The 72089-nt window shown below is 37.4% G+C and overlaps 3 protein-coding genes across 6 annotated transcripts; all 3 read left to right on the forward strand.

Moving 5' to 3' along the window:
* Positions 1-3305: 3305 nt before the first annotated feature.
* LOC107810446 (uncharacterized) lies at positions 3306-21891 on the forward strand. 2 transcript variants are annotated; one of them, XM_075229362.1, is made up of 14 exons: positions 3306-3682; positions 4188-4544; positions 14796-14970; positions 15760-15843; positions 15938-16179; positions 16303-16522; positions 17450-17529; positions 17605-17689; positions 18842-18973; positions 19050-19163; positions 19277-19324; positions 20195-20279; positions 20488-20544; positions 21445-21891. In XM_075229362.1, the coding sequence occupies exons 2-14, from the start codon at positions 4321-4323 to the stop codon at positions 21540-21542; spliced, it is 1644 nt and encodes a 547-aa protein (XP_075085463.1). In that variant the 5' UTR covers positions 3306-3682; positions 4188-4320; the 3' UTR covers positions 21543-21891. The 2 variants fall into 2 exon arrangements, with proteins under 2 accessions (XP_075085463.1, XP_075085464.1); XM_075229363.1 differs by lacking the exon at positions 4188-4544 and having other exon boundaries at positions 3331-3682.
* A 3276-nt stretch (positions 21892-25167) lies between these two features.
* Positions 25168-28140, forward strand: LOC107810444 (putative pentatricopeptide repeat-containing protein At3g23330). Of its 2 annotated transcripts, XM_016635229.2 has the most exons (2): positions 25168-25797; positions 25894-28140. In XM_016635229.2, exons 1-2 carry the CDS (start codon positions 25426-25428, stop codon positions 27637-27639), a joined length of 2118 nt encoding a protein of 705 aa, XP_016490715.1. In that variant the 5' UTR covers positions 25168-25425; the 3' UTR covers positions 27640-28140. The 2 variants fall into 2 exon arrangements, with proteins under 2 accessions (XP_016490715.1, XP_016490714.1); XM_016635228.2 differs by having other exon boundaries at positions 25168-28140.
* Positions 28141-38020: 9880 nt separating this feature from the next.
* On the forward strand, positions 38021-44782 carry LOC107770829 (casein kinase 1-like protein 10). 2 transcript variants are annotated; one of them, XM_016590161.2, is made up of 16 exons: positions 38028-38716; positions 38818-38858; positions 39460-39529; positions 39626-39774; positions 39853-39948; positions 40420-40494; positions 40917-40987; positions 41533-41594; positions 41681-41744; positions 41848-41932; positions 42103-42229; positions 42361-42434; positions 42535-42598; positions 43644-43780; positions 43948-44263; positions 44363-44782. In XM_016590161.2, the coding sequence occupies exons 1-15, from the start codon at positions 38641-38643 to the stop codon at positions 44227-44229; spliced, it is 1473 nt and encodes a 490-aa protein (XP_016445647.1). In that variant the 5' UTR covers positions 38028-38640; the 3' UTR covers positions 44230-44263; positions 44363-44782. The 2 variants fall into 2 exon arrangements, with proteins under 2 accessions (XP_016445649.1, XP_016445647.1); XM_016590163.2 differs by lacking the exon at positions 40420-40494 and having other exon boundaries at positions 38021-38716.
* Positions 44783-72089: the final 27307 nt, after the last annotated feature.

The following is a 72089-nucleotide window of genomic DNA, read 5'->3' on the forward strand; positions in this document are numbered from 1 at the left end:
TAAAGATGTACCCGATATAGTAAAACTAATTAAGACGAATCATTTTAGTTATTCGGCAAGCTTAGTCCTAATCCCTAAACTGAATAATGCTTGTATTTGATAAGATTCTCAAATAAGGAAAATCAATCTTAACATTTCAGCTGATTCTCATAAGAAAATTTCTAATAATTAAGCAGAAAAAACTATCAATAAGAAGATACTTTTCGTATGCCAAAGACTTTATTAAGCTTCTCCACATTATAATAGGCTTTTTCTTTGGTTGCTTACCTTGTTGTATAGCCTATATGTCAGCTAGAGACAAAGGCGAATCCATAATTTAAAGTTAATGAGTTTCTACAACGATCTCAACTTAATCTACAATGATTTATGAGTTCACAATATGATTTTTTAGATATTTAATGAATTTCTTAGTACATTTACAAGATATAAACAAAAGCTACTGAGTTCTGGTGAACCCGGTCTTTGTGCTCGGGATCCGCCCCGAGAGCCTAGAGATAGCTCACCATATAACTATTAAGGGTTTGGGTATTATATCTATTATTAGTATGTTATTCTCCCTTATTAATTATTTCATTTAATCGAAGTTTCCATAATACAATCTGATTGTATGATTGTTTTAAGGTATTTTTTTTTAAAATTGTTGGTTTAACGTATCTGTTCACATAAATCTCTAGTACGTAGTATGTACATGTACGTAGATAGATAAGTATGTAATTATTGAAGCAATTATTCTTCAACGGTTTTTTTTTTTAAATAAATATTTGCAGTAGGGACCTAAATGGTCCAGCTCAACCAACCGCGTTTTTTCCATTACTGTCATTTTCTTCAGCTCCTAATATCTTTATCTTTAATTTATCGTTTCATTTTATCGTGATAAATGGTATGAAAACCATTTAAGTCAATGTCTTGACGGCGCTAACTGCTAACAGCTAAATTGTGTAGTCAAACATTTTAATAGGCAATAAGTCAATATTTTCATTGTTTTTGGTTTCCTATTAGGGGTTCAATATTCACTTTGAAACCCGATTAATTTAAATTTATGCGGTAAAATTTTACTTAATAAGTAAAGTGTTCTCTACCAAAAGAGAATCCATACCTAAGGTTCAGAGATATACGTAGAATTTTTTTGTAAGCGGTGTTATATTTATATAAATAAATAAAAATAAAATTTTTTTAATATTATTTTTCCTACAAGTTGAAAGCCTTGATCCAAATGTTTATTTGAATATTATTGCAAAGGGAAGTATAGGTTCAATTTTCCTTAGTCTCAAAATTTTAACAAAAGTGTCCGCTCGAAGATGTTCAAAAACTAGAATATATAGGTCAAGCCTCGAACTTATAACCTTTACAATCCCAAATATGAGCTTGACCAGTGGATCAAGAAATACTCTTTGCCAAGAAGCAATGTCATTGTTATATATTGCCTCATTTTTGCAGAATATTAGTATAAATATTTAGTCTTTATTTTAGGCAGTGTCGGATGACACCATTTTCACTCATTTGCGTTCGTCCCTGCTAGGGTTCGGAACTCAAACCTATAGTTAAGGATAAATAAGTATTTACTCCTTAATGCTCTACCATATAACCTTGAATTAATTGAACCAGTAAATTCATAATATCAAATATCTAAAGTAAGCTAGTAAACATTGAGCTGCATCTTTTGGCACATTGTGAGCTGTCTTATTTGATATTTCTGTTGCTGTAGATTAAATATAAAGTTTTGAAATGTTCGATTTTTTTTTTATACTGAAGTTCAGACAATAATCATAATGTTGCAAAATTAGGATGAACTTAGTCTAACATAAATGCTAATGGTTATTTGGTACTTTGGTTTGAGAGATAAAGGAATTTAATCTCAGTATAAAACTCAATACATTTTTATGCAATGTGTGATTTTAATATGAAACACTGCATTGTCTTGCGAAGTTAAGGCGGCAAATCAAAAGATATATGATTGATATTGTATACTCTATACGGGAAGTTATGTATTTTCAATAAAAAATAAAAAATACGTATATTAACAATATGAGAATAAAGATTTTGAACACAATTTAAAATTACATAATAATTCATGTGTTATATTTATATATTAATCTAAGCATTGTTATTTATTATATAAATAATTTATATATTATAATCTCTACACAATTAAACTTGAATAAAACTATGATATCTTAATATTTCACATATTAAGTTATTGACATAGGGGTCGTTTCGTAGAATATATAAGAATAATGTTGAATAAAGTATATTAGTAATGCATGTGTTAGTAATGCAAACATTAGTTATGCAAATATTATTTGTTATTCATTGTTTAATATGGTGTATAAAAACTAAAGTACATTGTATATTTTTTAAGAAAATTAATTATTTATAAAAATGCCCTTCATATTCTTTAGTTTTAAGGAACTATAAGAATAATTTTATCTTTAACCATGCTAATGCATGTATTAATAATTTTGGTATTGCTAATATCATGGTTTGCTATGTAGTAATTATACATAGGATAATATAAAATATATTATATAACTAATACTTGCATTAATAATACGTATGTTAAAAAAATATACTAAAGAAGGAATTAGTAATAACAAAAGCCGATGCATACATTATTTTCTCTACCGCATAGACTGGTTTTATGCATCTCTCTACTATTGTATGTATTTCAGAGGACTTGAACAATTGAACTTCACTTCCACTCGCCAAATTCTCACGATATATCAAACACCAGCTATTTTGAAAGTGAAATAGAAAGGGCACTGACGCACTGTAGTATTTACCTAGTAAAGGAATGAAAATGGGAAAAACAGTAAAGAAATAAAGAAAAGAAAAAAAAAAGAAAAGGAAAAGACTAAAATTACAAAAATTCTGCATTTAAGTTTCTATTTCTTAAACAAAAGATACTTACTAGTACTATTTTTCAATCTCTTTTTGGATTTTTCACTATATGTCCCGTATTAATTAATAGTCAGTTCGGCTAAACTTATAAAATAAGCTTATTTTAAAACGTGTAAGTAGTTTGTGCTTGGTTGATTAATTTAAAAATTATTTTTAAATAATAATTAATGTTTGATCAATCTTTTAAAAGGTGTTTCTAATTACATTTTTATCAAAAATAGTTTTGAAAAAAAATAACTTTTTTCTACTTATCAAAAACTACTTATATTTCTACTCAAAAATCATTTTTTCCTTCTCAAAACTTAGCCAAATACCTTAATTTTGAAAAAAAAATAATACTTTTGCTTAAAAAAAAAAAAGAGAGAAATTTTATTCTCAAAACTCAAATTTGCTTAACCAAATGTTTTATTCCTATTTTCAATCTTCAATCAATTACTCAACAAAAAAAGGAAACAAGGCTTTTCTTCCCTCTCTCTCACACACAGTATGTGTGTGTCTATGGTGAATTGATGCCACCAAAGCACAACACAAAGTGGTCATCCCCACTTCCACACAACTCTTCATTCTTCTTCTTCAACTAACACAATATCTCTTTCCCCTTTTTTTTCAGTTTCCCTCTTTAGGGTTTTCTTTCTTTCCCTTTTTTAACAATCTAAATGTATTATATCCCACAACTAAACAATCTGATTCAATTGTTACAAAAATACTCATTTTTTTTCCTTTCTGGGTCTTTTTGTTTTGGTACAGAGCTACCAGAATTTACTCATTTTGAAGCATTTTTGAGGTAAATTGTGAATCTTTTTTGCTGATTTTTTTGTCAAGAAAAGCTGCTTTCTTTGATATAAGCTTGAAAATTACTTTTTTAAGCTTTCTGTATTATGGAGTGTTAAATTATCAATTTTCTTTGTATTTTTCTTCTTCTGAATTTTGACATGATTGAACAATTACCTACTTTTTTTTATTGCATTTAAATTGATATTATATGTAGATATGGATTATCTTTATTTGATGATACATAGAGGATCTGTGTTCTGGAATTTTGATTTTTGAAGTTCTAGATTTACTGTGTGGTTGTTTGAAAATTGAAATCCACCTTTTAAAACTTTTTTTTCTTTATTCATGGAATAAGTCCTATTATCCCTTATTTATCTATTGCTAATTTAGTGCTGGTGAGCAGCGTATGAGATTTACTCCAACTGTGAATATTAGACAGAGTTTTAGTTGCCTGTAAGGGTTAGTTGCTCTGTGCAAATACAAGGCTTCTATTCTTGATTGAGTTCTTTTTGCAGAGCATTGAATTTGTTCCTCGTGGTGCTTTGAAGCTTGGCCTATAATTGATTTCTTGTCGAAGGAAGACAAAGTTGCGCTTTCAGACTTCTTTGTGATTATTGCTTCCTATCTTTAGTAAGTTGACTAAGGCGGATGGAGACTGCGAAACGATGGTTCAGTAAGCTTGGCAAAAAAGATAAGCCCAAGCCTCCGAAGAAGCAGGAAACTACTACTAGTAATGGGAAAGAAGGGTCAAAATTGTCGTTACATGAGGAAACACCTTCAACTGCCACTAAACAGAAAGCTGCAGCTGCCAAGCAGTACATAGAAAAGCACTACAAAGAACAAATGAAGAGCTTGCAGGAGCGTAGAGAGCGGTATGTTAGTTCTCCTTTTTCCATAGGATGACTGTGAATTAGTATTGGTCATTCCTAGATGCATGTGCTTGCAAACGTTCATTTGATCATTGGTCCGACTTGTATTAACTGCGGTTGCCAGTATGCAATGAAGCAATTTGTACAGCCAACCAAACTAACAGATTATATTACTTCAACTAAAGGATTACAATAATGGAATTGCAAGGACACAATAGGTAATATTTAAGAAATAGAGAGTGAGATGAGAAGAGAAGTACCGAAGAAATTGATGAGAGATACAGAGAGAAAGAGATGAGAGATTGCAGAAGCACAATGCAACAAATAGCCTAATCTGTTATTCCTTCTGACAAGTACTTATAACCAATTCCACTCCTTCATACGCTGCTTCACTCACACTTGCCCATCACGTTTGTTAGCGAGGCCCACAATGAAATCAGCCAACCTTTTAGAGGGGAATTTCACACGATTGCTCTTTCTCAATTGAGTATTATTGATATCCTCGGTGTCAGCTCTGCTGTCCTCCACGTCACCGCCTGGGTTCATAACAATACTCTCTTCCTGCGAAAGAACCTTGTCCTCAAGGTTCCGGGCATCCTCAACAGTGGGGGGCTGGAAGTTCGATAATTGCAATGGTGTAATCTGCGAAACTGGTTCTCCCACACATCGCTTGAGCATTGAAATATGGAAAATAGGATGAATGCGTGCAGTATCCGGAAGATCCAACTTGTAGGCAACCTGACCAATTCGTTTAAGAACTTGAAAAGGACCGAAGTAACGTCTTCCTGGCTTGGGGTGTTGTTGCAATCGAACAGAGTTCTGGCGATATGGCTTAAGCTTGACGAACACCCAATCTGCTACCTCAAACTCAAGTTCAGTTCTATGCTTGTCAGCTAGTTTCTTCATTCGTCTCTGGGCCTTGATCAAATTGAGCTTTAGAAGAGCTAATAGCTCATCTCGATCAACAAAGTAGGCTTCAACCAGCTCACTAGGACTGCTTCCCAGTATGTAGCGTGTGAAAGTAGGAGGGTCCCTCCCATACAGAGCTTTGAAAGGGGACATGCCAGTTGAAGTTTGGTACGAAGTATTGTACCAATACTCAGCCCAAGGTAACATTGCCACCCATTTTTGTGGTTCATCGGCTACGTAGCAGCAGAGATATTGTTCAACACATTTGTTAAGAGCCTCGGATTGCCCATCCGTTTGCGGGTGATAAGCTGTACTCATAGCTAAGGAGGTCCTTTGCAAGCGATTGATTTCTTTCCAAAACTCATGCAAAAATCTAGGGTCGCGGTTAGTGACTATAGACCTTTGAGGGCCATGAAGACGAATAACCCCCACTATCAAGGTCTTGCAACAGTGCGTGTTGAAAAAGTAGAAGTTAAAGGAATAAAGTGTCCATATTTGGTCAAACGATTCCCCACCGTCATAATAGTCGATTTACCTTTTGAGCAAGGTAGGCATGTGATGAAGTCCATTGCTATATCTTCAAAGACTAAATCTGGAATGGGCAAGGGCTGTAATAACCCAGTACGGTGGTGGTGGACGTTTTTCATTTGTTGGCAGATTTGGCATGAAACTACAAAGCTACGTACATCACGCTTCATCTGCTTCCAATAGAAGTTGGATGCTAGTCTGTGATATGTACGAGCTATCCCAGAATGTCCCCCAATGGTAGTATCATGGAATTCATGTTGCAAAAGCTGTCGTAGAGGTGAATCAGAGAGGATAACTAATCATCCCCTAAAAAATAGCAGTCCATCCCGATTACTCCATCCTTGAGCATTTCTGCAACTAATTGTTCCATAACCTGTTTCTGGAAGTACGGATAGCGATAAGGTTTAACATGACTGGCTCGGCCCCAGGATTAAGATGGATTGCATGATCCTGTTGCCGGGGTGGGGGCAGTCCATGAGGTTTTTCAAAGACATCGACAAATTCCTGTAGAATGCCAAGCAATTCCGGATTACTGGGCTACTCAATAGTAGCATGAGGTGGAACTATCTGCAAGCAGTAGTAGGAAGATACAACATCAGTTGCAGCATATCGGCGAAGACTATGCAATTGAACTAGTTGTGCCGAATTGGTGCTCTCTCCTTTCCAAATTCTAGTCATCTCTTGCAAATTGAACTCAAATAGTCGTTCGGCATAATCTTTCACTATCCTTCCCAAAGTGGAGAGCCATGAAGCCCCTAGAACCACATGTGCACCATGCATAGGAAACACGTCAAAGTCCATGGTGAGATTACACTCCTGAACGGTAAGAGGAACTTGACGCACAATTCCTTCACAACGTAATCGCTGACCGCTGCCCACTATAACTCAGAAGGCCGGAATGATTTCAATAGTCAATTGAAGGAATTTGGCCACGTGTGTCCGAATGAAATTATGATCACTACCTCCGTCCATTAAGACCTGAACCAGAGCTCCGATTACATGGCCTAGAAATCGAAGGGTAGACGAGGAATGTCCACCGGCCAACGCGTGATACGAAATTGCAGATTGCTCTTGAACCTCTAGGACCTGCAGCTCTTCAGCTAAGATATCATCAGAGAAGAATGATTCCGGCAAGATAGGTTCCATATCGGAACCATTATTGAGAAGAAGCAACTGAGGAGGCGATTTACATTTATGGCCTGCTGTAAACTTCTCTTCACAATAATAGCATAGGCCGCGCTCACGACGACTTTGAATCTCCGCATGGGTGAGGCGCTTAATTGGAGGTTTAGCTGGTGCCTGGGACGAAGGATTGCTGGAGAACGATGTCGAGGGATTATGGTATGAAGATGAATTAGGGCTGGGTAAGAGAGGAAGTCCCTTATTAGCTAAAGCGGGTCGAACTGGACCCTTCTCAGCCTGGATCCGACGCTCATGTATGTGGGCCTGGTTAGGGCCTCTTCAAATGTTTTGGGCCCGTGGCTTAATACTGAATTTTTGATGTCCTCCCTAAGCCCAGAAATGAAAAGATTCACCATAAGCCTTTCTGAAATATCGTCTGTTTCGTTAGCAATAGACTCAAACCTGCCCTGCAATTCCGACACGGTAGTGACCTGCCGGAGCTTCGCTAACCGCCCCTCCGCTGACTCGAGCCCTTTCTGCTTGAAGCGAATCCTCACCTTATCAGCAAAGTGAGGCCAATCAACTAATTTTTTGTTTCTAAACAACCATCTGTACCACTCCAGTGCTTCACCGTCAAGATAGAACGACGCCACAGTTAACCCCGAATTGAATCATCGATGAAGGCCTTGAGTACTTTTTGGTCTTCCATGAAAGAGGTGGAAAGACTTCTGGATGAAAGCACCAATGAAGCAATTTGTACCACCAACCAAACTAACAAATTATATTACTTCAACTGAAGGATTACAATGATGGAATTGCAAGGAAACCGTAGGTAATATGTAAGAAATAGAGAGTGAGATGAGAAGAGAAGTACCGAAGAAATAGCTGAGAAGAGATACAGAGAGAAATAGATTAGAGATTGCAGAAGCACCAGTGTTTTGGATAGCGTGCGACGACAAATAGCGACGAGGGCCCGCTTCACTGAGGCGAGAGGCGTGCAGCGAAGCGCTCGCCTTTTTGATGTGAAGCGACAATTTATACAAAAACATAAAATATTATATACATATAACTAAAAACTCAATAACAATAATATATTAATAAATATATCATTCAAAAATTAAAGACTCAATAGATAGTCATAGACTCATAGTAGATTCATAAACTAAAGTCTAATAGTCTAAAACAAGCAACATCTATTCTTCTTCAAGATTTTCAAATTCTACAACTTCATGAATGTTAGCATTATATTGGCTATCATCTTCTTCATCCTCGGAGTCTTCATCAATTAGGGACCGGCTTTAACTTGCTACTCCTTTTCCCTTATAACTTGAAGAACTCCCTCTAAGACCATAGATATTCTCCTCAACTCCAGCCGCCATAGAAACAGTACCCCAATCAAGATCATCTCTTTCATACACTTGTTCATCTTCATGATTTTGGGGGGCTCCAGTTAACCATTCATTTGCCTCGTCAATGTTGTCCAACAAAATTGGATCAATGGTATCGCGAGCTTCATAACGTCGCCTCAATGTTCTATTGTGTTTAATATACACTAGATCATTGAGACGCGATAGCTCATGCCTATTCCTTTTCTTGGAGTGAATCTGTGCATAAGTTGTTTAGATTAATTAATAGATACTAATAATAATACAATATAGAATATATTAATATAATAAATCTACTTCTTACATGCTCAAATACGCTTCAATTTCTCTCGCATCCAGATGCACTACAAGTTAGGCTTAGTACTTTGATGGCAAACTTTTGCAAGTTTGGAGTTTGATATCCAAATTGCTTCCACCATTCAACTATAGAAAAATATTTTAAAAGTTAATAAGTATAAATCAAATAAATTAATTTAAAGTTATAAGGATATCTATATTAAAGTTAGTTATCTGGCGACCTTATGTCTCTGGCTCTAATGGCCGCTTGTAAACCAAATAGGCCCTCTGCTTGTTAGTATCTACCAAACTCCTCCCCTATTTGATCTATCGTCGCTGAATTAGGGACCAACTTCTCAAGACATGCATGGTATCCAATCCAAACCTCTGAAGCCAAAGTTTCATCTCTAGTGTTCTTGTAAAATAATCCCGGGTTCAGAAGATGGCCTGCTGCATGCAAAGGTCGATGGAGTTGATTCTCCCACCTGATATCAATTATCTCAAAAACTTTCTCATATTTTCTAACATCTCCCTCAAATGACGCTGCAGTAGTCTCTTTGGCTCTATCCATGAGGTAGAGAGGCTGTTTCCAATAGACCCTCGGGCATCCTTCCCTCCAAGAACTCCACACCTTGCTCTTGGGGTGACTCGAACTCACAACCTCTTGGTTGGAAGTGCAGGTTGCTTACCATCAGAGCAACCCTTGGAGTTGATTCTCCCACCTGATATCAATTATCTCAAAAACTTTCTCATATTTTCTAACATCTCCCTCAAATGACGCTGCAATAGTCTCTTTGGCTCTATCCATAGCTTCATAAAGATAGCCCATTGGTGGTTTTCTCTCCCCATCCACCATACGAAGTACCCTAATCAAAGAACCACCAACTTTAAGAGCCCGAACGACGTCATTCCAGAATGATGGAGAAATAAGAACTTTGGCAGTTTCTTTTCCCGCAACTTCCTTTGCATATCTATTATCTTTTCATTCATTTGAAAGAACTAGCTTTCTCAAGTTTTTCTTTTGCAAGTAAAAACTATGCAAAGTTAAGAAAGCCGTTGCAAATCTAGTCTTGGCAGGTCTCACCAAATTTCTTTCATTTGTGAATTTCCTCATCAAATTCAACAACAACGGCCCCTGACTGATGTAAGAATATACCCTGACGGCCTTAGTGAAAACTGTAAAAGTAACAATAACAATTTTATAGTTAATACTTAATAGGATAGGACATAAGTATAAATAACTATATTAAAGTTACCTGAAGCATATGGGTTTTCCTTGAATATGTCACCAAACATCAAGTTGATACAATGGGCAGCACATGGAGTCCAATAAATGTGTGGATACATAGCTTACATCATCCTACCCGCACTAACATTCTCACTAGCATTATCTGTAACAATTTGTACAACATTTTCCTTTCCAATTTTATCAATAGTCTTTCTAAACAAGCTGTACATTTTGCTTCCATCCGTAGAAGAGTTGCTAGCATCGTGAGATTCAAGAAAAACACTCCCTCTTGGAGAGTTCACCAACACATTTATGATCATTTTTCCATTTCGTGCTGTCCATTTATCCATCATAATGGAACATCCAAACTTGTTCCATTCCACTTTATGCTCCTCAATAATTTGGTCTATATTCTTCACCTCTTTTTTAAGATGAGTTACTCTAACTTCATGATAGCTAGGAGGCTTCATACCTGGGCCATATTGTCCTACGGTCTCAATTAATTTATCAAAAGTTTTGTAGTTAACACAGTTGAAAGGAAGCTCTGAATCATACATCCATGTTGCAAAGGCACTTACGACGCGGTCCCTCAAAATCTTCTTGGCTTCTAAACCTAGACCTTCTTCACCCTTTCCCTTCTCTTGTTGTTTTGCCGAGAAATAAAGATTGAGAGGACCTTTTGTCACTGTATGTGCCGTCGTGGATGACCCACTAGAACTATTTGAAGATACCTTATGAGTTTTGGGGGGGGGGGAGGTCTCATTTCACCATCTTCATCCATTTCATCATCTTCATCAATTAGATTCACCGATGCTTCAAAATTCATTTGAGTTCTTGTCACATTTTTCTTATCAACAAACGCTTTTACTTCCTCCCTAACCTCGGGCGGACAAAGGGGACATTGTACTACATTTTTAAATCCACCTATCAAATGTTGCTTGTGACGAGTTATCCCACCATTATATGTTTTTTCACAAAATACACATTTAATTGCGGATCTTGATGAGCCTTGTATAGCATAATTCCAAGCTATATCATTTCGTTTATTACTATCGGATGACATTTCAACGCTGTTTTATTGAAAAAAAAATTATCAAGTCAATATGCAATTAATTCTACTCTATAAGACTATAAGTCAATAATTGAAAAAAAAAAGCAAACAAAACGGGGCCTGAAAAAAACAGAGCGTTTGTTAAGAGAAGAAGCAACCTTTGTTATTTTGCAAAAACAGGGCTTCGAAACAACCTCTGTTATTTTGCCAAAACAGAACCAAAAAAAATAGAGCACAAAAATAGACCTCTGTTTCTGTTAAGAGAAGAAGAAACCTCTCTATTTTGCTCAAAAAATAGAGCAGAAAACAGACCTCTGTTTCTGTTCTTTTAGACAAAAAACAGAGGAAAAAAAATAGAAAGAAGAAAGAGAAGAAAAGGATAAAGAAGAAAGGAGAAAGAAGAAAGGAGAAAGGAGAAGAAGCATACATGGTCTTTCAATGGCTAGAACCTCAAGCTTCTGAAAGAAGAAGACGATGGCAGACGATGGCTCGCGAGTTCAGAACGTCAAAGAAGCTCTGTTGTTTTGTTCAAGTTGAAGAAGCTATGTTGTCAAGCCCTAATCGCGACCCTTTTTGTTGAGTCTTTGCTTTTCTTTCTTTTTTTTAAAAAAAAAAAAACAAAAGGCGACGCTATGGTCGCTTCTCGCGACACTGTCGCCTCTCGCCACACAGGGCAGAGGCGAGCGCTATTTTAAAACGTGTCGCAATAGAGGCTCTGTGGCGACACTGTCTTGCCTCGCCTCACGCTATTAGCGCTGAGGCGAGCGCTATTTATAACACTGAGAAGCACAATGCAACAAATAGCCTAATCTGTTATTCCTTCTGACAAGTACTTATAACCAATTCCACTCCTTCACACGCTGCTTCACTCACCCTTGCCCATCACGTTTGTTAGCGAGGCCCACAATGAAATCAGCCAACCTTTTAGAGGGGAATTTCACACGATTGCTCTTTCTCAATTGAGTATTATTGATATCCCCGGTGTCAGCCCTGCTGTCCTCCACGTCACCGCCTGGGTTCATAACATGCAACAATTAGAATCTTAGTTACATCAGATTGCAACTGTAACAAACATTGGAAAGCTTAGACGTCTATGCAATGACTATTTTCTCGTCCCTTCTCGTGATCATCCTTGAACCTATTATCCTATTCCGAAAGGTTTTAATGTAGTTTTCTGTTGATTATGCTGTTAGCAATAACTTCAGAACGGGATAGTTAAAATGGATGTCATTTCATAGAGGGAACACTGAATTAGTCTGTTTTTACAACTTGATTAAATGAAAAAGGACATAGAGGGAACTCTGTACTCTTTCCTGAACAAGTCATACAGCCTCATCCTGGCACATGGAGTTGATTCATTAATTTTGTCTCTGACATTTCCATTCTTTTGTTGGTATTTAGACGATGAGTGATGTATCCACAAGGGGTGGTTTGTGCTAATAATAAAGAGTCGATGGTTGATGCCTGTAAAAGTTTTCCCAAGCTTTTCACTGTAGAGTTTCTAGATAGCTGGAAACTAGCTTTGTCGTCTTAATTCCACGAAATGTTGGATCATGGTGAATTGTCGTGGATGCAGTATTAATTTGTGATAGTCCAGTCGTGATTTGTTAGCCTTTGAGAAACAAGTGTAGTTTGTGGTTTTCTTGGTATGTCTGCATATTTTTTTGATGAAGTAATTGGTTTCATTGCTGGCATCAAGAAGATGCAGAAGTTACAAAAGAGTGTATCAATTGTTAGCTCCTTACAGATGTTTATACTAGTACTAGGGAGCTAACAAAATTTTAAAAACTATCAGGAGAGTCTATAGGGGATAGATAAGCCCAGCTGTACAGATACATGAGGCATCTAGCCTTTGAGTTTGTGGGGAGAAGTTGATACTCCATCAAAACACCTGTTGTTTCTCTCATTCCAAATGCTCCAAAAAATAGCTGCAGGTGTCATCTTCCATACTTTCCTGATGGTGCTACCAACTTTCCAGTAACTCCAAGACTCAAAAGCATCCCTGATATTATGTGGCATGACCCATCTAAGTCCAAAGAGTGATATAAACATATTCCATAGATCTGCTGCAACAGGGCATTGAAGAAAAAGATGGTTGTGAGTTGTGTGCATATAGAGTGTGCTAAGATTTAGTTCACAGGTTAAGAGGAATCAAATGTTTAGAAAACTTTTCTGATGGTTTGCTCTGTGCCACTTTGGGGCGAATAAACTCCTTGCAATGATTAAACATTCTTGGAGAAACATTATCTGGAATGCAAACTGATGCAGGATTTCATTCCCGATTTTGCTCATGTGAGGCTCACATATTCATATCAATCAGGACTGGGAAAAGTTATTGAAGTTCCTAACTCTTGCCAACAATTTCCTGCATATTGGCGATTGTTGATAAACCTAGTTACGGATTTTCAAATGATTGCATTTGGTTGAGTTTTGGGAAACACTAAATTGCCCTTTGGTGATATAGATTTGACTTCTAATATATATCTTTGTAGATGTATAGTTATTTGTTAAAACAGAGACTCAAACTGCATATATGAACTTTTGGTGCATTTGAGAATCCTATTAGCATCAATAACTTGCTATTTGTAGAGAAGTATACTATTCTGTAAGTTGTCTACTTTTGGATCTGACTTGTATACTGGGAATTTCCACCCCATTAATACAAATATTACCTTTTTGTAAAGAAAACTGCAAATATAGAATTTTTTTTATGTTATTGTTGATTGCCTTTCGCTAAGTTTTAGGCCTAGCTATGGGAGAATCTAGAGTGGACAAACCATTCGCAGTTGCATTTCTTCGTACTGAAAGTAATTATTGAGCAGAAAATTGTTCAGCTTCTTGTTAGTGTTCCTTTTTTAAAATTGATTTAACCTCTAGTATGTATATTCAAAGATTTATGTAATCTACGAAAATAGAGCACTGAACCTGCAAATAAAAAACTTACGATGTTAGTGCTGATGGCCTTTAGCGAAGTTCTAGCCTTAATCATGGCCAAAGAAGACGGAAATTAGAGTTAACAGTTTCTGCTACTTATTTCCTGTCACTGATAATCTGCAGTATGATATGCATGTGTATGATAATCCAATGTAGCTAATAGTATACAGTGAGGAGTTTGTTTAATTATCAATTAATTGCAGTCCTTATATTACTGATTAATTTTTGCGCTCAGTTTTCTTTCTTCCATTATGATCTCTTTTATTAAGTTGGTCAAGTGCTTTTAGAAACCTTTTGGTAGTTGGTGAATCTGCTGATATACAAATCATGCCTTTACCTCATTAACTTCATACTCATAGGCTAGCCAAACAAAGCTTTACATTCAATGCTTGCTTAATCTCTTTTACCAAGTTGATTTAGTGTTTTTAGAACCTCTCCATATTCATAACTGGCCAACCAACATTTGCTCTATTTGACCCATTACTTGCAATTGTAGAGTCTATAAGCATGTTTTTGGGGTGACATGTCTTAAGACTTGATTATAGCATTTCTCTGGATAAGTTGAACAATCTTGTGTCACCCTTCATTCTTTTGCAAAATTACTTGTCTCAAGTCTTTTTGAAGTTTTCCAAGGCCATCAATGTAAATCTTAAGTTTATGGTAATCCTCCTTTATATGATATGCGTCTCTTATTAGTTAATAGATGTGCTCTCTGTGCTATCACCATTCCTTTTACTTTTCCATGTTCTTTGTGCTTTAAATGAATGGTGCATACAAAATCAATTTCTCTTAAAGAATAATCATTGTTTTCTTTGTTGCAGGCGCAATATGCTTGAAAAAAAATTAGCTGATGCTGAGGTTTCTGAGGAAGAGCAGAACAATTTACTGAAGTACCTTGAGAAAAAGGAGACAGAATTTATGCGCCGTCAAAGGCATAAAATGGGTGCTGACGATTTTGAGCCTTTAACAATGATAGGAAAGGGTGCATTTGGCGAGGTCTCTTTCTTTATCCCTTACCGCATACATACATCCTTTCTCCTATTTTATATCTCCGACCAGCATAACAGGCAAAGAGAACTATGACTGGAAATCTTTTAAAATTCTGTCTTATTTCTTTTTAATTCTACTTATCAAGCTTGTATCTTTTACCCTGGGGGTTCAAGCATCCTTTGGGAGAAATAAAACTAATAAAAATAGAGGTATGGTAGAAAAAGGGGGCATTATGTCCTTGGGCTGAAACATTTTCATGGTTGTTTTCTACATCATACATTCTAACTCAGATAGTTGGAAATTGGATCTTTTTTCCTAGTGAACTGTTATGGGTTCTTTTACTCTTGGTGGGGTCCACTTTTCTTCATGGTGGAAAGCTTTTGAGCTTTAATTGAGAAACGATATAATCAGTAAATATTCACTCATAGACCGCCTCCTCTCTCTATCTCTCTCTCTCTCTCTCTCTCTCTCTCTCTCTCTCTCTCTCTCTCTCTCTCTCTCTCTCTCTCTCTCTCTCTCTCTCTCTCTCTCTCTCTCTCTCTCTCTCTCTCTCTCTCTCTCTCACACACACACACACACACACACACACAGTAACTGGTAAAGTTGCTGCCATGTGATCAGGAGGTCACGGGTTCAAGCCGTGGAAACAACCTCTTGCAGAAATGCAGGGTAAGGCTGCGTACAATAGACCCTTGTGGTCCGGCCCTTCCCCGAACCCCGCGCATAGCGGGAGCTTAGTGCACCGGGCTGCCCTTTATTCCTTTTGACCTTGTAACTTATTTTGTCTTGCTTCAGGTTAGAATATGTAAGGAGAAGGCAACTGGTCATGTCTACGCCATGAAAAAGCTTAAGAAATCAGAAATGCTTCGTAGAGGCCAGGTAAAGAACACATAAAACTTTCTCCATAGTTACCTGGTGATTGTTTGTGTTGCACTTGCATGCTAATTTCTGCTTATCAACTATTTTTTGTTAGGTTGAACATGTTAAAGCAGAAAGGAATCTGCTTGCTGAAGTTGACAGCAATTGCATTGTTAAGCTATATTGCTCTTTCCAAGATGAGGAGTATCTTTATCTAATAATGGAATATCTTCCTGGTGGAGATATGATGACTTTGCTGATGCGCAAAGATACTTTAACAGAAGACGAGGCCAGGTTTTATGTAGGGGAGACGGTCCTTGCTATAGAATCTATCCATAAACACAATTATATCCACAGGTGGGTACAAAATTCTGTTTCTGTGTGATGTGATTGCCATGACATATCACAGTGTTCTTCTTTGCTTCTTTACTCCATTGTTCTCTAATCAGGAGGAATAACTCATCTATCCAAAATTTGCAGAGATATCAAGCCGGATAACTTACTACTAGATAGAAATGGGCACATGAAGTTATCAGATTTTGGATTATGTAAACCACTGGACTGCAGTAATCTTCAGGAAAAGGATTTCACAGCGGCAAGTAAGTTAAGTGGTGCTCTTCAAAGTGATGGACGCCCAGCCCCTCCAAGGCGCACTCAACAGGAGCAACTGTTGCATTGGCAGAAGAATAGGAGGATGCTTGTAAGTCCTTATTACAACCATGATTAATGAACCTTTTAACTTTTATTAAGCACAAGTTAGAGGAAAAGCTCCTTTCCTTAGATATCACATTTGGTGCAAAGGATGTCTTCGTGAGGGGCATCTGGAAAATATTTATGTACCCCTTGAGGTCCTGGAAACTTTACACGGTAAACTAATGCTTATTTGCCTCTTAAATTTGCTACGGAGGACTAAAAGTCTTTCAATAAAAGTGACCCAAATCCAATGTACTACACCAGCACTGTCATCCTCTCTTCTCCTTACCTCCTACCCCCTCTTCTGCTGGTATATATGCTACCCCTACTTTCAGTGCTGACTTCCTCTGATCTCTTTCTCTTTTGTCTTAAACCTCTATCATCACTTCTCTTGGTCAGAGCTCTTTGCCTATATTTCTGTCACTTCGGTTTAATGATGTGAGTACGGAAGTTTCCTTTTCTATACCATGTTTGATCATAAGAGTGAGATAAGCTCTATTTCTATCCATTATCTCTGCCCCTCCCAACCCCCACCAAAAGTCTGGAGCAAATAGCTAGAGTGTTCTTGGATACTGTAATGCCTATGCTTATCGAAGTCATTACAGTGACTGTAGCTATAATAATAACAATACTAAATTAGTAATAAAGCTTAAGGCTTTCAAGGCTTGATCATTCCTTGCCTTTCTTACGTTCCAATGCAAACATAGACTAGACTTCCTACTTCCTACGTTCTAAATTGGAGTCTACATCTTATGGATTGTAGTGCAACATTTTCTTAAACCCTGGATGAGTAATGAGTAATTTTACAAACTAACAAAGGTGAGAGTTCTTCCTTCACCCCTGCGTCTGACTAGGAAAGTATAGTGCCTAATTGTTATTTTTCTGAAACTCGTATTGATTACATGGAACCATTTAACACAGTGAAGTACTGCAGGCTTATTCCACCGTTGGGACACCTGACTACATTGCTCCAGAGGTTTTACTGAAGAAAGGATATGGATGTGAATGTGATTGGTCGGTATCTTTGTATTATATCTCTTTCAATTAAAAGCTTATCTATTTTCTTAAATTTCTGTGTGTTTCTCTCAGGTGGTCACTTGGTGCTATCATGTATGAAATGCTCGTGGGATATCCACCATTCTATTCCGATGAACCTATGTCCACCTGTAGGAAGGTAAGTATGGGAATCTGTTCCTTGGTTATGCATGGTGAAAAGTCTTTTAACGTGTGGATTCACTGGTTGTCAGCTTTGTCCATTTCATTCCTTTGGTCTAGTTATGCATGATCCTAGCTATTTTCATTTGACCTTAAATTTTGGGTTATGCTGGAGAGTCCAGGTTACTGGTGTTTCAGTCAGGTCGTTTTCTGGCTTGGGACACACAAACGTCTGGAACTGCTTCAAAATTATTAGAACTGAAGCGGCTATATTGCTAATGGAAATTCAATGCACCGCGAAAAAATTTAAACTGCTTCCCGGGACTGCTCTTTGGCCCCTATCTAAGTTGATTAGAGACCTGGGAATGTAATTGTTTGCTGAGCAAAGTGAGTCATTAAGAATATGAAGGCCAACACCTGTCGGCTATTTGCTTCGAATCATTATGATTCTTTCAGTGTCTGATTTCTAGGGAAAGGAAAAGGAAAAGGAGGAAGTAATACAGTTTAACATTTTTCATTATGTATATGAACACATGCCTCTCAAGTCTTATTGTGCAGAATCTTATGCTCTGCTGAGCTTATCCAGAGTGACTAGACATAATAGAATACTGTGGGGGCGCCAAAATATTCCGGGGCAGAAGCCTTTTTTGTTTCCACCATATTTAGATGGTCTATACATGCATCAAAGTATTTGCGGACTAAATATATCAGCATTTCTTCTTAGATTAACTTTGACTAAATGCATTCTTACGCCATCTTTCTAGGCACGTAATATCAGTATTTGATAAAACAAAATTTAAATGGATTTACTATATGACCAATTTTAAACTACAACGAGCAAGGCTTGATCATTATTCAGTGAGTGGAGCTTGATGCATGTATGTTCTTGTTTGACATGCACAGCCATTTCCTTGGGACATAGGCTGCATTGTATTGTGGGTTAGGTTAGAAAAAAATGGACATGTTCTCTACGCATGATTATTGCAATTAGCAACATGTGCCCAAGATGTCTTAGAAGTGGTTTCTATTTTCATCAATAATAGTATTGCATCAATTATAACATGTAACCTTTGGTGAAAGCTTGGAATGTTTGCATCAAACATTGTAGCTTCATGTTCCATTTTGATACTTTCTTGATGACAGTCCACTTTAATCTGTCTTGTTGCTACAGATAGTAAATTGGCGGACTCATCTTAAATTTCCCGAAGAGGCAAAACTATCTCCTGAAGCAAAAGATCTCATATGTAAACTCCTGTGTAATGTAGAACAGAGACTTGGGACCAGGGGTGCTGGTGAAATAAAGGTAGTTGGCGTATTCGCTGTAAATACTTAGAATGAGATTAGACTTGGTCAAGTTTAATCCGTTAACTGTTTTTCAGGCTCACCCATGGTTCAAAGGTGTTGAATGGGATAAACTTTACCAAATGAAAGCTGCATTTATTCCAGAAGTTAATGACGAGTTGGATACTCAGAATTTTGAGAAGTTTGAAGAGGTGTGCAAATTGCCCTTTTCAATCTTGGTTTCTCCATCAGTGCTACAGCAACCCTTTTGTGCAATCCTTATCTGCTTGTTTTTCATGTCTTCCTTTGCAATTCTGGTTTGCAGGGTGACAATCAAATTCCAACAGCAGCAAAATCAGGTCCTTGGAGGAAGGTTAGTACCGATAAACTGCTAGTGACTTCATAATTCGTAGGGGCTTTTTTTTATTGGTCATAATTCGTAGGGGCTTCTTTAAGTGATGTTAACTCTGTCATTTTGCATTTGAATAATCAGTCAATAGGGATGATTTATTGCTTACAAGTTTCATAATACATAGGGCTTGTTTCAATGATGTCATTCTGCATTTGAATACTCAGCTCATAGGAACGGTTTGTATGGTTTCCATTCTAACTTCGCTTCACATATGCAATGGAGAACCTGAATTTGGGAAACTAGTTCTCTGGAGTAGCCATTTCCTCGGAGTACTATCAATCCAAATGCAATTTCTAGCTGACAAATTAGAATTCCTATAAAAGTACCTATTTTTCCATGTGGCAATTTAACAGAATTGAAAGTAATAAAGAGCCAGATACATATATCTTTATTCAGTATTTAGTATGCTGGAAGAGGGGATGGGTTTTGGTAGATAAGTTCTCTTAGTTGAGCATAATTAAGTATAGGTATGTGTTTGCTGTTTCCAAATTGAAAAATCCATGTAATTACTACATTGTAAAGGATAAAGGGTAAGAGACAGTTGAAAGGGAGGATACTGCCGCCTTTATTGGAAACTAGTTTGGTAATTTGCTGATAGAAGTGTTTCAGTATTGAGTAAGAGGAAAATGTTTCATTTCGCTATATATCATCAGCTAATCTGGTTGGCGGTTATGGTCATAGACTCATAAGTGATTCATGTGGCTACATCGATGCATCAACTTCTATTGTCTTTTTCATCATGCACTAAAAAAAAGAAAAAAAAATCATGCACTCATAATATTCCTCTCATCGTTTAATCTGTTCTTGATCCTTTTTTTTTTGTCGCTACAGATGCTTTCCTCAAAGGATGTCAACTTTATGGGCTACACTTACAAAAACTTTGAGATTGTGAATGATAATGATGTTGCTGGAATGGGTATGAAGCTTTTCCTTGCATTAAGTTATAATTAATCCTTTTGATATCAATTTGAACTTATCTAACATAGGATAAGTATGATTTGATTTCTGCTGTTATCTGTGCTTTGTTTATCAATCTCTGCTCTTCGAGTATTAAATGGTTTATTTTGTTTCTTTTGTAATTTTCAGTTTGTGATTTGTCTTAAAATGCTCATATCTTTTTTCAGCTGAACTGAAGAAGAAGAGCAACAAAGCTAAGAGGCCAACTGTGAAGGCACTTTTCAGTAGGATTTCTGTCCCTCTTTTTATTCTGGTTGTCATAGTTATTACTGTAGACTGGATTATTACTTCTCCTGGCATTGCTCCAAGAAATAGAGAGGCAATACCCAAGGAATGGAAATAATAGTTGCACGTCTTCACTTGCTCTACTTGCAACTTATATTGGGATTGAGCGTCACCATCCTTTATATTGAGAAACATCCATAAAGTTTCTAAGAGTTGGAGGTAAATAGAGTTTTTCTGAATGTTTTCTAATGTGGTAAAAGGAAATAAAGGATATTATATTATATCAGCAAAAGAGGAAAAATGAATTGATGTCCACCACCAGGCCTTTGGTTCAACCATAAGGACATAGCTTGGAGTGTGGGTTAGGTGTACATCAGTGGTTTGAAATGCCGTGGACAAAAGTCCGGTATTTAAGTTAGGAGGAGGATAGGGGGAGGCCAATACTCTCCGAGGTTTCGAACCTGTTGATACCTCACAAAGTGGGGGCCAGAGGCGATTTCTCCGATATAAAAAAGACCATTAAGAAAAAGAATGGATCATTCATCGACTCTCCAGTCGTGGTTTTTCTTTTACGGCATTTTGTGTATCTGTTTCATGTGTTCATTCTTGTTATCCTTCTCTCGTGGATCATGAAGTTTCTAAGAGTTGGAGAGCTAACGACAAATCTATCTCTGAAGTTCTCCTTGTGGTGGTAATTTCTTCAAAAGAAATGGTGGATATTAGTGTTAGCTTACAAGAAATGAGTTGATTATTTGTTGACTTTCGGTTTGTATCCCTTTACAGCATCTTGTCCCTCTGTTTCATGTGTTCTTTCTTGTTATTTTTCTTTGTTTATTTTTCTCTCTTGGATCATGAGATGGTATAAACATGCTAAAGTATGGATGCTCATATGTTTGTAGGTGAGGATTCGGATGCATCTAACTCTCAACCTGCTCACGGGAGTTTCCTTAAACTGTTACCTCCACACTTGGAATCGTCAAAGCAGGCTGAACTATAGTGTCCAAACTAATCTGTTAATAACTTTATGACCATAGTCAACAAAGCAAACATGCAACATTCCCTCTGTTAAGTGAAGCTGTTGTGTTTTAACATAGGTGTATTTCAAGTGTAAAGTGTCCACGACCAAGGCAGTTTTGCAAATCTGTGACTGCCTTGGTTCATAGTTGCGCTTGTTTTTGTGTAAATTATTTCTTGGAAGTACATATCATTCTTTTTGTTGCTAGTTTGTAATTTCCCCCCCTCTAATCTGCAGAAACTTGCTCCCTTGTTCTTGTAATCTCTTCCACTATGGGTTTATTTATTTCAATAGACTATCTCAAAAGATGGAAGTTTTATTTGAGTTCTTACTAGAAGTGTACGCTCCCCTTGTTTATGCTTTCTGGGTTTGATACCACCTTTTCGTTGTTGTTGCTGTGTTATTGTTAACTCGAAAAGAGGACGAAACGATGCTTTATTGTTCTATAGTTCGCATGAACTGAGTTGGTCATATGGATGTCCTTAACCCCCTTGGCTGTGTAAACTCGACGTTTTTTTCTCCCGGTTGAGTTGGTTTTCCATACTTGTAGTTGTTTCTTGTCAAAGGTGGCATGTTAATTTGCAGACCCTTTAGCAAATGGGTGAAGTACACAAATAGCCCTCAAAGTGAATGGTCTTGAATTTTTGTCTCCGCGGGAGTCAAATGTTAAAGACCACTCAAAAAAGTATCATATTTCTGCAATTTTTTGTTAACAAACTGACATGTGGGGTGCTTGTTCATCTATATCTTTGCTTCTTGTGCCCAAATCGCATTGTGATCTGCACATATATTCCCCCACCCCACCCCAGCCCATTTAATTGTTTTGATAATGGTGAGTCCTGGCAAATGACTTTGTTCGCCAAGGCTTTGGTCAAACAGAAAGAAATCACTTTGAACTTTGATATCCTTTATTTCATTCCCTAAGGATTGCTCTAATTAATTATTTTGACTACACTTCAATCTTAAAAGGAGTTGGGGTTGGTCATATGAGCTCTATACATCTAGCTTAGAAGATTTACTGATTCATAACACAATTTTAAAGGCAGAGGTGCATGATAGGATATTTTAGCTTACATGGGGTAAGATACTAGTCACAAGGCACATTCCACAAATTCAATTACTCCAAAATGTTGGAAAACTGATCCAACGATCTAAACTTTAAAAATAGACGTACATAATAATACTTAAAGTCAACAAGATTCTTCCAATATAATATAAAAGTTATAGTTAAATATTCAAAAGAAATTGTGAAATAATAATATTTCAGGCCGTGTAGATCAATAATATAATACTAAAGTGGCATTAGTTCTTGGGCGTATTGGACAAACTGCCTATGAAAAAGTGTGCGTGAGGTAGAGATACACTGCTTGAAGTATTCCTTAGGGGTCATTTGGTATGCGGGATAACGATAGTAATCCAGAGATTATTTTATCACGTGTTTGGTTGAAATTTATCGGGATTAGCGATTCCAGAATTAATTAATCTCATAATTGAGCATTATTCTATCCCAGATTGAGGGTGGGATAATAAGAGCGCATTTGGACATAAGAATTTTATTTATTTATTTTTAAAATAAAATTTGGTTATGAAATTTTTATAATTTTTCAAATCCAACTTGAAAATGCATTTTCGAATTTGAAAAACTGTTGGGAACCAGTTTTTTAATTGGAAATTTGAAAGTTGGTATTTTTAAGTTTTACAAATTTACCTTATATTTTTTAAATTTATAAAAGGACCCCAATCAGATTAAACCTAGGTAACGCCTACAACTACCCACCATCTGATTGAGTGGACTTGGAGTATGTTTTGACATCCACTATTGAGATCTATAATTTACACTTTTACCTGAAGGAACCACTACAACTTCTATTAGAGATTGTTCGTACAGTTAAACAATCAACATGTTTGACTGTTTATTTCAAGTAGGATAATCAAGTCGGGGTGGATTTGATATTTTTTACAAATTGTGGGGTATAAATCATGTTTTAAGGTTTTGAAAATAATACATCCAAATATGTTGCAAAAATTATAACCAAACACAACTTCATCTTCAAATCAAATTTTAGTGAAATTCCAAATTTGAAAAAAAATCTTGGAATTTATGTCCAAACGCCTACTAAATAATCCTGGGATAAACACAAAAATGATAAAGATGCCCTTCTCCAAGGCTTTTTCCCAAAGTCTTTTTAACAATCCAAGGCTAAAACTGAAAATAAAAGTTTATCCCAACTTATCAAGTATACACCAAATACATATTTATATTATACCTCGTATATTCTATTTTTAGTCCAATGAACCAAACATCTTTCAATAAAAATATATTAATTAAATAATTCTGTCATTATTTAATCCTCATATTATAATCCCATTGTTATAATTCGGAATAACTTGTTCCTCCACCAAACGATCCCTTAAGTCTTTAGCTCTCATAGTAATTTGGGTTCAAATCTCGATAGAAACAAAACTACTTTTAAGTTACGAGATAGTATGTCTTCGTCGAAATAACTAGGGTGTGTGTATATTGAGTCCATAACTCAAATAAACACTTAACTATTCGAAATTACCTAGTAAAGTCATGTTCCTTTTGTTTGTAATAGAAAAGTCACTTAATTATTTCTATAGCACGCAGAAGGTTACTCAATTTAGATTTCTCAAATCTTCGGTAGTAAAATACTAATTTTACCCTCTAAATTATCAACATTTATTTTCTTTAATATCCATTTTATATTATAATTCTTTCGCTTTTTACTCTATATTATGGACTTACATATAAAATAAATTAATTTTATTTAAAAAGTAAAAATAAAAAATAGTTTTTTGGAATATATAATGTTGAAAGAAAATAATTGAACAAAATTTTCAAGCATATAAAAAATATAGTATAAGTATATCTCTATTTTAAATATTCTTTTTGTATTACATGCATGAAATATATCCTTTAAAAAAATTATTCTCTTTTATTTCAATTGTGTAAATAAATATTTAAGCTTTTGCTGCTATTATCAAAATAATTGATACGAACAAATTATTCTAATTAGAATTCTTACTGTGCTCACTTATTTTATTCATCAATTTCAGTTACTTAAGCTCTTAATATTTTATAACTCAAACATAATTTTTAATATAATATTTATATTTTTAAATAAAATTTCGGGAATAAGCTCAAGCGCAACACGCGCACTACACCCGATGCAGTAAACTCCCGCTATGTGTGGGGTTCGAGAAATGGTCGAACCACAAGAGTCTATTTTACGCAGCCTTACTCCCGCTATGTGTGGGGTCCGGGAAATGATCGGACCATAAGAGTCTACTGTACGCAGCCTTACCCTGCATTTATGCAAGAGACTATTTTCACGGCTCAAAACCGTGACCTTCCAGTCATATGACATCACGGCTCGAACCCGTGACCTTCTAGTCATATGACATCACGGCTCGAACCCGTGACCTTCCAGTCATATGACATCAATTTTACCAGTTACGCCAAGTCTCCGCTTCTTGCAGTTTTAATGCATTTTTTTTTTCTTGGCGCAATTTAGAAACAAACCAAAAGAAAAAATATAACTGATCTTTGATCCAGCAGCTTACAGTCTCATTTTAAGGATTCATTTTCTGCCTTGGCTCTCCTTCTCCTTCTGTTTTTAATTTTTTGTTACATCACATTCTTGCATCCATCTTTCCTTTGGCCTTTTAACTAAGCAAAAACCAAAACTCCCCCTAATTTTTGACAATAGCACAATCACAAACCAATCTTCAACAAAATCCTAAGTTCTTCTAAACATGTCTTATTTACAATTTCCAACTTCACTAATGTGACCATTTAAAAAAACACTCAAGATTCATTCACCCAAAAAACCAGTGTACCAAAATGGATTCTTCCTATGAAAATGTAATCAAAACCCTTTTAAGAAACCCATCTTCCATAAAAACAAAGTCACAAGCTACGCAACTCCATGCCCAAATAGTGAAAACAAGAGGGTCGAGGTCTGTTTCACTTGCCACTATAATTCTTGGCATTTACTCTGACCTTAACCTTTTAAAAGAATCTTTACAAGTTTTTAACACCTTTTGTTATGTACCCACAAAAGCTTTTAAATCTGTTATTAAGTGTTACTCTTGTAATGGCTATTTTCTTGATTCTTTAGCTTGTTTTGTTGAAATGAGAGGTTTTGGAAAGTTACCTGGCCAAGATGTATTTCCTGCTGTAATAAGAGCTTGTACCCATTTGAAAGAATTGAAGGTTGGTGAATCTGTTCATGGTTGTGTTGTAAGGTCTGGTATGGAATCTGATCTTTATACTGGAAATGCACTCATGAATATGTATGCAAAATTGCAGGTTTCATCACCTGATTGCCATGTGTTTGATAAAATTCCCCAGACAAGTCGCTTTAGTAGTCGTAGAAGCAATTTAGTACCTGTTTTATATGAGGAAACAAGAAATGAGTTGATAAGAAGTGAAAAAAGCAATTTTGATTCTTTAAATGGGAGGAGAGTGGAAAGGGATAAAAGATTAGATAATGTGAGTAAGATTTTTCAAATGATGCCGAATAAAGATGTTGTTTCGTGGAATACTGTGATTGGTGGGAATGTACAAAGTGGGCTGTATGAGGAAGCTCTGGATATGTTAAGGGAGATGAGCAATGCCAATTTGAAGCCTGACTGTTTCACTCTGTCGAGCATCCTTCCTGTCTTTGCGAGGCACGTAGACGTTACAAAGGGAAAAGAGATTCACGGGTATGCGATTAGACATGGGTTTGACAAAGATGAGTTTATTGCCAGTAGTTTGATTGATATGTACGCGACTTGTACTAGGGTTGAGGATTCTTATAGGGTGTTCGATTTATTACCACAAAAGGATGATGTTTCATGGAACACAATAATAGCAGGATGTGTGCAGAATGGTACTTTCGACGAAGGGCTAAGATTGTTTAGGCAGATGTTAGCTGCTAATGTCAAGCCTGTGGAAGTTACTTTCTCAGCTATACTGCCGGCCTGTGCTCATTTGACCACACTACATCTCGGGAAACAGCTCCACGCATACATAACGAGAATGGGATTTGATCAAAACATGTATATAGCTAGCTCACTCGTGGACATGTATGCCAAATGCGGGAAGATAATGACTGCTAGATGGATTTTCGATAGGATGGAGGTACATGATTCAGTTTCATGGACAGTCATAACCATGGGCTATGCGTTGAATGGACATGCTCGCGAGGCCATTATTCTATTTGAAAATATGGAGCGTGAGAGGATAAAGCCCAATGCTGTGGCCTATCTAGCTATTTTAACAGCTTGCAGCCACGCCGGTTTGGTTGATGAAGGTTGGAATTATTTTACAAGTATGAGCAAATGTGGTGTTTCTCCTGACATCGAGCACTACGCTGCTATTGCAGACCTTCTTGGTCGTGCTGGAAGATTAATGGAAGCTTATAAGTTTATCACTGACATGCCTATTAAGCCCACCGGGGGTATTTGGGCTACGCTTTTATCAGCTTGCCGAGTTCACAAAAATGTTGAACTGGCTGAAAATGTTGCCAAAGAAATGACTACAGCCGATCCCGGGAACATGGGACCTTATCTGCTCTTGTCAAATATGTATTCTGCAGCTGGGAGATGGAAAGATGCATCAAAATTAAGAACTAATATGAAGAAGAAAGGAATGAGGAAACCACCAGCCTGCAGCTGGATAGAAGTAAGAAACAAAGTGCATGGTTTTGTCTCGGGAGACACATCTCACCCATATTATGATCAGATACATGAAGCACTAAGAGATCTTTATGAACGTTTGAAACAAGAAGGTTACGCTCCTGAGACGAGTGAGGCACTACATGATGTTGATGAGGAGCAAAAGGGTGATTTGCTCTATACTCATAGTGAACGGCTTGCAATAGCATTCGGCATTATTAGTACGCCTGCTGGGACAACCATTCGCATAACCAAGAATCTCCGTGTATGTGTAGACTGTCACACAGCCATAAAATTCATATCCAAAATTTGGGGGAGAGAGATAATTGTGAGAGATAATAGTCGATTTCACCATTTCAAAGATGGGAATTGCTCATGTGGAGACTACTGGTGACAGTAACGATGGAGGTGTATCCATAAGATGGCAGTAAAGGGCTTCATTGTAAGCAAAAAAAGAGAGGGGGAAACACATAAAAGAGATTATGTAGGAGTTCAGATAGTCTCTAGTATTTGGCATTTTATTAGCAAATCTAGAGAGCATGTCCGTGCTTTGGTCTGAAAGTTTCATCAATCCATTTATCTAGCTAAGTGGATAAATGGTCTGATGTAAACTTCCCATTTTCTCCTGGTGTTACAAAAGCTTAGAGACCGTGGAGCACTAAGAGCTTATGGTTGTTATGTCTTCATTGGCGATGACATTTTGGAAATTTCATAAGGTCGTATAGGATTCAACTGAGGAGGATACTTGGAACTGGATTTAAAACTTTAAATTTTTTTGTGTAAATTACAAATTTTTCTGTGATGCTTGATTATTTTGCGACCTGAAAAGAGAATTTTCTGGAAACTGTGAAATCTTTGATGCCAAAAATAATGCAATCTTTGTCATTTTGGAAAGTATCTTTGTACATTTGCTTAAACATTGTTAGACACTTAATGGAGGGTAAGATATGGAACTTCTGAATAGTCAAAATATGTTTTTTCTCTCTTTGCAAGGCTGGGTCCGCCTGAAACAGCCTTTCTGTTAGTCCCGCCAATATTGCTGTATTTGTAAATAATAATTCTGCAAAATATAAGTTATCGTAATGAAACAATAAATAATTCGAGCCCACTGAATTCACAGTGTTTCCTTAAGGAATTTAATCCCCTCCTAGTACCCAAGGTAATGGATTATTTCCTCCCAGGATAGAACGAATCACACACTGGTGTAGCGGTACTTCAAACCCCAGTGTTTAAGCGAACACAAAGTTCGGTAGCAAATCACACTTACAGTTGCTTTGTTTGAAGTTAAAAACAATGCAGAACGAGGAGTAGAAACTCAAAAAATCGTATGGAAATGCTGAGAGGAAGGAGTGCAATGTATAGCCAAATCTGTTGAGCGATTTCAGTTTATGTCTTGTGTGTTGTGTGTCTTTCTTCAACAGCTACTGCACATATATATAGCAGCCAGTGTTGAAGAAGAACAATCGTCCACCCTCCATGGTGGAGCAAGCATTAGCTTGTTTCTAGAGCAAGCACAATCATGGTGGGAAGAGCATTAGGCGGCTGCCTTGTGGTCAATACACGGATTGAAAAATATCCGTTACAAATGCGGATAATCTTACGTTAATATTTACTATTAACAAATAAATTTGGTCCAAAAAATTAATCAATCAATTGACCAAATCCGAATCCGAATCCGAAGCCGAAGCCGAAGCCGAAGCCGAAGCCGAAGCCGAAGTCGTAGCCGTAGCCGAGCCGAGCGAGCGACGACGACGACGGCGCGAGGCTTGCTTTCTTCTTAACTCTTTAAGAGCTACAAGAAGAGCAATTATATATATACCCACCAAAAATCTTTTCCTCTTCCAATATGGGACAATGTCTCATTGTCAAGAGGGAAAAACTTAAAACTTTACTCAAAAATTTTATTTTCCCTCCATTTCCCATTTACCCTCATTTTAAGACTATTTCATCTTAAAAATAAAACCTCAACAATCCCCCACATGAATGGAGAATGGCTATATCACGGAAGTATGCATGAAAAAACTGTGTGATTTACAAGCAAGGATTAATCGCATCTGGATAAGTAGGTTTCCCTTTGAACTTTCCGTAGTAAACTTATGTCGGATATACTCGATCAATCGGTAGATTTGATATCTTTGAACCGTCGATCTTTGGTGTATACCTAGACAACCATAAGTCACACAATCAACCATTAACCGTCTTTGGTTCTCATTGTTGTGTTCGTTTCAGCCATGAACACCGCCTGGTTTCATAAGTGCGTAGAGAACTGGCCTTACAAAGTTTTTCTTGAAGCGGCTAACACTTCACACTTACATAGGTGATTCCTAAACGTGTCATCCTGTAGATACACTATTTGATATACCCCGTATCAAATTTAAGAAATCATTAAAAAGCCTTAATGCTTTATCCTTGGTACTGAACATTGTCTCATCACGAGAACGGACTAAAATTTTATTTGACAATGTTGAACCGTCATTAATGACTTTGTTTGATCTCCTTGAACCTAGATCTTGGGATCTCTAGTCTTCTAGGTAGAGTTACCGCCACAATGACTTGTTCTCGGCCATAGCCCCATTCCCCTTGATGATTTCTCAACTACCTCTCTAGTTAGGCCTTTTGTAAATGGATCCGACACATTATCACTGGACTTTACATAGTCAATTGTGATAATTCCTCTAGAGAGTAATTGCCTAACGGTTTTATGTTTTCGTCGTATATGACGAGATTTACCGTTATACATAACGCTCCCAGCCCTTCCAATTATCACTTGACTATCACAATGTATGCATATTGGTGCCAACGGTTTGGGCCAAAATGGAATGTCTTCCAAGAAATTCCGGAGCCATTCAGCTTCTTCACCGGCTTTATCTAAGGCTATGAATTCAGCCTCCATTGTAGAGCGGGCAATACATGTTTGTTTGGACGACTTTCAAGATACCGCTCCTCCACCAATAGTGAATACATATCCACTTGTGGACTTAGAATCAGTTGAACCGGTGATCCAATTTGCATCACAGTATCCCTCAATCACCGCAGGGAAATTACTGTAGTGCAATTCAAAGTTCTGGGTATGTTCTAAATATCCCAAAACTCATTTCATTGCCATCCAATGAGATTGGCCTGGATTGCTCGTATATCGACTCAGTTTACTTATAGCACAAGCTATATCTGGTCGTGTACAATTCATGATATACATTAAGCATCCCAACACACGAGCATAATCCAATTGTGATATGCTTTGGTCTTTATTCTTTGCTAATGCAAGATTCATATCAATTGGAGTCTTTGCAACTTTAAAGCCCAAGTGCTTGAATTTTTCAAGTATTGTCTTAATATAATGAGATTGTGACAATGCCAGACCTTGAAGAGTCTTATGGATCTTAATTCCCAGAATTAAATCAGCAACTCCCAAGTCTTTTATATCAAACTTGATATTGAGCATACGCTTAGTAGCATTTATGTTGGCAATGTCATTACTCATTATCAGCATATCATCCACATATAGGCAAACAATGACTATGCGATTTAAAACATTTTTAATGTACACACATTTATCACATTCATTTATCTTAAAACCATTTGACAATATTGTTTGGTCAAATTTCGCATGCCATTGTTTGGGTGCTTGTTTTAGTCCGTAAAGAGACTTAACAAGTCTACATACCTTCTTTTCTTTACCTGGAACCACAAACCCTTCAGGTTGTTCCATGTAAATTTCTTCCTCCAACTCTCCATTTAAGAAGGCCGTCTTAACATCCATTTGATGAATTTCAAGACCATACACTGCAGCTAATGCTACTAACATCCGTATGGACGTAATTCTTATAACTGGAGAGTATGTATCAAAGTAGTCTAGACCTTCTCGTTGTCTATACCCTTTGACTACGAGTCTTGTCTTGAATTTATCAATAGTGCCATCATCTTTGATTTTTCTCTTAAAAATCCATTTAGAACCCAAAGGTTTATTTCCAGGAGGAAGATCAACCAATTCCCATGTATGGTTGTTCAATATGGATTCTATTTCACTATTGACTGCCTCTTTCCAAAATAATGATTCCGAAGAAATCATAGCTTCTTTAAATGTTTGAGGCTCATTCTCCAATAAGAAAGTCACAAAATCTGATCCAAATGAAGTAGACGTTCTTTGACGTTTACTACGTCTTGGATCCTCCTGATTACATGTACTTTCTTTTGTTTCTTCCCGAGGTCGTTTAGATCCTTCACCAAACGACTCGCACTCCTTTTTATACGGATATATATTTTCAAAAAACTCAGCATTATCTGATTCTATAACCGTATTATTATGAATGTCGGGATTTTCTGATTTATGAACCAGAAATCGATATGCTTTACTATTTGTCGCATATCCTATGAAAACACAATCAACGGTTTTCGGTCCTATCTTTACCCTTTTGGGTTTAGGAACTTGTACTTTTGCTAAACACCCCCACACTTTAAAATAATTCAAGTTGGGCTTCCTTCCTTTCTATTTTTCATATGGAATGGATTGTGTTTTGCTATGTAGCACTCGATTTAATATTTGATTAGCCGTAAGAATGACTTCCCCCCCACAAGTTCTGTGGCAAACCAGAACTTATCAACAACGCATTCATCATCTCCTTTAATGTGCGATTCTTTCTTTCCGCAATCCCATTAGATTGGGGCGTGTAAGGGGCTGTTGTTTGATGAATAATTCCATATTCTAAACATATTTCTTCAAAAGGAGATTCATATTCACCACCCCTATCACTTCTTATCATTTTTACTTTCTTGTTAAGTTGCGTTTCAACTTCATTTTTGTATTGTCTGAATGCGTCTATTGCTTCATCTTTACTATTCAGTAAGTAAACATAGCAATATCGAGTACTATCGTCAATAAAAGTTATGAAATACTTTTTTCCACCGCGAGATGGTATTGACTTCATGTCACAAATATCTGTGTGAATTAAGTCTAAAGGATTTGAATTCCTTTCAACTGACTTATAAGGATGTTTAACATACTTAGATTCTACACTTGTTTGACATTTTAATTTTTCGCATTCAAACTTAGGCAATACTTCCAAGTTAATCATTTTTCGTAAGGTTTTATAATTGACATGACCCAAACGTACATGCCATAAATTATTTGACTCAAGTAAGTAAGAAGAAGCTGAAGTATTATTATTGTTTTCCACAACCATTACATTCAGATTGAAAAGGCCCTCGGTGAGGTAACCTTTTCCTACAAATATTTCATTCTTACTAATGACAACCTTGTTGGACACAAAAACGTACTTAAAACCGTCCTTAACAAGAAGTCTAGTAGAGACTAAATTTTTTCTCATTTCGGGAACATGAAGGACATTGTTCAAAGTCATGACCTTGCCAGAAGTTATTTTCAGAAATATCTTCCCATATCCTTCAACTTTTGCTGTTGAAGCATTTCCCATATAAACTGTCTCTCCGGGTCTAGCAGGAGCATAAGTAGCAAAAGTTTCTCTAACTGCACAAACATGGCGAGTGGCTCCTGAATCAAACCACCACAGTTTAGGATTTCCCACCAAATTACATTCAGAAAGCATGACACACAAGTTATCAACATCATCATGCTTTACTACCATGTTTGCTTGACCCCTTTTCTTGTCTTTCTTCGGAGCACGACACTCCGTAGATTTGTGTCCGGTTTTCCCACAGTTGTAGCAGTTTTCACTGAACCGCTTCTTGCTTGGGTTGTATTTCGGACCAGAAGCCTTCTTCCTCTTTTTGTTATCTTCAACAATATTTGCTCCCATTATTGTTGAATTTCCACGGCCTCTCTTTTCAGCAGCTTTATTGTCCTGTTCGATTCTCAACCGAACAATGAGATCTTCAAGGGACATTTTCTTTCGTTTGTGTTTCAAATAATTTTTGAAATCCTTCTACAACGGAGGCAACTTCTCAATCATTGCTGCTACTTGGAATGCTTCATTGATGACAAGACCTTCAGCAAGTAGATCATGAATAATCCCTTGCAATTCGTGGATTTGGGTAATAACAGACTTGCTATCTACCATTTTGTAGTCCAAAAATTTTGCGGCAATGAATTTCTTCATCCCGGCATCTTTTATATTTCTTTTCAAGCGCATTCCATAATTCTTTTGACGTCTCCACACTACTGTATACATTATACATATTATCATCCAGTCCGCTAAGAATAAAATTCTTGCATAAAAAATCAGAATACGTCCACGCTTCAATCACAAGAAAGCGTTTATTCTCTGGAGTTTTATGTGGCAGATCAGGAACATCTTCCTTGATGAACTTTTGTAGACATAACGTAGTTAAGTAGAAGAACATCTTCTGCTGCCACCACTTGAAATCAATCCCAAAAAAATTTTCGAATTTTTCTGCCGGTGCCAACACCGGTGTTCGGCTTGTCGATGCGTTGGCAGTCACCATCGGAACAACTTGGTTTTCGCTTTCAATCGTCATTTTTTCTGTAAAAGAATGACACAAAGAAACGTTTAATACACGTTTTCAAACTGGAGTAAAAATCACGTAGATTTTAATCTCCAACAAAATGTCACGAAGGCTTTACTCTCCAAAACGGGAGTACACAAAACCACAAAGGTTTTAGTTTGCAGAATAATAAGAATAACACAAATACAGAGGGGGAAATTTAAAACTTTACTCAAAAATTTCATTTTCCCTCCATTTCCCATTCACCCTCATTTTAAGACTATTTCATCTTAAAAACAAAACCTCAACACTTTCTGCCTTCTTAAAGGTAAGGGTAAGGTCTGCGTACACACTACCATCGTCAGACCCCACTTGTAGGATTACACTGGGTTGGTTGTTGTTGGTTGTTCTCTTTGCAAGACTGTTTATTTACATTTCTTGTACTTTCTTGGTGCTGAATGGCTTAGGAGCTCTCATGAATTTTGGCAAAGATTTCATTCCTCTTCTAACTATATTGGTTTATGGCCTTTGAACATTTGGTAGCATAGCGAGTGAACGGAAATGGGATGAAACTTGGAAGATATCAGGTCAAGCTGCAAGATCTGTGAGTCTTTTTTGCAGATTATAGCATGCTGCATGATGCTACAATGTGGGCATGTAAAGTACTTGCCACACCTTGAGAAAGAATTTTCTGAAGCTTAGTTGTGAATTGTTTATTCTACATTGGGGGGGATCTTTGTTATGGGAGTGTGAGATGATGAAGTTTGTATTTTCTGATAGGAGTTGGCATTAAGGAGACAGATCCCATTTCACATCAGGAATAGGTCATATTACCAGCAAAGTATTTAGGCAGTCTGGTGCACTAAGCTTCCGTTATGCGCGGGGTCCGGGGAAGGGTCAGACCATAAGGGTCTATTGTACGCAGTCTTACCCTACATTTCTGCAAGATGCTATTTCTACGGCTCTAACTTGTGACTTCCTGATAACATGGCAGCAAGTTACGCCAAGACTCCCCTTTCATAGTACCAATAAAGTATCCATGAAATTGGACCAAAGAAAGACAATATATAAAATCGTAAGTATAGTAGTTTTATACTTATACAAATGTGTCTGAATTAACAATGTATTTGGTCATTTGAGTTATCCACTGTTTGTTCTTTATCAGGTGGCATGTGAAACCAACATTTTAGATGCAGAACTAAACAAAGTATGCCTGTAATTTTCTTATGTTTGATCTTTGTGTTCTCCTTGCAGTCTAATTTTTTAAGGACCCATTTGGCCATGAGTTTTGTCAAAATAAATTTGGGATTTATTTGGCAAACACATGTTTGGTCATAGATTTTGCCCACAGTTTGGCAAGATCCCAAATCCCAAAATCACCTCAATTGCTGATTTTGGGCCAAAACATGACCATTACATTTTTAAAATTTTTTAAATATTATCCCAAACTTTTATAGTTTGTAAAAGAGCCCACATTTAAGTAATCACCTCAATTTCTGCTCTTGTTCTTGCTTCTTTCTTTGTATCTGCTCTCGAAAGAAACTGAGATTGATATCTACTCTGAGGAAGTTGTGACTACCCACTTGTAATTTTCTTGCAAAAACATGGTTTAACTGATGAAAAATTTTCACCAGCAGTGCCTTTCTTGCTTAACCCCAGCTTTCGCAAGATATTCGTTCATATGACCGAAAAAAATCAAGTCGAATGGTTTAACGACTTAAAGAAAAATTGAGCTAACTGTTATTTTTATTTTGTTATGTTGTACTCTAATGCATGAAACGCTGATGCTAATTATTTTAGTTGTACGATGTGGTGTAGGCATGATTGTAATCTGAGTAATGACTTCATATGTTAATATGAGTAATGAAGGTTATGTATATACAAGATAGCAAGTTTTTTTGTTTGGTACTATTGGGTATTTGTGATACTTTTTGGAACTTGTGGGTATAAGTCATGTTTCATGTTTTTTCAAATAAAAAGTGAAATATATTTTGAAAAATCATTTCCAAACACATTTTCATCTTCAAATCAATCTTCACCCAAATCAGAATTTTCAAAATAAATTTGGGAATCTATGGCCAAACGCTAGCCAAGTGATTTGAGAAAGTGAACAAAATGGTCATGATTTTATCTTACAATATGATCTCTTAGTCAGAACATGCGCAGTGAGACAAAAATGATTTTCTGATTAATATGCACATCTTCAGTCATCGTCTTACTTTAAAATATTTTGTATACTTCTCCTCTTTTACTTCCTTCTTCCTTTTCCTTTTTTGTTTAGGTGTATTTATGACTTTATTTTTATTTTTCTTTTGTGGACAAGGTAGACCTAAAATTGAAATTGTCTCCAAAGATTGATAATCACTTAGGTCGTTTCCTTTGAAGAAAAATTCTGTGGAATTAGTTACGCTAGGATTCCCAATATTATTTCTTATTAATTGTTTGGTATGTTATATTAATTTTTGAATTATCAATTTTACTGTTTTATCATATGATAACTTATTCTGGGAATTATTCCAACCTCTGGTAAGTTATCCGGATATTATTTTTAATTTTGGGATAACTTATTCCAAAATTAGTAACCAAACAAGTGATAAGGCCGTATAAATTCTTATCTTAGGATTATTTTTGCCTATCTATTGTACCAAACGAATATGTGTATCTAGCATGTGCAGATCAAAAAGGGAATGATGCAATCACTAGAGCCCGAAAGATATTCAGGAACAAATAAATAGTTTTATACTTCAGAAAAAACAAAAAAAAATATTGATCACTTTTGTCTTTATAAAAAAATATTCAAACAGTCTTTCTCTGTCTCAAGAAAAAAAAAGAAAATAAAACATAAGAAAATAATACTCTGTTGATATCTTCTTAGTGGTGAACATTTCAATGTACTAAAATTTTATTTGACTTCTTTAGTTATGAATGCTATTAGTCTTCGTGTTCCTCAATTAGCTTTGACAAATTCATATGTTGTAGCTACGATTATGTACGAAAAGTATAAGGAACATGGCTTCAAATCTTCAACCCAATACAAATCATATTTGATTAATTATTAAATTGATGAACTGGAGACGATAATTTTTAAATATTTTAAACATGACATACTTGTTCAATCAAATCAGGATTAATTTCCTGATTTTGTATTTCAAAGTGGTGCAATTATAGAAATTTCAAATTAGATGATCTTAGACAGGAATTTTGGCTGCGGAAGCAGCCATTGGCATACTTTGACGCTTTTTTTCTTAAAATGTTGAATGAAAATTTGATTATCAACTTGTTTTGCCTTTTTTATTTTTGGATAGTAATAATGAATATGCGATATATTCGAATTTTTTGAACAAATTACTAATTTGATTTCTATTAAAAAATGCTCTATCTACCAAAGTTAAAAGTAAACTCTATACAATAGTTATAAGTCAACAATATTATATGAGAGCGCTGAGATATGAAAAGTATGGTCATACAAAATAAGAAATGATCATATTAGTAATTAGATAGAATGTGCAAATAACATAAAATGAAAAGATTATTGGCACGACGGAGGAAATAAGGTGATGCCGGTTAGTTGGAACTATGTTTGGTCAAGTTAGTACGTTATACATTAACTCTTATGTTTTCCGAATTCCTTTAATTCTATCTGAAATTTATATGCTAGTAAAAATATAGAGAGTTTCTAAACATATTATTAAGATTAAAAATATTTGAAACTTCAACAATATAAAAATTTAAAGTTAACTTGCTACTTATTTCACAGATTTGACACGTTAAAACTCAAATTTACGTTGACTTAAAGAATATCAAGCCAAGAAGCGTTGATAATTCAAAACTTTTTATAACTAAGAAATAATTTAAAAATAATAAGTACTCATTTATTTATTTATTTATTTTTAAAAAGAATCAACAAAGCAGTTTGAAATCCGAAAACATTATAATAACCACCTACACTAGGCTAATTTATTACTAAAACAGAATATTAATCTTCTAATTTAGAAAACGAAAAACAATTTTAAACCTCTTTCCTAGAGAATGATCACAATATATTCTTATTTCCTTTATTTTCTTTTTTAAATTATTCCCCAGCATCTAATGTTTTTTGAATAAAGAATTTATCCCAAAAACCAAGAGTAGCCGCCCCTCCACCAAAACCTCAAATAAAGAAATAAAAAACACAAGTATAAATTCATAAATAAAAAATAAAGTTTAAATTTGATGATTATAATGTAAAAAGTATATATTCAGTTATATCATTTACTAAACAATATTTTAATTTATAATCCTATAAATGATAATTAGCCTAGCATCACAACAAATTCACAATAGTATAAGAAATAGGAAACCAAAAAAAAAAAAAAAAAAAAAACTAAGAGAAAAAAGGAAGAAAAAGCCACTATTTTTCCAGCTTTTATTTTCTTGTATACCATTTCTCCTATTTCTCCTTCATCATCTTCTTCTCTTTACACAAATCCCTCTCCCTCTCATTGAATCAATTTTCTTAAATTTTCCACAAATTTCGTTTCCATTAGATTCTCTCTCTCTCTTATTTCCCATTCTTTTCCCCTTTCCATTTCCCTTTCTATTTCGTCTCTAATTTTTTTTTTCAAGAATCCAAAAACCCACTTAACCTTTTTTATTTCCTCATTTTATCTTCCCAGATTTAGGGTTTCTCTTCAAAGCTATAATTTTTTTTCTTTGCAATTTTCCCCATTCATTGTATTATTTGTTTATTGTTTTTTAATCAAAAAAAGGGGGAGACTTTTGTTGAAAAAAGACTTGTTCCAAGTGTTTTCCATATATATGACTGATATTAGGTATTAGGGTTTTGAAGATTCTTTTTTTTTTTTCTGGGGTCACCAAAAAGAAGTCATTTTTGGTAATTTCTTTTGGTTTTTTCTGGATCTGAGGGTAATTTCAAGATTTAAAGCTGTTTAGTTGAATTGGGTTTAAGTGAAATCAAGAAAAGATTCAATCTTTGAGTATGGATCATGTGGTGGGTGGCAAGTTTAAGCTAGGCCGAAAGATCGGTAGTGGATCTTTTGGGGAACTTTATTTAGGTAATCTCAATTTGTATTTCTTGATTGCTGTTAATTTCAATTGTAGCTTAACATTTTTTGTTGTGGGGCTTGTGTTGACTTTCAGTTTTTTTTTATATCAGGGGTCAATGTACAAACTGGAGAAGAAGTTGCTGTGAAGCTGGTGAGTATGTTTATTAGAATTAAAGATTGTGCCTTTTCACTGGAATTGAATAAAATTAAAAATGTTGATTTAGCTGAAGCTGGAAACTCAGTAGATAGTTGTGTCAATTGTCTTAAGGTTGAGCTTTTCACTAGAGCTAAGTAAAACTAAAAACAGCATTAAGAAAATTAAAAAAGAATGAGTCTTTTACTAGAAGATGAGAAGATAATTCTTGAGTAATCAGTTGTCAACTAATAAACTTAAAATATCATAGATACACTTTGCTATATTGGCTTTGTTACCGTTCCAAAAAAAAACATTGCTGTTTTGGCTGAATGTTCGAGTGACGTTGCTTATTTGGCCCTTTATTCGGTTAGTCTGCATTTGCTGGGTATAGCTTCTATTTCTGAAGAGTCTAGAATAATTTTGCTTAATTTAGACATATTGGTTTGGTAGGGGACCAAATTGTGATGTATTATAAGACTTCATATGTGGCTTGATTCTTTCACCAAAACATCAATGAGATTTTCTTGCGCTTTCTATGCAGGAATGTGTTTCTAGTGCTACGTTTAGTACTAAAGGTTTTTTCTTTGACACATTAGCTTTATTTTTTGGTTTCCAGGAATCAACTAAAACAAAGCACCCTCAACTTCATTATGAATCAAAGCTGTATATGCTTCTACAAGGAGGAAGTAAGTAATAGCTTCTACCCATGAATATCAATGACTGTTTATATTTTTTTGAGCTGAACTGATCTGGTTTTTCTTTTATCATTTTCTTACTTTAAGCTGGAATTCCACACCTCAAGTGGTTTGGCGTTGAAGGTGAATACAATGCCATGGTTATTGACCTTCTTGGGCCAAGTTTGGAAGACTTGTTTAACTATTGCAATAGGAGGTTCACTTTAAAGACAGTGTTAATGCTGGCAGATCAGTTGGTAAATAATCAAAATTATATATAATGATTAAAGCATAAATAATGTAGCTGGTTGCATAAGACTTGTTCTCCTATGCAGATTAATAGGGTTGAATATATGCACTCGAGAGGATTTCTTCACCGTGACATTAAGCCCGACAACTTCTTAATGGGTTTAGGGCGTAAAGCAAATCAGGTGTGCACTTCATAATATGTTCTCTAAGTGTCCATGTTTGTTCGTGTGGTTTACAACAAAGTTGTATGCTCCTACGTGTTGGACTGGCTATTCAGGAAAATTCTCCACCCACTTGTCTGGAAACTAGATCGCTTAGGATCTAGGCAAGTTGGTACTTTCTTAGGGTTCTGGAGTTCCACTACACGAATGCTTTTCCAGCATTTGTGGGGCTCGAATGTTCTATCTTGCTTGTTGAGCTTGATCTAGGAACTTTGGAGTAACATCTTTTTGATGTTCCCTTATGTTATCCGGAACTCAAGAAGTCATATTTCTTCTCTCCTCTCTCTCTCTCTCTCACTCTCTAAACTCTAACTCACTCTCATGCTCTCTCTGCCTTTTACTTCTCTTAAAGCTCAATAAAATCTTTCTGATAAATTAAAGCTCAAGAAGACAATTTCTGTGACATGAACCTTTACATTCGTGTCCGAGAAGGGTCTAGCCAACTGGCCAGGAATGCATTTGGTTCAATTTCTAGGAGAAATGCTCAAAATCCAGTTTGTTTTCCAGGTGCATATTTTTTGACGAGCTACACTGAATCATTTTCCTCTCTCTTTAGTGTATGGTTTTCTAATGCAGCGATCAGTGCTTATGCTTGGGAGGTAGAAGTTCTAATTACCAACAAAATTCTGGTAATTAGACACTCGCAATGGAAGGAATTTGCTATCCGGATAGGAGAGGAAGTTCCTCCATACTTTAGTTTATAAAAGTGACATAGCCTTAAAGATATTCCACAATTGTATCTTATATGATGCTATCGAAGATGACTTGACCATCTTGTAATTAGTGGATCAGCAGCTTCTTGTCTCTGTAGTCTGTACCCATTGTGAATCTACGTTAGAAAAAGTTTACAATTTTCATGGAAAAACAATTCCTGTGGCATGAATGCTGCAGCTCTAAATAATTTTGGGTGTTTTCTTTTGCTATAACAGGTATACATCATTGACTACGGTCTTGCCAAGAAGTACAGAGATCTTCAGACGCATAAGCATATACCATACAGGTATAAAATGTGAACCTCTTCTGTTCCTCACAGATCTCCATATGGTCTTTCACTTTTAGAAAATAAAATGCTCCAATTGACTACAAAGTGTTAGAATCAAGGACTTGATAGAAGAAGCCGAAGGTTTTGTTTCCATTTGTCAAAGAGACGGCTTCATTTTGATTCATGTAGTAGTGAGCATTTGATTTTTAGCTCAAGCCCAGTACTGACCTTCCCTGATTTGTTGTGTTTTCTGCAAAGTTCACATTCGCATAAGCTGAGTCAAAGCTACCAATATTGTTTGATTGTACTTCTGTAAATTTTGGCTGAACTGTTTTTCCCCTCCATTCCTTCTTGGACACTTCTTTTATTTTTTCATTTACTGCCCATCCCATCTATATACACTTCCAAGCTTCTCAATAGTTGATGGTTAGACGAAGAAAAACAAATTTGGAGGTTTTCATTCTTATCATGCTTTTCTTTCCTTGACCTTATTTTTATAGGGTTTTGGGTGGACGGATTGGAGTGTATGTGGATTTTTGAATAATTTAGCTTCCTTTGAACAGGGAAAACAAAAACCTCACGGGAACTGCTCGTTATGCTAGCGTTAACACCCATCTTGGAGTTGGTAAGCAAGTTTGATATTGTCTTGGGTACCTACTAGTTTTTTGAATTGAACTTATTAACATAATTCCCTCTCTTCCTTGCATGCAGAACAAAGCAGAAGAGACGATCTGGAGTCTCTCGGTTATGTGCTTATGTATTTCTTGAGAGGAAGGTTTGGGAATTACAGTTTAACGTTAATCTTTTGGCTCCTGTCTTTGGATTTCCATGTGCATTACTTGTTTCTTACAATTAGCATATTTAATTGTCTTTGCTAGTCTGCCGTGGCAAGGTTTGAAAGCTGGCACCAAAAAGCAGAAATATGATAAGATTAGTGAGAAGAAGATGCTTACACCTATAGAGGTAGTGTGACTTTATGTACGTTATACGTTCCATGTAAAATCTTGATATGAGATGTTGCATGTTTGGTCATATAGGAGAGTACTGGGTCTTACAAATATATACCTACCCTAAATATATGTTCTGTGCATTAAACTGCATAATGACATATTCCATTGGTCTTTGTTAAGCAGGTGCTTTGCAAATCCTATCCCTCAGAATTCATATCATATTTCCATTACTGCCGATCACTACGGTTTGATGACAAGCCAGATTACTCATACCTGAAGAGGCTATTCCGAGACCTTTTTATTAGAGAAGGTACATTTTCTATTTTATGATGCTAATAGTTTCAGTCATCCGCTCCATCCTTTATATTTTCTCTTCGGTATTTATCATGTGTTTTATTTCAGTAGTCTTATACAAGAAACTTATTTTTATGTGTATTGCAGGTTATCAATTTGACTATGTATTTGACTGGACTATCTTGAAGTATCCACAGATTGGCTCTAGTTCAAGAGGACGAGTCTGTCCCTTTATTCTGCCCTCACTAAAAAATTATCTACTGTCACTTGATTTCTGCGTTATAAAGATACACTAGTCTTACCCTTCTGCTTCTTTTTCAGCAACCTACTGGGAGATTACCTGTGAACCCAGGACCATCTGCTGAAAGAGCAGAAAAGATTCCTGGTACTGTTTTAAGAAACTTTGGCTTAAGAAATTTTGGCTTAAGAAGTAACAGCTTGAATTTCTGATAGTGTGTTAATTGATGTTTAGGCTCATGGTGCTTGTCCTTTGTCTCTGATATAATTTATGCTTTTTGTAAGAATAACCAATTATTGGGAGCAGAATAGCAATATAAGCCTCTTGAATAAGTAGTTTTAGAAGACCGACGTGAAACACATAAAAGCACAAGCGGTGTGGTCATTCACTTGCAGAGGGAGGGAGAGAGATGTATGGTGCTCAAGTATGTGCATTGACTAAAAGTTGGATCTACCCTAGTCAGGGGGAACGTGTGCTCTCTATCTCTAGTCTGTGCACCCCCAACCCCAAACCAAAAAAAGTAACCCGGGTTGAATGTGCACAGCAGAGATGCCTATGCATCGGGTTGTGTTCCATCTTTTGTTAGCTTCCTCACTCCTGGTATCCATCAGACCAAAACTAGTTTGCTGAGTTATCTGGTTGTTGCCTGTGTATCTTTTGAGAGATGAAAATGGGATCTCCGTTGGTAAAACTAGGAAAATTTGACCCAAGAGATGTCAATGCAGTATAGAGTCTCAAGGAAGAGAAATCCTTTTAGTTATTAATATAGAAAACTGTTAACAAATAGTGTTGCATTTATTTTTGTACCATATATATATATATGAAAAATGTGGACAGGGTACGATGAAGTCCATTAGCTTTTCTGGTTACTTAATGAGCTTCTGATATGAGATACTTATCCATAAATTGTAAACTGGAGTAGTGAATGTTCCAACTGACCAAACAGTTGAGAAGTTTATCTCTATTTGAAAAGATTGTAACGAGCTTTCCACTTTTCTTATACCCCCCCCCCCCCCCCAAAAAAAAAAAAAAGAATTTGTTCTGAACAAAATAGGATATATATGAATTAAAGGAGGGTTGGTACCTGTTCGTTTTTATTCTTCTCCTTTTTCTTTTGGTTGAATTTCTGGTATCATGTTACGGATTTGTATTCCGGAAGCTAATTTTTTTATTTGTCTGATCTCTTTTACAGTGAGGCAGGAAATTAAAGATAGGTTTTCTGGTGCTGTTGAGGCGTTTACTAGAAGGAACGTATCTGGAACTGGTTTGCAAGGGGACCATTTGAGACACCACAGATCTTCAGAAGATGTACCATCATCCAAGGATGTGGTAAGTGGCGAATGTGATTATCTTTTATCTGCCTGAAGCCTGTGGGTTCTGTACAATATTTCTGCATCCTCAATTTTGCATGCATCAATTTGTTCCTATGTGGAGCTTTCTTAGTGTTGGAACTGTTGATTGCGGGTTATCTTTTGATGCACTGTTTATATTGTCAGCAAGCTGATACTGAAAGAGGCCGTGTAACTCGGACCGGTAGCACCTCGAGGAGGGCGGCTGTAATGGGAAGCAGCCGACCAAGCTCATCTGGTGAACCCACTGACAATCGCACTGGTCGTTTGGGTTCAAGTAGTGGCCGTATTTCCACTACCCAAAGAGTACAACCTGGATTTGAGTCCAAGTCATCATCTTTTACCCGCGCTACTGCAACAAGAGGCGGTAGGGATGATGCTCTTAGGAGCTTTGAGCTGCTAACTATTGGCACTGGAAGAAGGAAATGAGAGGCTATATGATCTCTAAATCTGCCCCCTCAAGGTACCAAATTTTTTTACCGCTGGCATTTAAGTATTTTCTTATTCTTGATTTTAAGTCCTCTGCTAATTTGAAATTATCTTTACTGGTTTTCGCTGATAGTTGTGCAGCAGATTGAGCAGCTTTCTTTAAGCACTTCCCGACAATCGTGCACTGATTCTTGCAATTGAACAGACTTGCTAAACTTTCAGAGATAGGGGGGCTGTTTCTCTGTTTGTATATTTGAGAATGCCTCTCTAATGTGTGTTGTTGTAGACCGGGATCTGTCTCGAAAATAATAATATTTCACATCTCTGTAAATTGCTTCATGCAGAGATGAGCATAGCTCCTTTTATCTGATGCATGGCTGCTATGTTTGCAAATGGGGAGTTTGTTTAGTGGAAAGTAAATAGTTCATGGTTATGCAGTGTAGTTCCGATTACTTTAGGGGCTACCTCGGTACTTTTTCTTAGTTATGTGGTTCTTGTGTCAAGAAAGATATTCATATACTTTATGTAATGTACCTTATATTTCTTCCTCCAATCTTTCTTCCTCCTTTGTCGTCTTTCCTTAAGCAGAAGGTTTATCAGAAACGGCCTCTCTACTCTCACAAGATAGGGGTAACGTATGCGTACACTCTACCCTCCTCAGGCTGTGGGATTATACTGGGTTTGTTGTTTGTGATTTTTTTGTTGTTAAATCTTTCTTCTGATATGACTGTTACTATGAACTTGAGTTGTCACTAATGAATCCAATTTGATTGGCTATGGCTTAATTACACTTCAATAATGCTCTAGTTCTACTAATATGGAACCAAGTATTTGTGATTTTTCTCAAGATACATCGGTTTTAGTATATGATCAGTGGTTAAGACGAATTTGAGCTTATAATTTTGAATCTCTATTTTCATGGACGAGACTAACAAGGTATCTCATTCTATGGAATTTGACTTGATTGTCAAGAATTTACCCTGTTCTTTGAGATGATTTTGACAAAGTATTCAAGATTTGTTAATAGAAGGCATCTAACTTCATATGACGTTATGGTACAATTTATAAGGAAAAGCTCTGACACTTGAAATTTTTGAATGGAAATGAAATTAATCGATCAAGAAAAATGTTACCGAGAGAAAAAAAATTGAGTAGAAGAATATTGAATTAGTATTAATAGTGATTGCCTCGACTTCTAAGGCACAAAAAGATGGGGCTAACATTTTTTTTCAATTGAAATGCGGATTAGTCGGGCCATTTGGCTTCCCAAATAATTTTTAAAAATACCAAAAATCAAATAAGAACAGTGCATTGAATGAAGATGCACTAATTTTGCAATTTACTCATTTTCATATTAATTGAATTGATTTTACTTTCTGCAAGATCTTACCTTATTTTCTTCCCTTTCATTGCTTTCATAAAACAAAAACAGTTTTAATTTTTCATAAATGAGATTCCTAAAGTACCAATATTCACAAAGGTGAAAAATTTAAAGGTGGATTTCTCTTTAATTTTTGTCTAAAAAGGAAAAATAGTCTTTTATATTAAGTGCATCAATCATTAATTTTTCTTCTTTTTCCATGAGCCAACTTTGATATAGTTGTTCACTACTACCTTGTGTTCTTGTAATATTGCCTCAATCTAAAGAATGGCTTTGTAAGGACAAGATATAATTAGAGTTTACTCGAAAAATCGGATAACGTTAAATTTAAATATGGTTCTAAGGGTATGCAAATTTCTTTGATATAAATGACAATACAGGTATTTTGCATTGTAAATGGAAAATGATGGAAGGGAGGACTGAAAAATATTAGAAGAACAAGTACAATCAAATCTTGAGGGCCTCCCCCCCCCCCTATTGAGTCTATCTCTCCTTTTATAGTAGAGGGTCACTACTTTATTAGTAACAACATAAAATAATACATATAGTGGAGAACCCATGATGGTTTGTCTCTCCCTCGATTCTCGCCAAGATTCTCTCCCTTGGTGCGGTTGTAACGGCTCTTGTTTTGCGAGCTCGGCACTGACTCGAGCTTGGTGCTAGATCGAATCCCCGGTCTTAATTCGAGCTCGGTTCTGCCTTGGAGCATCGATATTCGGGGCCCGCATCGATCGTCGTTACCCCGTAGTCCGATTCCGACGCGGGTTCGATAATGATATCGAGTTTTGCGGTTGATTGGTCTCATGGCTCGAAGCTCGACGTCTCTACTTCGGCATTCGTCCGAGCTCGCCATGCGGATACTCTTCGATTGAAACGTTATTGTCTCGACCGGTCTTTATGACTGAGAATCGGTTTTGACCGTACACAGATAGTCCCCTCATTTCTCGGAAAGGATGCGGCAAGGAACGATATGATTTCCCTGCGGCTCGATCAATTTTATGCCGACGTTTCTATCGAACCCGATCTCGACGTATGCGATGGCTGTCCCATCGACTTGGTTTTACCGAGGCATTTAATGTGTGTCAGATGGTGGTCGGCCACCGCTGATACCGAACCATCAGGCCTTAGTCTATAAATAATCTTTCCACACAACTTTTACCATTTTTGCGTCTTCTCTTCCTCCAGACTTTCCTATTTATCCTCTCTACTTTGCTGCTATGAGGCCGTTCATACCATAATTTTGCTGCTGTCCACTTCTGCCCTTGCACTCTTTCCTTTCAAATCAATGGCGAAAACTTCCAAAACTATACCTCAGAAGGAAAATACCTCTTCCTCACGGCTGTCTGATGATAAGGCGCCGGTGGAGCCGTTAGTCCATGACTATGTTCCTGGCCCGTGCATTTTGAAAACCGATTTTAAGGTAGAGAACCCTTCTTCCGTTCCGGGTCGATGTGAACACGTATCGATGTATACATGCTCTATAACGGAGGATCACCTCGAGGCCGTCCGAAAGGCATCGACCTCCTCTTACGTCGAGCGTGCTTGGCGTGATTTGGCAAAAGGCAGATGGGAGGCCAAGAACCATGGTGAGGTTTGCTTCTTGTTTCCTTCGAAGTATTCTTTGCGTTCTATTCGTTACCGATTTTCTCTTGTGCAGGTGTAACCGGGGATGCCGTTTTGAGGCCTTCGAGCGGCGAGGAAAGAAACAAGTCCCTGGTCCCTAAACAGGGGGAAGATAAGAAGCGAAAAGCTTCCTTTCGGTCAGGGGACCCCAAGCCCAAAACTCGCAGGGTGAAGAGAAAAACAATTGCCCTTTCGATTGACTCGGTCCAGCGACTGAGAGATGAAGAAGAAGAAAATAGCTCCTCGGCTTTGGTAGTTCGGTCTACGGAGGCCATCGAGGTTGCCAGAGCTACCGAGCCGATGGCAGCTGTACCTGTCGAGGTTGTTCCCGAAGACCAGAATATCGACCGGAATACTCCGAGCGATTTGCTCGGGGCTATGACAATGGGTGATTCGCCTTCTCTTCCATCTTTTTCTGAGGAGGCGCTGAAGGAAGCTCGAGAATCGAAGACTCCTGATATCCGCGCAGACTCTGGTGCAGGGGATCCTTTCGGGGATTGTTTTACTGGAGTCGACGATGGTTCCAATATCGGTGACGCTTCTCTTTTATTGGAGGAGGCTCAGCGTTTCATTACTCGGGTAATGATTCTTCCATACTTCGTTTATTTGTTCTTTTCCATACTTGACTTTGTGTTTCTTACTGTGCAGGCCATTGGTAGGTTTCGAGTCGATTTTAGCCATTGTGAGGCCGAGCTCCGGAAGGCCTCAGGTGAGAGAGATGCCCTGCGGCTTCTTTGCAGCCAAAAGGACGAGGCTATAAAGGACCTCCAAGCGAATTTGGCTAAGGTCCGTGAAGAAGGGGTCGAGCTTGATAAGCAGGTGAGCCTCATTCTGTTAAAGTATGGGTCTGACTCAATCGTGGAAGTTAACCCTTCGTTGTCTCAGTTGCAGCAAAAGATCGAAAAAATCGGTAACTTCGAGAAGAAGTCGATCAAATCCGAGCTGAATGCAATCGGTGGAAGGAGACCCTCGACCGCCTGGCAGTGGAAAAAGAAACCATCTTAACAAAATTATTATCGGCCGACGTTCAGCTTCGAAGTGTCAAGCAAAAGGGGTCGGTTCAAGCTAAGAATATCGAGGAGCTTGAAACACGACTTGCCGAGGCTAAGGCGGAAGTTGAGTCGTCGAAAGTCTTGGCGGATAAGTCCATTGCTGTATATCGGGCTGATGCTGAGGCTGCTCAGATGGAGGCCCGAGAAGCGGCGAAGACCGCCGATACTCGAGCTCATTGGATTGCCGAACTTGCTAAGTGTAGGTTTCGGAGGGAGACCCTCGAGGAGATTCACGCTCGAGGTTTCGACCTTGCCGAAGAGGTAAAAAAGGCAAGAGAGCTCGAAGCGGAAGCTGAAGCCTTGGCTTCTGACGACGATGATGATGATGGTAGCAAAAGCGGATCCGAGGACAGGGAAGAGCTCGACCCGGAAGCTTAGTTTCTAATTCTTGATGTTTGTACATTAACCTCGTAGGCAAATTTTGTATATATATATGTAATCAGGTCGACTTGTTTTTGTTTTGTGAAGACTTTTAATCGAATGTTGACCTTGTAGTTTCTCTGATCGATCAGATTTGTAGCCCCTGGGTTTACTTGTTGAGTCGATGATTCAAACTTTTGAAGGAACATAATCCGTAGGCGTAATGTAATGGTTGAGTCAATGTAAATTCAGAGTAAAAGTAGCTTATTAGCTGTCGAGTGAATGTTTTGAACTTAAAATATTGTAGCCCGTAGGCGTAATGGTCGAGTGAGTGCTTGCTCGAACTCATAATAACAGCAGCCCGTAGGCTTAATAATCGAGTGAATGTTTCGAACTTGAGATCATATGGCCCGTAGGCTTAATATTCGAATGATTATTTCGAACTTGGAATGAAAGTAGCCCGTAGGCTTAATGGTCGAGTGAGAGCTTGCTCGAACTCGGAATAACAGCAGCCCGTAGGCTTAATATTTGAGTGAATGTTTCGAACTCGAGATAATATGGCCCGTATGCTTAATTGTCGAGTGGGCGCTTGCTCGAACTCGGAATAACAATAGCCCGTAGGCTTAATGGTCGAGTGAATGTTTTGAACTCGAGATAACAGTAGCCCGTAGGCTTAATAGTCGAGTGAATGTTTCGAACTCGGGATAACAGTAGCACGTAGGCTTAATGGTCGAGTGAGTGCTTGCTCGAAATCGGAATAACAGTAGCCCGTAGGCTTAATATTCGAGTGAATGTTTCGAACTCGAGATAACAGTAGCCCGTAGGCTTAATGGTCGAGTGAGTTCTTGCTCGAACTCGGAATAACAGTAGCCCGTAGGCTTAATATTCGAATAAATGTTTCAAACTCGGAATATAAGTAGCCCGTAGGCTTGATTGTTGAGTGAATCTTAATTCTGGTTGAGCAATAAATCTCAAGTCATTGCACATGTGTTCATGTTTGGGCCAATCTATCTGAGCATGGTTCATTTTGACCATTTGGCTCTTACAATTTTTCCTATTGTTGTGAGATTAACTTTCTTGTATCTGAACTCGATGTATTTGAGGGCCCTGATGCCCCCCTGGTATTCGAGGTCTGTCGGAAAGAGGCCTCGGATATTGTTGAAAGTGCAGCATGATCGATGGTTGCCTCATTAAAAACCTTGCCGAAAAACCCATTCGGGAGAAAACCGGTCTAAGGGAAAAAGAGTGCAATGCGTGATCTTGATTGGAAGATCTTCTTCAGCTCTCGTTCGGACTTCTGCATGGATTAGTTAGATGAATATGGAAAGGCCGCGCCTTAACAGTAGTACTGTTTTAGATGTGATATATTCCAATTGCTTGATAGCTGTTTGCCGTTTATAATGCCGAGCCTGTATGATCCTTTTCCAACGTTCTCGAGCACCTGGTATGGTCCTTCCCAATTTGGTCCCAATTTTCCTTCGTTTGGATTTCGAGTATTGATGGTGACCTTTCTTAACACTAAGTCCCCGGGCTTGAAATGGCGGAGTTTAGTTCTTCGATTATAGTACCTTTCGATTCGTTGCTTTTGGGCGGCCAGTCGGATGAGGGCAGCTTCTCGTCCTTCGTCCGATAATTCAAGGCTGGTGTTCATGGCCTCGTTATTTGATTCTTCTGTCATGAATCGAAATCTGGGACTAGGTTCACCGACTTCGACTGGTATCAATGCTTCAGAACCATATACTAAGGAGAACGGGGTTACCCCCGTACTGGATCTTGACATTGTTCGGTATGCCCAAAGGACTTCGGGCAGGATTTCTCTCCATTTTCCTTTCGCGACGTTCAATATCTTCTTCAGGTTTTAAAGAATAGTCTTGTTCGTTGATTCGGCTTGACCGTTCCCACTGGGGTGGTATGGTGTTGATAATATCCTTCTTATTTTGTGATCTTCGAGGAATTTTGTGATTTTGCCGCCAACGAATTGTTTCCCATTGTCGCATACTATTTCGGCGGGTATCCCGAATCGGCATATGATATGATCCCAAATAAAGTCTATGACTTCTTTCTCTCTTATTTTCTCGAACGCCTGCGCTTCAACCCACTTAGAAAAATAGTCAGTCATAAATAAAATAAATTTGGCTTTACCTGGGGTTGACGGCAGAGGGCCGATGATGTCCATCCCCCATTTCATGAATGGCCACGGGGATAGGACCGAGTGAAGTTGCTCCCCGGCTTGATGGATCATTGGCTCAAACCTCTGACATTTATCACATTTACGAACAAACTCTTTCGCATCTTTGCCCATATCGATCCAATAATACCCCGCTCTGATCACTTTTCGGACTAATGCATCGGCGCCGGAGTGATTGACCCAAGTGCCCTCGTGTACTTCCCGGAGGATATAATCGGTATCTCCCGGACCCCCACACACACCGCCATCGGTCCATCGAATGTTCTTCGATATAGTGTTCCGTCCGCAGCCAACGTAAATCGAGCAGCTTTAGTCCGTAGGGCCCTGGAATCTTTAGGGTATGAAGGGAGCTTTCCGTTTTTTAAGTACTCATTATACTTGTTTCTCCAATCCCAGGTTAAGCTAGTAGAATTTATTTCGGCGTGCCCTTCTTCGATTATCGATCTTGAGAGTTGGACGACAGTCCCCGAGCTCAAATCATCTACCTCGACCGATGATCCCAAATTTGCTAGAGTATCGGCCTCATTATTCCGTTCTCGGGGGACATGTAGGGTCCATTGTTTGAAATGGTGTAAGGTGATAAGCAGTTTGTCCAGATACCTTTGCATCCTACCTTCTCTGACTTCGAAGGTTTTGTTTACTTGACTCACCACCAGCAAAGAGTCACAGTGCGCCTCAATGACTTCTGCTCCCACGTTTCTAGCTAGTTCGAGACCTGCAATCGTGGCTTCATACTCGGCCTCGTTGTTAGTTAACCTGATAGTTTTAATGGCTTGCCTAATAATGTTACCCGTGGGGGGTTTTAAAACTATGCCTAACCCGGACCCCTTTATATTCAAAGAACCATCCGTAAAAAGGATCCATTCCCCGGACGATATATCTGATTTCGAAAGGAGTTCCCTTTCGACTTCGGGTATGAGGGTTGGCGTGAAGTCGGCCACGAAGTCTGCCACAATTTGAGACTTGATGGCCGTGCGGGATTGATATTTGATATCGTACCCACTGAGTTCGATGACCCATTTGGCCAATCGACCTGATAGTTCGGGCCTATGTAGGATATTTCGGAGTGGGTAGGTGGTTAATACGCTTATGGGGTGACATTGGAAATACGGCCTTAACTTTCTAGATGCGCTTACCAGGGCAAATGCCAATTTTTCTAAGTGCGGATATCTAGTTTCCGCTTCTCCTAAGGTCCGACTCACATAATAAACGGGAAATTACGTACCTTGCTCTTCTCGAACTAGGACGCTGCTTACGGCGACTTCCGATACCGCCAAGTACAGGTAGAGCTGCTCGTCCGCTTTCGGAGTATGAATCAGTGGTGAGCTCGAGAGGTATCGTTTCAATTCCTGTAACGCTTGTTGGCATTCCGGCGTCCAGGCGAAGTCGTTCTTCTTTTTGAGTAGGGAGAAAAATTTGTGACTTCGATCCGATGACCTTGAAATGAACCGGCCTAAGGCTGCAATTCTCCCTGTTAACCTTTGTACAACTTTCACGCTGTCCACGATGGTGATGTCTTCGATGGCCTTGATTTTGTCGGGGTTGATTTCAATTCCCCGATTTGAGACCATAACGCCGAGGAACTTGCCCGAACCGACCCCAAAAGCACATTTTTGGGGTTGAGCTTCATGTTGAATTTTCTCAGAATCTTGAACGTTTCCTGCAAATGGGCCAAATGGTCCTCTGCATGCAGGGACTTAACTAGCATGTCATCAATATAAACTTCCATCGTTTTACCTATTTGTTCTTCGAACATTCTGTTTACTAGGCGTTGATAAGTAGCTCCTGCATTTTTTAGCCCGAAAGGCATTACGTTTTCCATATCGGGTCACAAATGAAGTCTTTTCCCGATCGTCCGGATTCATCTGAATTTGATTATATCCGGAATAGGCATCGAGAAAGGTGAAAATCTCGTGGTCAGTCGTGGCATCGATCATACGATCGATGTTGGGCAGTGGGAAGGAATCTTTGGGGCATGCTTTGTTCAAATCCTTATAGTCCACACACATTGTAAGTTTGTTTCCTTTTTTAGGTACAACAACCACATTGGCTAACCATTCGGGGTATTTTACTTCCCGAATGGACCCTATCTTGAGCAGTTTAGTTACCTCGTCCTTTATGAATGCGTGCTTTTCCTCGGATAGGGGCCTTCTTTTTTGCTTCACCAGTTTGAACATAGAGTTCAAGCTTAGCTGGTGCGCCGTTATATCCGGCGGGATCCCTATTATATCTAGATGGGACCAGGCAAAACAATCAATATTATTGATAAGAAATTGAATGAGTTTCTTCCTGAGTTCGGGGCTCAAACCCGTTCCCAGGTATACCTTTTGTTCGGGCCGGTGTTCGATCAGTACGATCTGCTCTAGTTCCTCAATTGTTGATTTGGTGGCATCGAAATCATCGGGGGTTACGAAGGATCGAGGGATCCATCGATCATCATCGTCTTCTTCAACGTTTTGCTTACCTGGTCGGGTCGAAGCCGATATCTGTGATTGCTATTTGGCGCTCAGCTTTGAACCTGATCCTTTCATTAGTGAAGGTGAGTATATTGATTTTGCTTCTTCGACGGAGAACATTTCCTTTGCGGCCGGTTGTTCCCCGTACACTATTTTGATACCTTCCGATGTTGGGAATTTGAGGACCTGGTGTAGGGTCGAGGGCACGGCTCTCATGTTGTGGATCCACGGCCTTCCGAAGAGGGTGTTATATCTCATATCACCTTCGATTATGTGAAACTTTGTTTGCTGGATGGTTCCGGCTACGTTTATTGGTAAGGTGATCTCGCCTTTAGTGGTTTCACATGCCATATTAAATCCGTTTAGAACCAGAGTTGCGGGTACGACCTGATCCTGCAGGCCGAGCTATTCTATGACCCTCGATCTGATGATATTGGCCGAGCTACCTGGATCAATCAACACACGCTTAATCTTAGCTTTATTAATGAGTACGGATATTACCAGCGCGTCGTTATGGGGTTGGATGATTCCCTCTGTATCTTCATCACTGAAGGATAAAGTCAATGCGGGTGCATGATCTTGGGTTCGAGATCGCTTCACAATTGACGTTTTAGCGTGTTTAAGCATCGGTCCCTAGGGGGCATCGACGCCGCCGACGATCATGTGAATGACGTGTTGCGATTTTTCTGGCTCGTTTCGCTTACCGAATTCCTTGTCTCTAAAATGGTTCTTCGCCCTATCGCTCAGAAATTCCCAAAGGTGCCCTTTATTAAATAAGCGGGCCACTTCCTCTCTTAGTTGCCTGCAACCTTCCGTTTTATGACCATGGGTTCCATGATATTCGCACATTTGATTGGGATTGCTTTGGGCAGGATCGGCTTGCTTGGGTCAAGGCCATCTGGTGTCTTTGATACGTCCGATGGCCGATACGATGGCGGATGTACCAATGTTGAAATTATACTCCGATAGTCGAGGGATTTCTATAGGATTCGTATATTTATCGAATCCTCTCTTGCTCATAAGTCCCCGAGAATTTTACCCCCGATCAATCCTTCGGTTGTTCTGAACCGTGTCACGTGCTGAACTGTTATTCATCCGATCTGTGCCGTACGGTTGGTATTGATCTCTGTTCGACCTTTGCTCTCTGTTGGCTTCCCTTTGATTTTTAGTGGTTGTGTGGTTCTGTCGTGCGGGCCCATATGGAACTCCCAATTGATCGTCTTCGACCCTGATTTTTGATTGGTACCGGTTGTGTACATCTGCCCAAGTTATTGCAGGGTACTCGATCAAATTTTATTTCAGCTGACGTGACGCTGTCGATCTTAGCCCGTTCAGTCCTTGGGTAAAAGCTTGTACGGCCCAATCGTCTGTGACCGGTGGCAAGTCCATACACTCTATTTGAAATCGGGATACGAATTCCCTCAGCATCTCGTTACCCCTTTGCTTTACTTTGAAGAGGTCCGATTTTCTTGTTGCAACCTTTATGGCACCAGCATGTGCTTTTACGAACGAGTCCGCTAACATGGCGAAAGAATCAATGGAATTCGGCGGTAAGTTGTGATACCAGATCATCGCTCCTTTTGCGAGGGTCTCTCCGAACTTTTTCAACAACACGAATTCGATTTCATCATCCTCTAAATCGTTGCCTTTAATGGCGCATGTGTAGGAGGTGACGTGTTCGTTAGGATCGGTCGTACCGTTATATTTGGGAATTTCGGGCATACGGAATTTTTTGGGGATTGGTTTTGGGGCCGCGCTCGAGGGAAAAGGCTTTTGTATGAATTTTTTCAAATCGAGCCCTTTTATCATTGGCGGAGTCCCCGGAATTTGATCGACCCTGGCGTTATACGTTTCCACTTTTTTGTCGTTGGCTTCGACTCGCTTCGTGAGTTCCTCGAGCAATTTAGCAATTTCAGGAGCAATCCCGATTCCCGCTCGTTTGATTTCACTACGGTGGGTTCCGTTCTGGGTGTGACTTCCCGAAGAAGCGGATTGGAGTTCGGCCCGCTTTGCGTATGGGTTCGGCTCTGCAACTGAGCTATTGCTGCTTGTTGGGCCTGCAACATTTCAAAAATCATACGCAAGCTGACCCCGATTTCCCCCGTGCTATAGGTGTCTCGGGCTATAGATCGAGCACCGCCCTGAACGCTCCTCTCTGGTTCAGAACGCTGATTCGCTTCTAGAGCTATTTGCGAATTGATATCCAGTGGTACTTCGGCTCGAATTTCGGGTTCTTCGATTCGAGCCTCGTTACCGTTGTTAGGTAGCCTTTCGCCCCCGGGTACCAAGTTGTTGGTTTCATCTTGAAGGCCGGCTTCGAGGTCGATAGGTAGAGCCATGGCTGATTCGAAGTTGTAAGCTGGAGCGTACTGTAGATTTATATCAGACAATCACCGTTACCCTTAGCCCCACGGTGGGTGCCAAACTGTTTACTCGAAAAATCAGATAACGTTAAATTTAAATATGGTTCTAAGGGTATGCAAATTTCTTTGATATAAATGACAATACAGGTATTTTGCATTGTAAATGGAAAATGATGGAAGGGAGGACTGAAAAATATTAGAAGAACAAGTACAATCAAATCTTGAGGGCCTCCCCCCCCCCCTATTGCAGTCTATCTCTCCTTTTATAGTAGAGGGTCACTACTTTATTTGTAACAATATAAAATAATACATATAGTGGAGAACCCATGATGGTTTGTCTCTCCCTCGATTCTCGCCAAGATTCTCTCCCTTGGTACGGTTGTAACGGCTCTTGTCTTGCGAGCTCGGCACTGACTCGAGCTTGGTGCTAAATCGAATCCCCGGTCTTAATTGGAGCTCGGTTCTGCCTTGGAGTATCGATATTCGGGGCCCGCGCCGGTCGTCGTTACCCCGTAGTCCGATCCCGACGCGGGTTCGATAATGATATCGAGTTTTGCGGTTGATTGGTCTCATGGCTCGAAGCTCGACGTCTCTACTTCGGCATTCGTCCGAGCTCGCCATGCGGATACCCTTCGATTGAAAAGTTATTGTCTCGACCGGTCTTTATGACTGAGAATCGGTTTTGACCGTACACAAGAGTAATAGATTATCTAATTCCACAATTAATTGCTGAGACCAGTTAATGTTATTTCCAGTTTACACAATCATAAGTGATTATAATAATATAACTTACAAGTAAGTAAATTGAAGCTTGTCCAAAATATCATAATGCAGTCTGATTTGTTTGACATAAAGGTAATCATAAAATTTACTAGGATCCACTCTGTGATTACATCAATTTGGTGAGTCTTATTCAAAAGAAATCAGATTGCTGCAATTTGTTAAACAAAAAATAAGTTATTGATTTATGCTAGTTGGACAAAATTACACCTCGGATTTGAAAAAATCATAACGGGAATTTACTTTGAAATTTAAATTTATAAATTTGTCGTATTAAATATAGTTGGCTAAACGACGAGTCTGTTGTAATCTAAGAATGCGATTATTGACTTAGAGATAAAACAGAAATCTATTACATCAGGTTAGTTAAATGTAAACAAAAAAAACAAATCCCAAAATAAGAAAAACATTAGTTTTTAAATTTTATTTTGTGAAGTTGTCACACATTGTTACAATATTGAACTTACCATTAGAAATCTGGAACAAAAATAAATAAAGGGCAAGATTACACACTGAGTAGCCTATAAAATCTCTTCACATTTTACAAAAAATATTGTGCAAAGTCAGTATTTTCTCTATCATTGTTTCTTTGGAGAGATCTTTCTTTAGAAAACTTTGTCATTCATTTTTCAACATGCATAACACAAATCCTTCTCCTCCTCCAATTTTAATACCTTGTCGTGTACTACTTCGATGCCCTTTATGTTATGGCATTTTTCGTACTCATTTTGACTTTATGAATCATTTACAATTTCACCCGTTATCTTCCGAGCAAGATGTCATTCTACGTTCTGGTGTAGATGCGGCCGCTCTTCCTTTACCAAATCATTCGCCACCAACTCAACCTGCGCCATCACAACATGCAAGTTCAAGAAGAAATAACGAATGTACTGTTCTACCAGCAACATCATCGTCGAATCGTTCCCACCCTACTACTGAAAGGCAACAAATGGCAAGAAGAAATAGAGGTAGAGCTCCAAATACAAGATTTCTTGATTTAAATGTGACTCATGATGGTACAAGACCATTGATAAATCAGTTGGATGTTCCCATTTCATCAAATGCAGTTGCATTAGATGAAGAACCAAATGGTTTGGACTTGAGCTTGAGGCTTTAGATCAAAAAGTATATGGATCTTCTTTGTTGGAGTCTTTTGTTTTATTTTAGTTGGTCAGATAGTGGTGTGTCTAAAAGTATGCTAAGGTTGGAGACTTCTGTTTTGTTTTATTTTATTTTTGAATTTATTTTATTTTGGGCTGATAGGGTGTGTCTAAAACTGTGTAAGGTTGGAGTTTTTATTTTATTTATAAAATATTTGTTTGATTTAAATAATCCTATCCCATTTGTTTTCATTCAATTTTCAATTTTCTTGTCGAAAATTATAAAAAAAATTGCTATTGTTCAAATTGCAATGGATTTCACGAATTATTACTGGATTTTGCCTATTATAATATTATATCTTCAAAATTATTTTTTATGTTAAGATAATTGAACTATGTGTAATTTAGTAAGAAAATACAAATGACGGGAATGTCAGATTTCAGATTTAGGTATGTATATCACTCGTCATATCGATATTTTTTTCACCCTGTAAATTTCAAGTCAGAAAATAAACTTTCAATCTTTATGGACCTTCAAAATTATCCTTGTCGTGAAGCCAAACACGGACATGTACCCAGGGGCGGAGCTAGAAGCCCGTTTATGTGTTCGATCGAACCCAATAATGTTTTGCTCAAACAATATATTTGTCTTACAATTTTATTCAAATATGTATAAATATTAAATTTAAAACACAGTTATTAACACTTGAAGTTGTCGTTTTAAAATTCAAAGCTCATAAAGTTGAAATCCTGGCTCTACCTCTGTATGTTTCACTTGAACAACTCAAACTGATACGTTAAAAGAGGCAAAGAAAATAATTTTCGAAGCTATAACGCGAAAACAAAAAAATAAATAATTAAATAGTTATTCACGAGTATCAACAACGGAGATTTCAAGTGTAGCTTGATTGAATTAAATTAAAGTAAGAATGGTGCTAACTTGAATTGAATTACAGTAAGAATGGCGTAACGCAGAGGGAGCTAGTCCTATCTTTACTCCATAAATCTTAGAATCGTATTATGTATATTTGTCCAAGATAGTCCTGTATTTGACTTAGATTTTAAATATTACCAAATATAATCTCTAGATTTTATTTAATGAAGATCGCTAAAGATTGAATAGCGACACGAGATCCTGAACTTTAGTTTGTCCTAATACAAAATATATAATCTCTAGATTTTGTTTTATGAAGACCGTTAAATATTTGATGGTGACATGAGATACTAAACTGAAGTTGGTCCTAATACAAAATATATATTCTCTAGATTTGTTTTATGAAGACTATTAAAGATTGAATGGCGACACGAGATACCAAACTAAAGTTGATCCTAACACAAAATATATAATCTCTAGATTTTGTCTTATTAAGACCGTTAAAGATTGGATTGTGACGCGAGACACTGAACTGAAGTTGGTCCTAATATAAAATAAAATATGCCAAATACTTATTCTATTTTATTTTATTTGAAGTATTTGATTGAGCACTAAGTTTTAAAAAAGAAATTTTAAAACTGAAAATCTAACCTTAATTCAAGGGGTACTTATGCCTTTTTTTCTTATACTAATTTCTCGACACGTGTATAGTACGCTAATTATACTGGCATTTTCAATTAATATAAATGATATTAGAAATATATATGTGTGACAAGTTACACTAAATTTGAAGGAAGAAATGCAAGTTCAAACGAACGGTGAACCAATTTGGCCGACTTGATTCTTGAACGTAAAGTAATTAGGGCATCGTTTGAACATACGAAGTTGAAAATTTTAGTTACTTAGATACAACGTGTACTGAAATTAATTATGATATTATTTGGTACAAACATGCGATAAGATTGTCTCACTTACCTAATATTGTTTTATAAATGATGTTGTTAAGGTATTACCATTCTGATGTTTGTCATAACTAGAACTTTTGTTATGGCCATTGATATCGCTCTTGAAAGTAAAACACAGTTATCCATGTGAGAGAATATGTTGCGAAAAAATACAAGCCAACAATGAAAAATATTTTGACCTTCTGTTTTATTTATTATCATTGCTTTCAAATGAATTTGATGAAAGCATATCTTCATGTATGGGCGGTGAAAGTTCAATTATAGATATAAATAAACATTAAGATGAACCACTAACTACTTTCATTCAGGTTGTGAAATGAAACAAATATATTATCTTCAGACAGTAACAAGAAAAAGAATAAAATTATTCAGGTTTAAATTTAATATACATATTTTAAAATTTGACAATGAGTTTGATACTAATACATGTTAGGAAATAATCTCTCAAAGCATCATATAATAGAGACAATAAAATCCGCAATTTATTGTTTATTCTAAATAGTTTTTCAACTTTAAGAGTTGTTAGTATGCTAGTTTGGAGAATAAAATAAAAAATTTAAGTTTATTATGCTGAATTGAAGCCAAGCTCAATACCAACAACGGTAAAAAGAAAAGAATCGAAAAATAATTATGGAATCGAACATTTGTTCAACATTGTTGCAAAAGTTACAAATCATAAATAATGTTAGACGGTTCAACTCTTAAATTCCAAGGTGTAAAATAATTTTATCGATTTGATTTATTTATGATAATAACTCTCGAAAGTTATATATGACAAGGAGCAACTTATTACTACAACAGTCACAAAGAGCAATAGAAAAAGAAATAAACTTTCCTACTTTGACACCTACAAATTGATTATGTATTGTAGATGGAATGATATTTATCAAATAAAATAACCAATGTTCTTATATAGGAAAAAAAAATGCGATTAATAATAGATTGTCAGAAAGAAGAGAAAGGGGTAATTATGTTACACATTATTGTAAACTTTTATATTTTGAAACAAAAGAAGTCAAAAAGCATACATAAATAAATGTTATTACTGTTGAAAAATGTTAAAAACAGACGAATATATATTGAGTTAAATTTGTATAGTTGATGGATGATGAACGAGTCCGGGCATTACTATTGTTTAATGTGGTTAAAAGTTAATATTGAATAGAAGATGAAAGAGTGCATGCGTAACTATTGGTTTAGTCACTAAACTTAGTGTACAAAAGTTATACATTTAATTGATTGATTTTTATGTGAAGGGCAAAACAGTCATTTAACTTTGAATGGGTATTTGGTCTTTTAACTTTCACTTTAGATCTTTACACTTATAATATAGTATGATATGATGATATGTTGATTGTGTACCACAAAATCAAGAGTAAAAATAGCGTGGGGTAGCCACTATTTAAGGTGGTATTTATTTTTTTATCTAGCAATTCTAATGTTGAGCAAAAATAGCCACTAATCTATTAAAATTAATATGAAAAGATATTTTTACCCTTTCTTCTATTGCTTTTCTTCCCAAACCCCTGCTTCTCTCTCTCAAGTTCGATGCAGATACATGTTTTTGTGGATGCATGTGTTGTTTGTGATAAAAATGCTGAATTAGGTTTTTTTATTATTGTGAATTTGATGGCTTTGAACAGTTACGAAGATGAAAAATGATATCTTGCTGTTTTTCTAATGAGGGTCAGCTTTGTCTTATTTTATGTGATTGGCACCTTTATTTGGTTTTTGCCTTCAATTTTAAGTATGGATTCAATACTGAATTGGGTTTCTGATTCTTGTTGATGCATGTGTTGTTGAAAGGATTTGGTCCTTAACTTATAGTTACAAGCATAGAAATTAAGGACATGTAGTCCTTAACTTAGAGTTACAAGTACAGAAATTAAGGACAAGTAGTCCTGAACTTAGAGTTATAAGTTCAAAAGTTAAGGACATGTAGTCCTAAACTTAGAGTTACAAGCTCAAAAACTAAGGACTGGTAGTCCTTAACTTTGACTTACAAGCTCATAAATTAAGGACAGCTAGTCTTGAACTTACAATAACAAGCTTATAAGTTAAGGACACTTGGTCCTGAACTTAGAGTTGGAAGTTCAAAAATTAAGGATACTTGGTCCTTAACTTAGAGTTACAAGTACAGAAATTAAGGACAAGTATTCCTTAACTTAGAGTTACAAGCAGATAAATTAAGGACATGTAGTCCTGAACTTCGAGTTCCAAGTTCAAAAGTTAAGGACATGTAGTCCTTAATTTAGAGTTATAAGTTCAAAAGTTAAGGACAAGTAGTTCTAAACTTAGACTTACAAGCTCATAAATTAAGGACAGTTAGTCATGAACTTACAGTAACAAGCTCATAAGTTACGGACACTTGAGCCTGAACTTTATGAGCCGAATGGCATTTTCGTCCGGGCAGGTAAAGTTTATTAAAATAGTGATTAAAGACTAAATACATGTCTTATTAGTGGATAATTGTGCACTCCCCAAAATCAAGAATAGGAAATGAATACTAACACGAGTTGGAGGAAATGTTGTATTCTACTTGGTTTACATCAGAAAAGTCGGACCTTATGGCCCACAGGCCCAAAAACAGAATCGACTCGAGCTGGCATCAACTTCGGCCCAACAAAAAAAATTTCCCTATATAATTTGATGTAAAAATAGCACGGGCTAGCCAGTTTTCGGAATGGTAATTCAAAAATAGCCAGCGTTTGCAAAGTCATTGAAAAATAGCAACTATTTTGCTGCAATACGGACCAGTCCAGCATAATATATTGGAGATTGGTGCACCTGTATATAAACTTCAAGCATATTATGCTGGAACTCCAACACGCGAAAAGTTCCAGCATAATATACTGGAGATTGGAGCACCTGTGTATGAACTTCCAGCATATTATACTGGATTTCCAGTATATTATTTTGGAGTATTTTCCGGATTTTGAACAGTATTTTCGTTCCAGTATATTATGCTGGAACATTTTCCGGATTTTGAATAGTGTTTTCGTTCAGATTTATCTTTATATGAAAAATGGCTAAATTTCGATTACTTTTGAAACTGTGGCTATTTTTCAATTATCGCTCGTAAATCTGACTATTTTTGAATTTCTCCCTAATTTGATGTTTCGATTGTTGACTAAAAAAAATTGAATTATGGAATTGTATTACCCATCTATTATTACAGAAGAAAATATATTTCCTTTATGAAACTTTAGGAATTTAGCAATAGTTCTGTATTTTGCACCGAATGGAGGGAGAGAATAAGGGAAAATGGGGTTGTTAATACTATAAACCAATAAGAAAATGATATGTGTTTTTTTATGTACACTTGGATTATTTAATCATGGTTAATAAATATATTGTCACCTAATTTATTACTTATTTGTAATAAGTTAATGTAATTTGATGCAAAAATTTTGTATGAATAAGTCGATAACTTAAGAGTCTAGATTTTATATTTTCGCCCTTGACACAAGGGTTTTCCCTCTCCTCCGAAGTTAACACAGCTGGGATAGGGAGGGAGGTGGGTTTTGATTTAAATTAAAAAATTTAACCACATTTCCCTTTCATTATACTTTATCTTACCCTATTATGCATGAATATTTGGTTTTTGTTATAAAATATAACTCAAAGTAACAATATGGAACAAGGAAAAACAAGCTAAGAGATATATAGAGAAAGAGATAAGAGATTCTTATTTCTTCTTCAATTGTGTGTATTTTCATATATATTACAAGACCTTTATATAGGCATGAAAAGTGAAGAAAATATGTCATTGAATATGTCATTAAGCAATTGATATGAAGATCATGGAGGAAGAGTAGACATCCACCATAATTTGATATTTCTCATAACACTCCCCCTTGGATGTTCATAGATAATGTGTCTCGTTAAAACCTTATTAGAAAAAAAAATCCTAGTGAAGGAAAAAGAGTACACATGTTTAGGAATACGCTTTTTGGTTGCCTCATTAAAAACCTTACAAGGAGATCCCAGTGGGACAAAACCTTGTAAGGAAAAAAGAGTACATCACGTATTAACTTCTCCTGATGAGAGCATCAATTCACATCATTGAGCCTTCGCATCCCAATCTTGTACACTAGTTTCTTAAAGGTTGACGTCGGTAGAGATTTGGTGAACAAATCAGCCATATTATCACTTGAACAGATCTGTTGTACACTGATATCACCATTCTTTTGAAGATCATGTGTGAAAAATAACTTTGGTGAAATGTGCTTTGTTCTATCTCCTTTTATGAATCCTCCCTTCAATTGAGCTATGCATGCTGCATTGTCTTCATACAAAATTGTGGGTAGTTTGTCACACTTCAAATCACATTTTTCTCGAATAAGGTGTATTACAGACCTCAACCATACACATTCTCGACTTGCTTCATAAAATAGCAATTATCTCAGCATGATTGGATGAAGTAGCCATGATTGATTGCTTAGTCGATCGCCAAGATATTGCAGTGCCTCCACATGTAAACACATAGCATGTTTGAGATCGAGCCTTGTGTGGGTCAGATAAATACTCAGCATCGGTATAACCATCAAGATCGAGACTGCAATCATTGCCATAAAATAAGCCCATATTGGTAGTCCCTTTTAGATACCGCAATATGTGTTTGATTCTATTCCAATGTCTCGTTGTAGGAGCAGAGCTATATCTTGCTAAGACATTAACTGAAAAAGTTATGCCAGATTTTGTAGTGTTAGAAAGATACATTAGTGCACCAATTACACTAAGATATGGTACTTCAGGACCAAGAAGCTCTTCATTATTTTCTTGAGGTCGGAACGAGTCCTTATTCACATCAAGTGATCGAACAACCATCGGAGTAATTGATGGATGTGCTCCATCCATATAAAACCGTTTCAATATCTTTTCTATGTAGGCATATTGATGAACAAAAATCCCATTTGCCAAATTTTCAATTTGCAAACCGAGACATAATGTTGTCTTTCCGAGATCTTTCATCTCGAATTCCTTCTTTAAATAATCAATTGCCTTTTGGAGTTCTGTAGGAGTTCGAATAAGATTTATGTCATCAACATATACGGCAAGTACAACAAACTCCGATGTTGTTTTCTTCATAAAAACACATGGACAAATGAAATTATTTATATAACTTCCATTAATAAATATTCACTAAGGCGGTTATACCACATTCTTCCTGATTGCTTTAGACAATACAAAGATCTTGCAATTTGATTGAAAACATTTTCCTAGACTTTGAATTATGTGCGTCGGGTATTTTAAATCTCTCGAGAATTTTCATGTGTATCTCATTATCAAGTGAGCCGTAAAGGTAGGTTGTAACCACATCCATTAAATGCATGTCAAGCTTTTCATGGACAGCAAGACTAATAAGATAATGGAATGGAACGTTATAGCATCCATAACAGGAGAATACGTCTCTTCATAATCTACACCGGGCCTTTGTAAAAATCCTTGTACAACAAGGCGTGCCTTATATCTTTGTACCTCATTTTTCTCATTCCTTTTACGTACAAAGACCCATTTATAGCCAACAGGTTTAACACCATTTGATGTTTGGACTACAGACCTAAAAACTTCATGTTTCGCAAGTGAATCCAACTCAAATTGGATTGCTTCTTGCCATTTTGGCCAATCACGTCTTTGTCGATATTCTCTAATGGATTGAGGTTCAAGATCCTCATTATCTTGCATAATGCTAGATGCAACATTATATGCAAAGACATAATCCACAACTATATTCAATCGATTCAAATCTATCTTAATATCGATTGGGTTATTGATAGTTCCTTTTTTTCTTGAGTCTTAGGCTTATTGATTTCCTCATAAACTTCAAGATTGGTTAAATCATGGGTTTCTTTATGAGACTCATTCGTAGTGTCATCTTGATCATTTATTTTGCTTTTTCTAGGATTTCGATTCTTAGAACCCACTGGTCTGCCACGTTTTAGGCATGCTTTTGACTCATTAGCTATGACATTAGAAGATTGTCGAGCAGGGACATCAATACGGATTGGAACATTCTCTGCAGGAATATGTGATTTCGTTATCCTTTTCATATCTGTAAATGCATCTGGCTTTTGATTTACTATTTTCTGCAAATGGATAATCTTTTGCACCTCTTTTTCATAAATAGAGGCATGTGGGTTAAGATGAGACAATGATGTATTTTTTCACAAAATTTCACGTTTGGTTTCACCAATTTCTCCCCCTAATTTTGGAAAAAATGACTCATCGAATCGACAATCTGCAAGTCGAGCAGTGAACAAATCTCCCGTTAATGTTTCAAGGTAGCGAATAATGGAGGGCGATTCAAACCCAACATATATTCCTAACCTTTTTTGGGACCCATCTTGGCGCGATATGGTGGTGCTACATGCACATATACAACGCATCCAAAAATTCTTAGATGGGATATATTAGGTTCATGACCCAAAACTAATTGCAACGAGAATATTTATGATAATTTGTTGGTCTGAGACGAATTAGTACTGCTGCATGCAAAATAGCATGACCCCAAACTGAAGTAGGTAACTTGGTTTTCATAAGTAATGGTCTTGCTATCAATTGCAGATGTTTAATCAAATATTCTGCAAGGCCATTTTGAGTATGTACATAAGATACAGAATGTTTCACTTTTATCCCAATTGATTAGCAATAATCATTAAATGTTTGGGATGAAAACTCAGTGGCATTATCAAGTCTAATAGACTTAATTGGATTATTGGGAAATTATGCCCGTAATCGGATTATTTGTGCCATTAATTTTGCAAATGCCAGGTTGCGAGATGACAATAGGCATATATGAGACCATCTAGAAGATGCATCTATTAAGACCATAAAATATCTAAACTACCCACTAGGTGGATGAATAGGTCCATAAATATCCCCTTGTATGCGTTCCAAAAACGTAGGGGACTCAATCCTAACCTTTGTTGGTAATGATCTAATAATCAACTTGCCTTGATAACAAAAAGTGCAAGAAAATTCATTATTTAAAAGAATCTTTAAATTTTTTAATGGATGCCCATTTGAGTTATCTATAATTCGTCTCATCATAATTGATCCAGGATGTCCCAATCGATCATGCCAAAGTACAAAAGTATTGGAATTAGTAATATTTTGGTGTACGATAGAATGTACCTCAATTGCACTAATTCTTGTCCAATACACGCCACAAGATAAAGATGAGAACTTCTTAATAACACTTTTCTTGCCAGAGACATTCTTGATAACGATGAGATATTCGAGATTATTCTCATCTATTGACTCAATATGAAATCCATTTCAGCGGATATCTTTAAAACTCAACAAGTTCCTCTTGGACTTGGAGGAGAACATTGCATTCTCTATGATAAGTATTGTTCCCTTAGGCAGAGTTATATTAGCTTTTCCAGAGCCTTCAATTAATTTTGTACTACTGATCACGCCCAACTATGCCTTGTAAAAAGCACTAAGCGGTCGCTGCAAATATAACCCGGTTCAAGTCCGGAGTCGAATCCCACAGGGAACTAACCTATTTACTACAACTTTAAATAATGTTAATGATAAGCTCAGACAACTTCCGAATGCAAGAGTTTTATGAATAATCAGTGAAATTTATTTAGCTAAGGAAAAATGACAATAAAATTAGCAATAATCAAGACTAAAATTGAATTCAAGGGTAAAAGGATCTAGGGCTATTGATTTCCCAATTGCCGGATTAATTCTTAACTCTTTAGCTATAATCTCGGTGTAATACTCTATGAGGATTATGAGTTCCGGGCTACTGTAATTACCTCTCGATCAATTACGATAACTTACTAAAAGAATTCTCTCGAAATACTCTAGTTAACAATTTATGCAACTTAGAATTATCCCACCAAAGCTTCGTTATTTCTAACCCCACTTTTAAATTCAAGTAATTAATCTCTTAACTTACCCAAAAGTGGTATTGTTCAATAACAATCTAACCAAGTGTTCTTTCTCAAGCAATACAAGGTAACTAGACACGATTAATCGAGGTCCCTTCCAATTAACCACAATACAATATGTAGTTGAACAATCATAGAACAAACACAGCTCAATTATAACAAAATAGAGTCAAAACTTCATCCAACAATTGGTTCCATCAGCCTTAGATAATAAATTTAACTACTCATACTATAGGAAAATAAATCACTAAAATAATTCAAAATCAACAAATAGAAGTATGAAGAAGAAGATGAAAACTCTTAGGAAATTATCCGTCTTCTCTCCCTCGTTCCTGCCTCTAAAATCTTCTAAAAACATCTCTCTCCCACTTCTGGGTGAGTTTAGGTTTCATATAGGTTTAGGTTAGTCGCCTAAAAAATTACATAATTAACCCTATGTGTTTGGCTTTCGCCCGCCTGTCCGCGGCCGCAGATTCGACCGCGGATCCGGCCGCGGATTTCCACTGCCTCACTGCCTTGAGTTCGCGGACCAATTCGTGGCCCACTTCGCGGCCGCTCACTTGGAGGGGTCGTCTCGATTGCTTTTCTCGCTCCTTTTTGACCGGGCTAACCTTTGATTGGCCTTTCACACTCCATGTTGACTCCAAAATACTCATTAGCTCCCTCCTAGCTCGGAGTAGCTCATGCAAAGTATCAAATTCTTAATTAGAGCATTTTGTTATCTTTTAGCATTCAAATATCAATAAAGTGCGGCTAAATTAGAGTGTAAGTAGTGTCTAAATTGCATAAATATAGCCTACTATCAACACCCCACACTTAAACCATTGCTCGTCCCCGAGCAATCAAACCACACTCTAAGAGGTCTAACTTCACTGAGCGACTTCCCTACTCGTCACACCAAGAATATTTCACATAAATTGAAGACATTAGTGCAACATCTACACCTCAAGATTTGACTCCCTCTAGCCACACAATGTTCCTAACTGGCTTACTTACTCTAATTCATAGGTCCAGACTTACCTCTCATTCATGAATCAAGTGCATGCTCACAACAAAAGAGACTCATTTCATAATCAGTAAAATTCACACACACTGAGGAACTTTAAAAGGAACAGAATTCACTCACCCTCAGAAATGACATTCTTGTGCCATAGAAAACGCACCATAGGCTTGCCCGTAGTGTAGGACTCTACTAATTGAGCTCACTCAGTCTAGGATCAAGTAGGACTTTATTTGGGTGTAATGTAGGCTGCATGTTGGGTACATTTATTTTACAATCAAGTCCACACCTCCCTAAGTACTTTAATACATTTATTTTACAATCAAGTCCACACCTAAGTTAAACCAATATTTTCATCTTTAACACCACATATACCACCCCACACTTCTTCTTTGAGCACAATCACCTTAAAAGCCACCAAAGAATTATTACTAATCAACATGATACACTATTAACAATGTTCTTTTTTTTTTTTATCACAAGTGGCTTTTCCAACAAGATATACCTTTCTCCTTATTTCCCTAGTTCCACTCAAAAGCTCCACCAACTACCCCACACTTTATCCTTTGTAAATTCATAGTATTTCAAGTGCTTACGAGAGGTAAAGGGTTCAAAAAGATGGTCAATTCAAACAAGGGATAGGGCTTGTAATGTGGTTGCCAAGGAAACAGGATTACAGGCTCAACGGGGTTAACTATGGTACATAGCAAATAGGTGGGTGGAGTATGTATATATATGGTTCAACAAAGAAATGCTTATATCACTTCCCAGACTAAACAAGACTACCATTTCGCTTTGCAGACACACAGGGCAAGTTCTAGGCGTTAAATGTCGTGCACAGAATATAACAAGCCTCACACACACATGGCACATGACTCATTCCAAATTAGATCATCAAACACTCAGATCAGGGTACTTAAGCCAAATTAAGAACATACATTTTAAGGCCTTCTTACAAGAGTCAACAAATGAGCCTAAGCGTCACACTAAAGTAACCGCTATATTCAAGGCATTACGAAATTACGGGATCCTATTCTAATTCTGACCATGGAACATAAGTTCCTAACTAAAAATAAAAAGCTAACTACACCCGGTTCAAACAAAACCCTTGGAAAAGAACCGTGGTTTGAAGAAAAACCAAGGGGGAATTGATACACTACTACAAAGGAAAATATTTTTGGTTTTTTCTTCTTTTTGACTTTAGTCCCTCAAGAAACCCATCGAGTGATAACCATCGTCGGGCCAAGTCAAAATTGATTTATACAAATAAACTACGAAACTATCTACATACAATATACAACAAAGTATCCCCCACCCCACACTTAAAAAGATGTCATGTCCCCATGTCATACAAAGTAAAGTAATATGAGGTAAATGATCTTCCCTGGTAGATCAGTCTTGATCGGAGACAGTGCCAGGGTCGAGATGACATGCTCTCCCCAGCGCATGCAACCAACCCATGATTTTCTTTTCTGACTTCGCATTTTGGGTGGCCAAAGCATCAACTCTGGCCCCCAATTCCGTGACGGAAGCTCACTGTCCTGCCATGTCTTGTTCTAGGGCTGCCATTCGCGTGCTCCATCTGCCCTGGGATGGTCCTTCAGCCACTGCAGCTTGTTCCTGTGGGGATGAGGCAGGTTCAACCTCCTCCTGCCTTTCATCACCCTCTTCTGACACATTAGAATCGTCACTATGAGTTGCCCCTGGTGCTACAGGGTCTTTCCCGATGGTCACTTTGTCTGCCCGAACCTTTACTTCTTTCTTTACCATGCCATCTACATTTGGGTTCTCAGGCACCCTTGCTGCCCGGCACAATCTAGTGATCAGAGAGGGGAAAAAGAACCTATACCTCTTCTGTGGTAAACGGACGAAAATCTCAGATTGAATAACCTTGGCCATATCGAAGTCGTGGCCATTCACGAAGCACCATATCAAGGCAGCTCTCGGACCATTTACCTCCGTGGTATTATGGGACGGCATCAAGTGACTGTTGATGATGTACAACCAGCATTTTCCTTCTAAAGTGAGTGAGGAAGAGTGTAGCTTCGATCCCGCACAACCCACACTACCTCTTTGTCTGGTGCACAGATAGTTCTGAAAAACCTGTTCCATGTGATGGGTTCTCTCCTATAAGTATCATAGAAATCCTCTTCCCCATTGAATTCAGGCAATCGATACACTCTCCTGATGGCTTCTATCGAGGCATCCACCCTCGTGTGTCGCACAGTGCATATTCTATCCTCATGTTCGGGGTAGTTGGCATAGAACTCCCGAACAAGCATCAAGTTACCCTCCTCCGGCTCTTTGAAAAAGCTGTCCAATCTGCGCTTGATCAACTCCCGATACATATTAGGGCACTCATCCTGGAGGGACGCCCTATTAATACCCCTTTTCGGTACAGGTTTTTTTAGTGGCCTTCAAACTGAAACGGTCTTGGGCAGCTCTGGAGACAAACCTGGTACGATCAAACTGAACTGCACTGGCCGGTGCCTGTCCCCTAGATGAGCCTCCATGACCACTTGATGAGGCCCCGGTAGCGCGTCTCTTCCTTGAAGGTTGCATGTTACCTACACAATGAATACTACTATCAGTGAAGAGAAGAATATGTGTCCCAATGGCGGTTACTCAGACTTTACTCGCACAATTGGTCACAATTTATATTCAACACTCATTAAGGCAAATCAACAAACAGGTAGTGTGCATATGTTCCCCCAAGTCACCCAAAGATCCAATCAGACTACCATTCCTCACAAACCCAACAATGGCTTCCTCCAAATCAACCAATTCAAATAGCCTCCATATACCACATATAAACCACAATCCAAATCCCAGACAAAAGTACCTATGATTTTACTACCCTATACAGAAAAGGGAAAAAAAGAAAGTAAAATACTAAGAAAGAGGAATAAAATCATGTACTTAGTTGGAGATCTTGAGAAGAACGGAGGTGGGAGAGTGGTTGAGTAGGGAAGAGAAGGAAGGAGAAAAGTCTTGTGTTGAAAGGAAAATATGGGGGAAGGGAGGGGTTTGGGCACTTGAAGTTAGGGAGGAAAGAAGAGAAGTAGGGGAAGTGGGGGTTGTGGGCGTTTAAGTTAGGGAAAAATAAGGGGGGATAAAAAAAATTTGACTAAAAAAAATAAGAAGAAACTTACCTGGACCGCCCCAAATCCACGCCCCAATCCGCGGTCTAATTCGCGGCCGCGGAACTCCGTCTCCAGCCAATTTTTGTCTTTGCCGCATTTTTACCTATTCTCGGGTTAATTTCGATCCCCGAATCCTTCCGATGCGCATAATTTTTGCCCTGCACACTAGTAGATCGGACAAAGTCGTTCAAAATCAATTAAAACAACCAAAATAAGAAATTAATGGGTTGCCTCCCAAAAAGCGCCTAAGTTAACGTCGCGACCCGACGATTTACAACAAACCATGGGTTGCCTCCCAGGAAGCGTCTAATTTAATGTCGCGACACGACGCAGGCTTTCATTATCACTCCTCGTTCACGTACTGGGGCTCTTCCAAAGTTATCACCACTTTATCCTCTTTCTCTTCGACCATTCTAAGGTAATGTTTCAGCCTTTTCCCATTTACCGTGAACTTGTTTGTCCCATCTTCGGATTCAATCTCTACAGCTCCACTTGAGAGCACTTGCACCACTCTGAAGGGTCCTCACCATCGGGACTTCAACTTACCCGGAAATAATCTCAATCTCGAGTTGTATAACAACACTAGATCTCCGAGCTTGAAGTTCCAATCTAAGATGTGCTTATCATGGATCATTTTCTTCTTTTCTTTGTATAATCTAGCATTCTTT

The sequence above is a fragment of the Nicotiana tabacum genome, chromosome 14 (genome assembly GCF_000715075.1).
Source record: "Nicotiana tabacum cultivar K326 chromosome 14, ASM71507v2, whole genome shotgun sequence".
NCBI lineage: Eukaryota > Viridiplantae > Streptophyta > Magnoliopsida > Solanales > Solanaceae > Nicotiana > Nicotiana tabacum.

Excerpts from the sequence above, each read along its gene's own strand:
- LOC107810446 (XM_075229362.1), top strand. The coding sequence starts at position 4,321 with ATGGAGACTGCGAAACGATGGTTCAGTAAGCTTGGCAAAAAAGATAAG. Across the intron at positions 14,971-15,759 it reads GAAAGGGTGCATTTGGCGAG|GTTAGAATATGTAAGGAGAA; the intron begins GTCTCTTTCTTT and ends GTCTTGCTTCAG. Across the intron at positions 20,545-21,444 it reads AACTGTGAAGGCACTTTTCA|GTGAGGATTCGGATGCATCT; the intron begins GTAGGATTTCTG and ends ATATGTTTGTAG.
- LOC107810444 (XM_016635228.2), top strand. The coding sequence starts at position 25,426 with ATGGATTCTTCCTATGAAAATGTAATCAAAACCCTTTTAAGAAACCCA.
- LOC107770829 (XM_016590161.2), top strand. The coding sequence starts at position 38,641 with ATGGATCATGTGGTGGGTGGCAAGTTTAAGCTAGGCCGAAAGATCGGT. Across the intron at positions 38,859-39,459 it reads AAGAAGTTGCTGTGAAGCTG|GAATCAACTAAAACAAAGCA; the intron begins GTGAGTATGTTT and ends TTTGGTTTCCAG. Across the intron at positions 39,949-40,419 it reads TAGGGCGTAAAGCAAATCAG|GGTCTAGCCAACTGGCCAGG; the intron begins GTGTGCACTTCA and ends GTGTCCGAGAAG.